General features: G+C 44.1%; 1 protein-coding gene across 3 annotated transcripts; it reads left to right on the top strand.

Moving 5' to 3' along the window:
• Positions 1–18,161: 18,161 nt before the first annotated feature.
• Positions 18,162–65,873, top strand: slc6a15 (solute carrier family 6 member 15). Of its 3 annotated transcripts, none has more exons than XM_080191176.1 (12): positions 18,162–18,253; positions 27,801–28,264; positions 29,272–29,429; positions 37,671–37,797; positions 37,890–38,071; positions 51,797–51,907; positions 54,531–54,772; positions 54,861–55,053; positions 56,890–57,082; positions 58,696–58,855; positions 60,129–60,291; positions 64,487–65,873. In XM_080191176.1, exons 2-12 carry the CDS (start codon positions 27,973–27,975, stop codon positions 64,853–64,855), a joined length of 2,190 nt encoding a protein of 729 aa, XP_080047302.1. In that variant the 5' UTR covers positions 18,162–18,253; positions 27,801–27,972; the 3' UTR covers positions 64,856–65,873. The 3 variants fall into 3 exon arrangements, with proteins under 3 accessions (XP_080047302.1, XP_080047303.1, XP_080047304.1); XM_080191177.1 differs by lacking the exon at positions 18,162–18,253 and adding an exon at positions 18,539–18,595; XM_080191178.1 differs by lacking the exon at positions 18,162–18,253 and adding an exon at positions 19,476–19,524.
• The last annotated feature ends 6,216 nt before the right edge of the window (positions 65,874–72,089 follow it).

Below are 72,089 nucleotides of genomic sequence, written 5' to 3'. Positions count from 1 at the left end.
TGTCTCCGGTATTTTTCTTTTGTTTATAAACAGAAAGAACTGAAAATGATAGTTTTTACTCTGTTACAGAAACTGATTAAGTCATGAATGTCATACATGCTAACTGGGGCTGATTGTGATGAAGGATGCGGTCATGTCATATGCATTAGTTCTCCTGGATGGTTGAGCATGTTTTAAGTAAGTTTGAGTTTATTTATTACTGTCACAAGTCACTCGGCCCATTGAGTCTACACTGATCACGATCCCACCCAGGCCTTATCCCCACAACGCCACGCATTTACCCTAGCTAGTCCCCCTGACACCAAGGGGCAAATTAGCATGGGAACCCACCTAACCCGCATATCCTTGGATTGTGAGAGCAAACTGGAGCACCCAGAGGAAACCCATGCAGACACAGGAAGAACGTGCAAACTCCACATAGACAGTGACCCAAGCTGGGAATTGAACCTGGGTCCCTGGCACTGCGAGGCAGCTAACCACTATGCCAATGGCTACCCTGGTAGGCTTACATTAACATTGCCAGGAAGTTACTACTTATGGAGCAAAGGGTAACAATACATAGCATCCTTGTTTCTGAGTCTGAACGTGCAGGTTCTCCAGGACTTATTAACCAAGGAAGGTGCATTGATAACACAACTAAACTGGTTGAGTATCTATCAGCAAATCCTTCTGATACACTCACAAATGGCAGGTGGTAAGAGCGGGAGAGCAGTGCAGACAGGATTATTGATTAATCAAGGCTGAATTAGATAGATTTTTGATTGTCAACAGTCACGGGAGACAGACAGGAAAGTAGGGTTGAAACAACAATTAGACCAGCCTGATCTTATTGAATGGTGAAGCAGACTCAAAGGGCTGAATGGCCTACTCCTGCTACTAAATGCTATGTTCCTATGTAGATTCCTGGTCAGCTGGGCGATGGAAAGAAAAATGGAGCCTCTATCATTACTCTCAATAGCTCCGGACTACAACATGCGTGTAAGAATATGTGTTGCCGTAACAACTCAGATTCCTCGGTGAGCAGGTTGTCTCATTTGGCTGGATGGCTGTTGCAGATCAGATTGGTGCTGGCAGCACAGGGTTTAATTCCCATCCAGCTGTGGGTGGTTTCCTTTCCCTACCCATGGTGGAAATTCTGGTAAGTGTGTTTACCCCAGTCCAACCCCGGCACATCCACATCATGGAAATTCTGGTGCCATGAGTCAGACCTGACTTAGGCAAAGAATTGAAGAATAATTATATTGGGGTTTTTGCAGAATAATCATCATTACTTGTTCAATGATAAAATTATTCCTGGTTATTTAATTCTCTGCAAAAGCACTCAGAATCAAACTGCAAAAATAGAATCTGATTCTTTCATAAACATGAAGTTTTTTTGTAATTAAAGTCATCATGGAGTCCCTAAAGTGCAGAAAGAGGCCATTCAGCCCATCAAGTTTGCATTGACAACAATCCCACCCAGATCCTAAAGAACAGAAAGAGGCCATTCAGCCCATCAAGCTTGCATTGACAACAAACCCCCCATGATCCTATCCCCAGACCCTACTAATCTCCCTCACACTGAGGGGCAATTTGGCATGGCCAATCAACCTAACCTGCACATCTTCGGAGTGTGGGAGGAAGCCAGAACACCCAGAGGAAACCCATACGGATACAGAGAGAGCATGAAAACTCCACACAACTCATCACTTGAGGCTGGATTTGAACCTGGGTCCCTGGCACTGTAAAGCAGCGATGTTAGCCACTGTGCCTCCAGGATGCCACCATCCTGTCAGATGCTGTTCAATATTTTTGTGGTGAATTTTGGCAACAATTGTATGAGGACCTGCTGCAGGGGCCACACATGCATTGGAAACTTGGGAAACTCAATATGAACACTTTTGATTTGAACTCTTGCATTTGTACCCGGTTTATATGAAGAGAAAAGTGTGTTTCTCCGACCATATCTTGTAAACAAATTCAGCGTGTTTTCTGTATTGTACTGAACTGGTCCTTGCTAACGTGTACGGCTACCCACGCAATTTGATTTAGAGACACATGTTTGCTTTTCTCCATCACTGTATTGGCAATTTTTCAAATGTTGTTGATTCTCTCTGACTAAATTAAAATTCAAAGTACTTTGGTGGCGAGTTTCCAAACTCTGTCAGTTGTATATTGCGTCAAGTGCTTAATGGATAAATTTCTACCATCATCAGTTGTTCTGCACCAACAAAAATAGTACATTTTTGTTACCTCCTGTTTATCAAATGTTTGATTTCCATTCACCCATTCAGTGATGGGAAATGGGCACCACTGATTAGAAAATCTCTGGTATTCAATGTTTATTGTCACTTGCTGGTGTTTTGTGCAATTATTCCATTCATACAGAAATTAATAACTGAAATGAGCAATATTGAATTAATTCTAGGCTGCGGGGAGAGTGATCGCTGTTTGTTGTTTTCCATGCAGAGTGTCTGGCTTATTGTTCATTCTCTACATTTATCGCCTTTTGTACCTCGCCCCTTGTTCCTCTCATGTCCTTTTGTTTAATTTTGTCTCATTGCTTAGTGATTTAATAATGCATCATTGTAGGTGTTGTAGACACTTGTATTACTATTACTTACGTGGCGAAAAACTGCAGCAGGCGACGGTGCAGAGGGACCTCGGGGTCCTTGTGCATGAGTCGCAAAAACCCAGCTTGCAGGTGCAGCAGGTGGTCAGGAAGGCGAATGGGATGCTGGCCTTCATAGCGAGGGGGATTGAATATAAAAGTAGGGAGGTCTTGCTTCAGCTGTATAGGGCATTGGTGAGGCCGCAGCTGGAGTACTGTGTGCAGTTTTGGGCGCCGCACCTGCGCAAGGATATTTTGGCCTTGGAGGGAGTGCAGAGGAGGTTTACTAGGCTGATACCGGAGTTGAGGGGATTGAGCTATGAGGAGAGGCTGAATAAACTAGGCTTGTACTCGTTAGAGTTTAGAAGAATGAGGGGAGATCTCATTGAGACGTATAAGATGATGAATGGGATGGATAGGATAGAGGTGGAGAGACTCTTCCCGCTCAAAAAAGACAGTAGGACTAGGGGGCACAGCCTCAAGATAAAGGGGAGGCGGTTTAGAACGGAGTTGAGGAGGAACTTCTTCACTCAAAGGGTGGTGAATCTCTGGAATTCTCTGCCCGTTGAAGTGGTGGAGGCTGCCTCGCTAAATATTTTTAAGAAGCGGGTTGATGGGTTTTTGATAAGAGAAGGGATTGAGGGTTATGGGGAGAGGGCGGGAAAGTGGAACTGAGCCACGACAGATCAGCCATGATCTTATTGAATGGCGGGGCAGGCTCGAAGGGCTAGATGGCCTACTCCTGCTCCTATTTCTTATGTTCTTATGTTCTTATGTTCTTATTATCTTAAATGCTGTCCAAATTTTGTGGGCTCATGTTCAGAAGCTGCTCCTTTAATTTCTCACGATGGGGCTTTGTGGACCATGATGTACTACCATTAATATAGGCCAGCAGCAAAGATGTGACTGTTTTGGGTCAACGATATACCATTCGTGATGTCCAAAGATGTGCGATTTAGGTTGATTGACCATGCTAAATTGACCCTAATGACAGGAGGATTAGCAGGATAAATGTGGGTTACAGGAATAGGGCCTGGGAGAGGTTGTGGTCAGTACAGACTCGATGGGCCAAATGGCCTCTTTCTGTACTGTAGGGGTTCTAATGTCTCCTCTGTAGAGTTTAAAATGTCAAGTCCAATGTCTGCTAACATTTAATGAGGTTTGTGCTTTGATTAGAGTTCTCAATTCCACGCACCCTTTCTCCATTTATCCTCTCATGGCCCACCCACACTTCCCCGTCAGCCAAGAGCTGGAACACTTTGCTGCACATCAGTGAGGCATTGAATGGCCAACGTGAGATTTGTGTTAATCTTCACTCAGGTTCCAGTCTGAATGTGGAGTTCATTGGTCAAGGCCAGCATGCACTTGGTGGACTGTGACAAATGATATTTTGTGCAGGTGGCCACTCTTTCTATCGACAGCTCGGCTTTAGTGCAAAGACCTAAAATGTCGCAGTGTTCATGTCAGAGATGGTCTCCTCCAACCTCTCCCCAGTCATCCTGGAACTGCTGACAGAACCTTACTCAGTTCCTGCTCCTGCTCCAGAATATTCCTTGCTAGACCAGCTCAGAGACATTGGAGGATCCTGCATTCTCTGTTCAGGACCCTACACTGGTGATCCCGTCCCCGTCACTTGTGACTGTTTTTAACAACATGTTCCCTCCAGCCATCTGGGTTGGAGGCCTCACTGAGATTTGTAGCTTAGCTACTGAAGGGTAAATGTAAGTCCTGTGATGGTGCATTCACAGAGTGAATGACCATCTCTGAGTAGCCTTTAACCTCCTCTGGCAGACTTCTCGAGGGACAATTGAAAAACCTCCAGGAGATTAATTAGACTTGAAAGATAAGAAGATTTTACATTATTATTGCGCAGATCAACATATTTCAGTGACAGTTGACATCAAGTCAGCATGAGTGAGTGTTATGAACCATGTGGCTGGATAATTCCGTCATCATGTAGCTGGGAAATCCCTTTCCCTCCATCATCAATAGCCAGGAATGCAGAGGGTTGACTCACCTCCAGGGGGTCCTCCTTTGCAACTGTCAAGGTGAAGATGACTGGAGGGCTACCTCTGATTTTCTGCCTCTTCCTGGCGTTTCTGTGCTCTCTTCCCCTACAATGAGAGGAAGGAGAGACCCAAGAATACGATAGGCGGAAACTTTTGAGTGGATCCGAGTGCAACATTTGTGGAGTGTCCTCCCCAACAATTGGCAAGATTTTCCAGTCCCATTAGTGGCAGACATCAATTGACTTTTGGCCGCTCTCCAAATTTTCCTGACCTCCACCTGTGGCGATGCCTGTCACTGTTGGGGCTGGAAAATCCAGCCCACTTCAGGGGATAAATGTGAGATGATCACAAAATGTAATAACAATCACTAGCCAGAGGTGGCTAGTTAGGACCTAAGTGCATGCCTCACACGAGAAGGATGAGGGTGCTTGCAAGGTGTGCAAGATGTGATGGTATGAAGGGTAATGCACCACAGAAGACTGGGGAAAATAGCGTGATAGGATTTTGGACTTGAATATGTCGTACCATTTACCTTTCCTGTACTGATCAAGTCATTGAGCTTCTTGTAGCACTGTATTCAGAAGCACAGCACGTCATTCCCGCAACTGACCTCCGGCTATTCCTTATTTTATTCCGAGGCTTCCCTCTTTCTCTCATTTTTAGTGAACAGAATGTCCCCGCCTGCTGCATCATGTCCAAGGAAACAACTCGCTGAAACGTGAAGCTCCCTTGCCACGTTGAGTCTCCATTTGGCATGTCAGCTACAACTCTCACCAACTTTTACAGATACACCACAGAAAGCAATCTTTCTGGTTGTTTCACAGCTTGGTATGGCTCATGCTCTGCGCAAGACCACAAGAAACTACAAAAGGTCAAGAATATAGGCTAATCCATCGCACAAACCAACCTCCCATCCATTGACTCTGTCTACACTTCCCGCTGCCTCGGCAAAGCAGCCAGCATAATTGAGGACCCCATGCACCCGGACACTCTCTCTTCCACCTTCTTCCATCAGGAAAAAGGTACAGAAGTCTGAGGTCATGTACCAACCGACTCAAGAACAGCTTCTTCCCTGCTGCTGTCAGACTTTTGAACGGACCTACCTTGCATTAAGTTGACCTTTCTCTACAGCCTAACAATGACTGTAACACAACATTCTGCACTCTCTCATTCCCTTCTCTGCAATGTTTTTTCTGTATAGCATGGAAGAAACAATACTTTTCACTGTGTGCTAATATATGTGACAATAATAAATCAAGCTAAATCAAACTTGTGCAGCTTGTGACCTTGTCATGCTGACTCTGGGGTTTGTCAGTTCTGATCCTGGCAGTCCCTTCAAATACTAAAGCTGAAACAGATTTATGTTTGTCAGCTCCAATCAGCCCAGGAAACCTGAAAGTTGGATTGCAAACTTGCTGCTGAAAGTCTGGGTTCCCAACACATTTTGCTGGCTGCTCCTCCTACAAATGGCTCTGAAAGTTAAAAGTTGGACCCGAATGCTTGCTTGAATGTGGCTTGGTTCCTCCTTCAAACTTTGGAGACTGCACTCTACAGCAATATGAGTGTGCGTGATCAAACTGAGCAGTGATAATGGGATGATATCAGATGATATGTTGCCCATCATTAGCATCGCAGTGGTGCTGGACACCAGGGACACCAGAAGGATCCAGTCATCTTTAATTGCAATGGCTGGTAGGAAGTGATTTAAACATAACTTCCTCCAACGGAATATGAACAGTCACTGGGTGACAGGAGAGGCATGGCAAAGTGGTATTGTCGCTGGACCAGAGAACCAGAGTAACACTCTGGGGATCCAGGTTTGACTCCCGCCATGGCCAATGGTGAAATTTAAATTCAATAAGAGACTGAGTTACTGGCAAATGCGTAGCAAGATATGTTGAACGCCAATGAGTAATTAAGCATTTAGCTAGGAAAAGATCAATATCATTGTTTGATCATCGTTTAGATTAACATACAGAATGTGAAACTGAGGACCTCTGATTACAATTCCTTGTGATGCATTATGATTCATCTTTAAAAATGGCTAAATCAGGGCACGATTCCAATTTGATTTTATACTGATCATACATATTCTCTACTTGTGTGTAAAGGCAAAGTATTTTTCAAACTGAGATGCACGCTGTGGTGAACTTCTCCTGAAATGCCAAGAAAGGTAGTAAAAAACAACAGCATTCAATGCAGAGGATCTTATAACATTGATGAAACTTTATTAACTTTCCAACGAAAGAAGGGGAGGAAATGTGGGTGGCACGGTGGCACAGCGGTTAGCGTTGCTGCCTCACAGTGCCAGAGTCCCAGGTCCAATTCTGGCCATGAGTCACATTCTCCTTGTGTCTGTGTGGTTTTCGTCCAGGGGCTCCGGTTTCCTTCCACACTCCAAAGATGTGCAAGTTAGTTGGATTATCCATAATAAAAAGCTTTTTAGTTTCCCAAGATGTGTAGGTTGTATCACACTCTGTTTGTATCACAGCTTGGTATGGTTCTTGCTCTGCTCAACATCGCAAGGAATTACAAAAGGTCGTCAATGTAGCCCAATCCATCATACAAACTAGCCTCCCATCCATTGACTTGGTTCATATTTCCTGCTGCCTTGGCAAAACAGCCAGCATAATTAAGGACCCCATGCACCCTGGACATTTTCTCTTCCATCTTCTTCCTTCAGGAAAAAGATACAAAAATCTGGGGTCATGTACCAACCGACTCAAGAACAGCTTCTTCCCTGCTGCTGTCAGACTTTTGAATGGACTGAACTTGCATTAAGTTGATCTTTCTCTCCACCCAAGCTGTGACTGTTAACACTACATTCTGCACTCTCTTATTTCCTTCTCTATGAAAGGTATGTTTTGTCTGTATAGCACGCAAGAAACAAAACTTTTCACTGCATATTAATACATGTGACAATAATGAGTCAAATCAATTCAAAGGTTAAATGGGTTAGCCATGCTAAATGTGTGGGGATACGGGAATGGAATGGGGTCGTGATGCTGGGGAAGATTCTCTGTCAGAGAGCCGGTGCAGATTCGATGGGTCGAATGGTCTCCTTCTGCACTGTTGGGATTCTGTCCAATGAAAAATGTTTTTCAGTATTTCAACATAAACCATTGTCATTGCAGTTAATATTTGTGAAAGATGAACACTACTGTGAGTGTCAGAAGGGTAGAACACTGGAATATAGGTGTCCGTAAAAGACAAATGGAGCAGTATTCTGCATTTTAGGATTAAACAAAGAAGGAGAACGGAGCAGAAAATCCCTGGCCCTGGGGAGAATGTGCAAACTCTACACAAACAGTCACCCAAGGCTGGTATTGGACCTGGGTCGCTGGCACTGCGAACCAGCAGTGCTACTCACTGTGCCACCATGCCACCCTTAATTCCTTTCCCTTTACTGTGTCTTTTTAAATAATGGATGAAATTGCGGATCCCTCTTCCGTCTCAAGTGGACGGGAAATAAATCTCACATCACTAGCCATGGAACAGTTAGGAGAGTTGGGTCTGAGTCCTGGCTAACATTTATCTCAGATACCCTGTCGCATGTTTGCTGTTTGCAGGAGTTTGCTGTGTGCAAATTGACTGCTGCATTTCCTACATGACAACAATGGCTAAACTTCACTGGCTATAATGTACTGTGTGACATCCTGTGGTTGTGAAAGCCACTTTATGATTTGCAAGTCTATCTTATTTCATTCAAATGATGCTACCCTCTGAATTCATGTGTCTGACAGGAAGCTTCACAGTAAGAAGTCTCACAACACCAGGTTAAAGTCCAACAGGTTTATTTGGTAGCAAAAGCCTTGCCCCTTCATCAGGTGAGTGTTCATTTAGCCGGCATCTCCACATTAGGAGCTTCACCATCAGGAGCAAAAATAAGAGCAAGTACACAATCCCCACAACTTTCTATTCATCAATTTGATTTGTTTCACTTAATTAGCTTGAGTTGGGAGCATCTCATTTTTCCTAATGACCGTATGATGATGATTAAAAAAAATACAGCCTGTAACATGACTCTTTTAACAAATAATGTGCAACGTTCTATCTTATGCGGTGACAAGTTACTGCTCTTAAATTGTCTAATATGCTTACAAAATTTGATCCTCTAAAAGTAAAATTAATTGCTTTGACACCTTTTTTCTACCCAGGTAGGACATCAAATCCAAATTATTCAACAATGCCAGTGATATGAATTTTACTTTCATTATAATCTTTTTTTTGTGAATATTGTGGACTGAAGCTAATTTCGAAAATCAGTCACTGCTGCACTATTGTGATAGTCTTTTCCTCAAAATTGCTATTTATTATGGGATTTAAATGATACCACTAACTTAATACAATCTATAACAAAGAACAAAGAACAATACAGCACAGCAATAAGCCCTTTGAGCCTCTTAGCCTGTGTTGATCATGATGCCTACCTAAACTAAAACCATATCCTTCCATTCCCATCCTATTCAAATTTGGGTTCCAAAATCAAAGCCGAGTGACAAATATAGTGAGATAAGAGTTGAGCACTCAGTCAGGTGGCTCAATTGGCTGGACAATTGGTTTGGAATGCAGAGCGACACCAACAGTGCAGGTTCAATTCCTATACGAGCTGAAATTATTCAGAAAGGCCTGCCTTCTCAACTTTGCCTGAGGACCAGTGATCCACAGCTTAAATCACCATGCAAATTATAAATAACTTATCAATACTGCGATTTGGGATGGCACAGTGGGTAGCATTCCTGCTTCACAATGCCAGGGACCCAGGTTTGATTCTGGCTTTGGGTTACTGTCTGAGTGGTGTTTGCATGTTCTCACCATGTCTGCATAGGTTCCCTCTAAGCGTTCCAGTTTCCTCCCACAGTCCAAGGATGTGCAGCTAGATTGGCCATACTAAATTCCCCCTGCTTGTCCAAAGATGGTGGATTAGCCATGATAAATACATTGGGTTATAGGAATGGTGGGGGGAGGGGTGATTTGGGCCTGGGTAAAATGTTCTTTTGGGGAGTTGGTGAAGACTCGATGGGTCTCCATGTTGCAGGGTTTTGGCTACCTCTCAGTAGGTTTGATGAAGTCTTCATAAGGTTTATTAACTACTAAAACTATTTACAAATATACAGTACATGGTACAATGTAGGAGCTATCTCCATGCTTTCTTCTGCACTATATGGATTCTATAGTTCTATTTACCATACTGATTTAACAGTGCTGTTGAATAACAGATTGTTAATTCAACCTTTGTGTTAACCTACACAGATCTGAGTAAAATAAATTCAACTATTGTTATACATTTTAAGATACTTTATTAAAGAACAAGATTGGGGAGAGTTTTATGGAGTGTAATAACTCACAGAAACACAGAATATTCTGGGAAATGCACTTTGTAGTTCTACTGCCTGTCAGAACCTGTGTGATTTGTATGTAGATCATTTGCATTGTAACTCAGAAATACTGGTCACTAGAATATTAAGTTCTGGCACATAAAGGATTAATGTGGAACTGGGTACAGTACTGCCCACACAGTGATGTAAGAGCACATGTGACCCAGACCCTGAGCCAGTTGGTGTTTGACAGAGCTGTGTGTAGCCTTAAGCATGGAGATAGCTCCTACATTGCACCATGTACTGTATATTTGTAAATAGTTCTAGTAGTTAATAAAGCTTATGAAGACTTCATCAAACCTACTGAGATGCAACCAACACCCTACAACATGGAGGCAGAAGAGGGATAAAGCCTAGAACCTTGCTAAAATGTAGAGACAAACTGAAATGCTGAGAGATTGAGAAAAATTCAACAAAGAATTCTGAGAAGAAGCAGAGATGGCACGGTGACACAATGATTAGCACTGCTGCCTCAGGGCACCAGGTACCCGGGTTCAATTCTGGTCTCAGGTCACTGTCTGTGTGATGTTTGCACATTCTCCCCATGCCTGTGTGGGTTTCCTCCGGGTGCTCAGGTTTCCTCCCACATTCCAAACATGGATTGGCCATGTTAAATTGCCCTTCATATCAGGGGATAGAGCAGGGTAAATAGGTAGGATTACAGTGATAAGGCCTGGGTGGGATTGTGGTTGGTGCAGACTCAGTGGACCAAATGGCCCCCTCTGCACTGCAGGGATTCTATGATTCTATGAGTAGTGCAGAAGAAAATTGCAAGGAAAGAGCTCCAAAGAAAGGTTTGGAAGCTGAAGGCAGAGATTTGAAACAACAGCAGAAGCAAAGACTTCACTGAATCTCCTCTGGAAGTCCAACTTCAAAGCGCAGAGTCAGCAGAACTTGCAAGAGTGAGCTAAATCTTTAAAAATTCCAGGCTGCAGCAAGTCCTGAGAAATCTTTAATGTAATTTAGTGTTAGAAGTAAAGTTTGGAAGAAACCGTCGCTTAAACAAATCAAGTCAGAGCCTAAACATGTGGCATCAGAGCACATCTGAAAAAAAATGAGAAAGAGTTGAGTAAATATTTGGGGAACATCATGAATGTTGAGTTTCAAACAGAAACTCGAATTCAACAGACTCGTGAGTCAAAAAAGAGCTGAAACACTGAACAAGAGAAAAAGACTTGTGGGGAGGATATGTAGAATAAGGGTCTGGCACAGATAGGATTGATGTGGGATTGAATACAGTACCATCCACACAGTGATGTAAGAGAACATACTCTAGGCCAATTGGGTGTTGAACAGAGCCACATGCAACCTAAGCACCGAGACAGCTCCTAGCTTGTACCCTTTTTCTTATATCTGTAATTAGTTCTAGTGGTTAAAAAGGATTACAGTTAACCTGCTAAAGACAGCAAAGCCTTCATCAAACCAACTGAGGTGTAACCAATACCCCACAGCAATCACAATATCTGTGCAACTATTGTCGATTTAACCAACATCTTGGTTTTACTTTGCGACCAGTCACGCACTTATTTGTGGTTTCATGGCACATTTGAAATTCCCTGAGCTTACTCATCCCACAGTTTCTCAATAATTGCCCTTCTCATTCTGGTTTCTCATCATTGGTAATGATGGATTTCTCTCATCTGTGGGGTTATTGGAACCAACAGTCTAAATTGTCTGTATTAACTGGAATGCGGGAAATGAAATTGATTATGAATCATTGCTGCTGAGAAGCTGAAGAACAGGAAACTGCAGGATAAACCCAATCTGTGAGTTGCTATTATTGAAAAAAGTGCACAACAAGGCAAAACTCCAAAAAATAAGAAATGGCAGTAAATTGGTCACTGAATCAGTGTTACTGACATAACTGCATGATGATTATGACCAATGTAGGATGGTTAGAAGCACATCAGACTGGCAGCGAGAAACAAAAGGGTAAGAATGAACAGCCTGGGATTGCTCACAAGAAACATGCAAATTGGCAAACCTGGATGAAGCGACTAAATGTGAATCTAACTGAAACCGATCGTAGTAACAGAACATGCTGTAGATAAGAAAACCCACCAACACCTCTACTTTCTCAGGAGGCTAAGGAAATTTGGCATGTTTGCTGCGACTTTCATCAACTTTTCCAGATGCATCATAGAAAGCGTTCTTTCTGGTTGTATCACAGCTTGGAACAGCTCCTGCTCTGTCCAAAGATCGGAAGAAACTGCAAGGGATCATAAACAAAGCCTAGTCCATCATGCAAACAAACCTCCCAACCATTGATTTGACCTCTCCTTCCCGCTGCCTCGGAAAAGCAACCAGCATAATCAAGGACTCCATGCACCCTTTTCCATCATGAAAATGTCTAAGGTCATGTGTCAACCAACTCAAGAACAGGCTTCTTCCCTGCTCCCATCAGACTTTTGGATGGACCTACCTCGTATTAAGTTGATCTTTCGCTACAGCCTAGCTAAGACTGTATCTTATTACTTAGTTATTTATTAGTCACAGGTAAGGCTTACCTTAACACTACAATGAAGTTATTGTGAAATTCCCCTAGTCGCCACACTCTGGCACCTATTCGGGTCAATGCACCTAACCATCTTTTAGAATGTTGGAGGAAACCGGAGCACCTGGAGGAAACCCATGCAGACATGAGGAGAATGTGCAGACACGGGGAGAATGTGCAAACTCCGTACAGAGAATGACCAAAGCTGGGAATCAAACCTGTGTCCCTGGCATTGTGAGGCAACGGTGCTAATCACTGTGCTACCATGCAGACTGTAGCACTACACTCTGCACCCTCTCCTTTCCTTCTCTATGAACGGCATACTTTTTTCTGTATAGCACACAGGAAACAATACTTTTCACTGCATACAAATACATGTGACAATAATAAATCAAATCAAAAATTTATTTGACAAGACACCTAGATACAAGAATGTCCAAAGAATGAAGTAATGGGATAAGAAGATGGAAAGAATAATTAATAATTCAGTGGTACAAGAGGGCAATTGTAATTATTTAGTGCATTTCATGATATTTTAAAGCACTTTACAGCCATGAATGAGTTTTGAGATGCGGTCACTGTTGTAGAGAAAAACATCAACTAATTTGTTCACAGCCAGGTCCCAGGAAAAGAATAAAATGACTAGTTAACCTGCTTTAATGCAATATTAGTTGAAAGTTAAATGCTGACATCAAAGGGATTGGAGAAACTGTCAGAAATTCTGGGGTCAGCTAATAAGGGCAGAACTTTTGTATTTAAAGAGCTTCAAAGCATTAAGTGGTTGAGACATTTCTTAGAAAAGGGGCTAAATAAGCTTGAGTTCCTTGCTGCAATACCAGGAAATGGGTATCACGTGTAAGAACACAGGAGATGAGAAAGGATATGGGATATGGCAGTGAGTTGGCAGTCTATAACCCCAGATAACTCTCACTCCGTGGTGGAAGCTGTTTAATAACTTCACAGGTCAGCAGGGGATAGAACATTTTGAGATGAATACAAAGGGAGTTAACTAAATTGCAGTGAAGCACAATAATCACTGTAGTCAAGGATTACCTTTGAAGGAATCACATGACATCAGGCTCCTTGTCCCAGAAACAAAGTCACTTGAACACCTTCTGTGCCTCAAACCCTGCTCTCTGTGTGAGCAAAACTTAACTTCTTTCTCCCTGACATTTATCAATCATACTATCCATTGCATCAATTCTGATTTCTCAGAAGTGTACAGAGACACATCAATGAACACCATCCATTCCTTGTTCAGAAGGCAGCCCATAATGTATTGCTATCTGGTGTGTGACACCACATGAAGATGAAATAATTGCCACAAATGGCTTCCACCCTTGGCTGGCTGCTTAAGGTGGAGAAGTTATTCTTCAGTCAGTTTGTGAGAAAATCTAGCTCTTTAAAATACTTGTATGTATTCTTCAATCTCTTCACCAGCTACTGCTTTTGTTGTAAAGAATCTACATAGCAGCTAAGAAAAATAAAAATGCAATCAAACACATCAAAGTTGATTGAATCGCTTTTTTTCTTTCAGAAGTTGCGAGATGCAAGACCATGGAGAACGTTGCTGAATGTGACCTTGCAGTCCTGTTTACTTCTGGCAACATTGGCAACCGTTCACACACCTTGTCACCCATCTTCTTCTTTATATAAACACTCAGAGACATCAGCTTGAGATAGTGCAGCTAGCGGATAGAAGGAATTGAAATTGGCAAGGCACAAAGCACAAGGAAACCAAAAGATTTGGATGTGGAAAGGGGGGGCTGATGTAACTGAGACAGAACATAAGATGTGTAGAAACATAGAAATTAGAAGCAGGAGTAAGTCCTTCGAGCCTGCTCCGCCGTTCATTTTGATCATGACTGATCATCAAATTCAATATGCTCATTCCCCTTCCTCCCATATCCTTTTATCCCTTTAGGCCCAACAACTATATCTAGTTTCTTCTTGAAATCAGACAATGTTTTAGCCTCAGCTACATTCTGTGGTAATGGATTCTACACATCCACCACCCTCTGGATGAAGAAATTTCTCCTCGCCTCAGTTCCAAACGTTTACCCCTTATCCTCAAACTATGAGCCCCAGTTCTGGACTCCCCCACCATTGGGAATGTTCTTTCTGAATCTACCCTGTATAACACTGTTAGAATTTCATAAGTTTCTACGCGATCCCCTCTCACTCCAGTGAATATAATGCTAACCAACTTAGTCTCTCCTCACGTGACAGACATATACATATCAATGACCTGGATGTCTTGGTACAGGGTATAATTATAAAATTTGCAAATGATACAAAACTTGGAAACATTGTGAACTGTGAAGAGGATAGTGGAGAACTGCAAATGGACAGTGACAAGTTGGTAGAATGGGTGGAGAGGTGGCTGATGAAGTTCAGTGTGGAGAAATGTGAATTGATCTATTTTTGAAGAATATGGAGAGACAATATAAGATAAAAGGTATAACTCTAAAGGGAGTGCAGGAGCAGAGGGACCTGGTCGTATATGAATATAAGTCATTGAAGGTGGTATGGCAGGTTGAGAATATGGTTAATAAACTACAATATCCTAAACTTTATTAATAAGGGCAGAGAATACAATAACAATAAGATTTTGTTGAACTTATATAAGACACTTGTTTGGCCTCAGCTACAGTACGATGTCCATTTTTGGGTTCCCTACTTTAGGAAGGATGGGGAGACGTTGGTGAGAGTGCAGAAAAGATTTATGAGAATGGCTCCAGGGGTGAGGAACTTAAGTCATAAAAATAAATTGGAGAAGTTGGGACTGTTTTCCATGGAGAAAAGAAGGCTGAAGGGAGATTTGATGGAGATATTAGAATCATGAAGCGTCTGGACAGATTGGGAGAAACTAATTCTACTAAAGATAGGATCATAAATGAGAAGGCACGGATTTAAAGTAATTGGAAGTGAAACAAAAGTGACAGAGAAGAATCTTTTTCACATGGTGAGTGGTTAATGTCCGGAATGCACTGCCTGAGAGTGTGGTGGAGGCAGTTTCAATCAAAGAATTCAGAAAGGAATTAGACTGTTGCATAAAAAGGAAGAATGTGTAGGGTTATGGGGAAAAGATGGGAGAATGGCATTGAGTGAATTGCACAAATGGAGAGTTGGTACAGACACAACAGGCCAAATGGCCTCTTTTTGTGCTGTAACATTATGTAGTTTTGCAAAGACAGCATTGGTGATGTGCCTTAAAAGGAGAGCAAATGTAATAATCTTGCAAAAGTTTCCTGTGCCTCCCGGAATAAGACTGTGATATAAAAGTTTACAATCATGATTACTTTCCCTGCCACAATGCTATGTGTTCTATTGGCAGATCTGGCTGCAGTAGCCAAATGAACTTTTCTAAACTTAGTGAGGAAAGCTCCTGAGATATAGCTGCTGGGACAGGAGTTGAAATATGTACCTGGATCTCATTAGATGGATAGTGCTGTGATGGCCAGGCTTGCTCCTGTTTGTCTTCACTTTTCTGTGCAAAGGCAGGTCTGACCCACAGCACCATATCTTCCATCACGAGTAAGGAAAGGATGCAGGTTCCAAATACAGTTCCACCAAACACAGTGATCAAACTCATGCTATTGGCACCGATCTGGTTTACACTGATCAATCAACCAACAGGCCTCCCATGTAATCTGAGTTGCTGTGGCAACACACACTTTTACATGCATGTTGTAGTCCAGAGTTATGATGGTGACGGTGGCGGCTCCAGTTCTTTCCATCAAGATCATAGAATCCCTACCATGCAGAAGGAGGCCAGCCAGCCCATTGAGTCTGACAGAGCATCTTACTAAGACTCTCTCCTCTACCCTATCCCTGTAACACTGCACGTTTACCATGGCCAATCCATCTAATCTGCACATCTTTGGAGTGTGGAAGCAAACTGGAGCACCCCGAGGAAATCCACGCAAACACAGGGAGAACGTTCAAACTCCACACAGTCACCCAACACCGGAATTGAACCTGGGGCTCTGGTGCTGTGAGGCAGCAGTGCTAACCACTGTGCTGCCACTTGGGTGACCAGGAATCTCTCCCACTCTTACCACCTGCTATTGACAAATGTTGGAAGGACTTTCAGATTGAGATTCAACTTGTTTGGCCGTATTATGAACAACCGTGGAGTGGGGTTTGAACCTGGCATTCCTGCCTCAGAGATGGGAATAATATCCACTGCACCACATGACTTAGTTACCTCTGGTACTTCCTGATTAATCTCAAACACCCCCTAATCTATAGGGGCGGCACAGTGACACAGTGGTTAGCATTGCTTCCCAGCTTGGATCACTGTCTGTGCAGAGTCTGCACATTCTCCTGCGTGTCTACGTGAGTTTCCTTCGGGTGCTTCAGTTTCCTCCCATAGTCTGAATGACGCACTGGTTAGGTGCGCTAACTATGCTAAATTCTCACTCAGTGTACTCGAACAAGCGCCGGAGTGTGATGACTCAGGGATGTTCACAGTAACTTCATTGCAGTGTTAATGTAAGCCTACTTGTGACAATAATAAAAAAAACTTTAAACATACAGCTTTATTCTTCCTTCAGCATAAATCTCAAGTCCAATGCATTTCCCATTGGAAAATCTACAACCCCCAGTGACCAATTTCTAACATCCCTTCAGAATGACTGAAGTAATCAAACGGTAAGAGAAATTATTTATTGTGGAGGTGAGAAGGCCAAATACTGTTTCAATAGCTCCAACAAAGGGTGATCGAGACTCGAAACGTTGGCTCTATCCCCTCTGCACAGATGGTATCAGACCTGCTGAGATTTTCCTGCATTTTCTGTTTTATATACTGTATAAAAGAGTTTTGCTGAGGTTGGGGAGTGTCTGAAACCTGACACTGGAGCAGCACGGTGGCACAGTAGCTAGCACTGCTGCTGGGTTCGCTTTCTGACTTGGGTCACTGTGCGTATGGAGCTTGCACATTCTCTCCGTGCCTGTGAGGGTTTCCTCTGGGTGTTCCAATTTCCTCCCACAGGCCAAAGAAATGTGGGTTAGGTTGTTTGGCTGTGATAAGTTGACCTTTAGTATCAGGTGATTAGCAGGGTCAATATATAGGGTTATGGGAATAGGGCCTGGGTGGGATTGCGCAGTAAGATGTCTCACAGCACTAGGTTAAAGCCCAACAGGTTTATTTGGTAGTACGAGCTTTCAGTGTGCTGCCCTGAGGGACAGTGCTCCAAAAGCTTGTGCTACCAAATAAACCTGTTGGGCTTTAACCTGGTGTTGTGAGACTCCTTACTGTGTCCACCCCAATCCAACGCTGGCATCTCCACATCATGGGTGGGATTGTGGTCAGTGGAAACTCGATGGGCCAAATGGCCTCCTTCTACAGTATAGGGATTCTACCTGGCTTCTCTACTTTGGATGGATCGATCTTAATAATATTTAATCCAAAGTAGATGACACAGCAAATTGCAAACTGTCACAATGTTGTCCTCTCTGGAGCCCTTGGCTGTCCACCCTGAGAATAGGACGACACTAACCAAAGGGAATATAAATTGCTTAAACACAAAAAAAATCTTGTTTAGACGAAAATATGAGATCGTCGCTGGGTGTGGATTTAGAAAAAAGCGTTTCCCTTTAAGTGAATGGGTTTGTGTTGTTGCCTGTCGTCACTCTAGGGGGGTTGGAGTTGAGTGAAGGTGTGGCTGGCTTTCTGTTAGAAACACTGAACCTCGTATCATGTGAAAGCCGCTACTCCAGTCCCTGATCACACCAGCACAGATCCTGCACCCGGATTCCCACTCATCCTGACCAGGAGGTAAGACAGATGCGCAACTCCTCGTCTTTTTTGTTTTTAAAAAAAGGCAATTTTCATTTGTCAACAGCGCTGTTGATAAATTGCAGCAAAATCCTGGTCTGAGACGAATAGGTGATGTTGGATGTGTCGCAGTGGTACGGGAAGGCAGAGTAAATCTGCTGGTATAGTGGCTGGAAACTCGGAGGTGATGCTTAGTGTGCGGAGGCGCTAGGCTGGGTCTGGCAGCATTTCATTCACAGTGCGGCAGTCACTGCATTTATCGCACGGAAGGAAATAGACGGGAGGGACAAATCCATTCTTTTAGTTTTTATTATTTGGCCCCTGCTTCGGTTAGAGGTGATGGTGAGTGAGCGTCTCTGTTTGGGTTTGTATGCAAATTTCAAGGAGCGATTCTGTCTGCTCAGCCCACTGCGTCTCCCTCTCTCCCCATGCTGCACATACAATGATCACAAAACACAGACATTCACCCACACCCATTCACCCCCATACACTCACCCACACACACTCATTCCCCCACACCCTTACACACACTCACACCCCACACACACTCATTCCCCCACACCCTTACACACACTCATTCCCCCACACCCTTACACACACTCATTCCCCCACACCCTTACACACACTCATTCCCCCACACCCTTACACACACTCATTCCCCCACACACACACATTCCCCCACACCCTTACACACACCCATTCATTCCCCAGACACATGCCCATTCTCACCTCCCACACACTCATTCCCCCACACCCTGACACACATTCATTCACTCCCCCCACACACACTCATTCCCCACGTCCTTACATACACCCATTCAAACCTGCCCCCCCCGCTACACACCAATTCACCGCCCCCAGATACACACTCATTCACCCCCCCCCAAGACACATGCCCATTCACCACCCCCTGGACACACATCCATTCAACCCCCTCCCCTACACACACATCCATTCACCCCCCCCACATACACTCATTCACCACCCCCACACACACCCATTCACCCTCCCACACACACATATATTGACATACATGTGAATACTGGTACACACACACAGAACACAGGTAGCTACCCACATGGCCGACGCTTGCTTTCTCTATTCTCCAGCATCCCTACTCTGTGTCTCTGCAGTCTGTGCTGCTTTTCATCTGCGGCAGTCTGTGTTCGGTAACTTAACCATCCCTCAAGGTCACCACAGTGTCTCTCCTGGCAACCCACCTCCCTCCTTCCCCTTACAATCTTCGGAGCCGCACCTGTCCAGACTGAACGGTAATTTTTCTTTTGGATCTGAAATGGGTTTCTCTGTGTTTTATGTTTGATACAAGTGTCAGAGAGGCGGTTCCCCAGAACCGGTTATATTTCTGTTGGATAAACGCGCTGTCTTAAGGATTGATAACCCTCCCCCTGTCAATGATGAGGGTCTCAGACTGATTTCAGTCTGTGTGTGTGTACAGAGGAGGCTGACTTCACCCTGTGTATGCAGAGGGGGCTGATTTCAGCCTGCGTGCATGTGAGGGGGGGGCTGATTTCAGCCTGCGTGCATGTGAGGGGAGGGCTGATTTCAGCCTGCGTGCATGTGAGGGGAGGGCTGATTTCAGCCTGCGTGCATGTGAGGGGAGGGCTGATTTCAGCCTGCGTGCGCGCGAGGAGGGGGGGCTGATTTCAGCCTGCGTGCGCGCGAGGAGGGGGGGGCTGATTTCAGCCTGCGTGCGCGCGAGGAGGGGGGGGCTGATTTCAGCCTGCGTGCGCGCGAGGAGGGGGGGGCTGATTTCAGCCTGCGTGCGCGCGAGGAGGGGGGGGCTGATTTCAGCCTGCGTGCGCGTGAGGAGGGGGGGCTGATTTCAGCCTGCGTGCGCGCGAGGAGGGGGGGGCTGATTTCAGCCTGCGTGCGCGCGAGGAGGGGGGGGCTGATTTCAGCCTGCGTGCGCGCGAGGAGGGGGGGGCTGATTTCAGCCTGCGTGCGCGCGAGGAGGGGGGGCTGATTTCAGCCTGCGTGCGCGCGAGGAGGGGGGGCTGATTTCAGCCTGCGTGCGCGCGAGGAGGGGGGGGGCTGATTTCAGCCTGCGTGCACGCGAGGGGGGGGGCTGATTTCAGCCTGCGTGCACGCGAGGGGGGGAACTGATTTCAGCCTGCGTGCACGCGAGGGGGGGGAACTGATTTCAGCCTGCGTGCACGCGAGGGGGGGGAACTGATTTCAGCCTGCGTGCACGCGAGGGGGGGGGGAACTGATTTCAGCCTGCATGCACGCGAGGGGGGGGAACTGATTTCAGCCTGCGTGCATAGATGCAGCTTGCTGCCCAGCGTGTGTGAAGGAAACAATGTCACTGGTCTAGCTGCTTTTCAACATACTTTAACTGCAGAGAGCAGCAAGCATCACTCTTCTGTCTGGCTTATTAAATGAAACGATGAATTGCTGAATGTGTCAGGGTGATGCAAAGGGAATTATTTGAGCACCTCACTTACCTGCCGTTATGATTGTGTACATGTTTTCTTTGCAGTGCATTTGATTTTAATTCTATACACTGGCCTAATAGCCATGCAATGATTTGCCAGTCAGCTTGTTCAGTACAGTCGTGGGTTGGCTGCCTTTAATTGGATTGCTCTGACAGAGGCTACTGATTTCATGGGGACTACTTGCCAGTCACTGGAGTGCAATCTGTTTGATTCCTGTCTGGAGAGGCAGCTGATACACAAACACATTTCACCCAAAATGATGGCATCACCTTTCCTGATATTGTGATTCAGGCTGAAAACATCAAACTATCATTTCCTGCTTCTGAGTCACAATCCACCTCTTGGGATGGCCAGTCCCCCTTTTTTTTGCATCGTCCTGCTCTATTCTCAGATATTAACACGGAACACCATTCGGTTTGACTGGCTCAATGTTTCAGCAAGTTTTCAAATGTGAGCAGGGCAACCTCAGATTATCATTGTGTGACTTTCTGCATGGCATGGAGATTTAGTTATTGAATTGGAAAAGAGTATTCGACAGTCGTATGTTGCTTACTAATTTGTTTAAAAATGGCAAATTGCTAATGCACATAATGTGCACGGTTGGTGTTAATTACATGCAGCAATTAAGTTTACAGAGGAGTGAAATTGTTAAAGACGTTAGTTGATCATGTGCCATATTTTCTGTTTCAAAAAAAACCATTAAGAATCCTGCCAAACGTTAACGTCACTCTTTGCTTCAGATTTGTAGGTGGAACTTGTGTATTTTAGGCATTTGTAGATATTGTGGATGATAAATATGATTAAATGACTCTCCTGTAGACCAATTAATTCTCTCTAATGTTTATATCCTGACCTCAACATGCTTGAAGTAATCAAATCTTTGCATAACTGACATTATTTGGGAATAAATGCTACCTACAGATAAAGTCATTGTTCAGATCTAATGTTGCTGGAGATTTTGGTGTCTTGAATGGACACTAAATAATGCTGATATTCTGGTCATGTTTTGGGTTGCACATTTCTATTTCATTGAGATACCTGGTGTACTGGACTGGGGTTTCTGTGTGTATCTAACTGAATCATATGCCTGTTCTTTATAAATGAATTCATGATGTTGTTAGAGGAAGGGACCTTATTTTCCCAGTGAGCTGTTTGAAGGCTGATACCATTTGTACTGTACAAAAGTGATGGTTTACCTTCCACAGGATCTTTGAGTACAGAGGGAGACCAATCAGCCCATCTTGCTTGTGCTAGCTTATTGAAAGAGCTAGCCAGTTATTACCACTCCCTTGCTGTTTGATAGAATCATAGAATCCATACAGTGCAGAAAGAGGCCATTCGGCTCATCAAGTCTGGAGCAACCACAATCCCTCCCAGCCCCTATCCCTGTAACCCCATGTATTTACCCTGCTGGTCTCCTTGACTCTAAGGGGCAATTTAGCATGGCCAAGTCACCTAACCCGCACATCTTGGGACTTTAGCTTTTCAAATTTCTGCTTTCTGTGTATAAACCCAGTTCCCTGCTGAAACCATTGAATCTTGCTTCCAGTACCTTTCCTAGATGGTGCATTCCAGATAATAACAACCATTAAATAAAACTCAACTTTTGTTGCCAGTTTTCTTAAATCTGAGTCCATTGAATGACAACCCTGCTGCCAATGAAAACAGTTTCTACCCATTGGCTTTTATCAGGATACACCTACACAGCCACACATAAATTTGAGCATCTCCATCAAATTCCCCTAACTGCTCCTATTTTGAGGAAAATAACCCTAACTTCTTCATGTAACTGAAGTCCCTTGGTATCCTTTCCAATATCGCGACAATAGGAGGGATTTTCCAATCACTTGACAGTCTAGCAACACGTCCATTGACTTCAGGTGGGAAATTCTCAAAAACCAGAAAATTCTGCCCAATACTGCCCAATCTTAGCCATGGCCTAAGCATCAATTAATGATCACTTAACCATAATTCCTTTTTTTTTAATATAAATTTTTTGCTTTTGTTCATAAAGCCAAGGATCCCGGATGCTTTTTGAACTTGATCAACTGTCATCGAAGATTTGTTTGCATCAATCCTCAATTGCCTCTGATACTGCTGTCTCTCTAAATTTGTGCCATTTCTATGTAAGTTTTTACAAGGTGGTTGGAAGTGGATTTGCATCTGATTGGAAAATCTTTGAGTAATTAAATGGAATGAAAAGACCAACAGCTTTCAGTTGCTTCATTCAAAGGATGTCTCTTGATGGTTGACATGGAACAGTATCTACATAGATTACCCCCATCTCCCTGGTTTAAAGCCATGAAGATCATATGGAACAGTGTCTGGATAGATTACCCCCATCTCCCTGGTTCAAAGCCATGAAGGCCATATGAAGCTGGCAATGTATCAGTAATGAGCATAATATGTGTAGGAAAGCAATTAAAACAACACAACTTGCATTTATATGCCATCTTTCATGTGGTGTAACATCTCAAGACATTTCTCATACACAAAATGAAGAAGGTTTTGGACATTGGTCATTTAGCTTTGGGGGTGGTAGCAAGACATCATTCATTTTCAAGGAGTTGGTATCAAGCTCTGATACAGGACAACATCAATTTTTAATAGCAATAACAGAAAAGATAATATAGTGGGGAAAATAAAACATAATTTTGATTGGTATTTTCCATGGGAAATTGATGAAAAAGGCATTGTACTGATAAAGAAATGATCATTTTTAATTTGAAACGCGTGGCACCTTCAGCAGAAAGAGTCATTCTCATTAATGTTAATGTCAAAGTACCTGATAGCTTTTCTACCTGAAACATTAATGTGTGGTTCACCTTGGAAGGTCATTTATTGTCTTTGTGGGTGTGGAAGTGGCTTAGATCTTTATTTTCTTGGTGACCAGAGTTATGACATTTTATAACTTGGAAGAGACCATTCTGCCATTGGGCTTGGAAGAGTTATACATTGAGGCCCACTCCCCTCCCTTTGCCCCTACAATCATAATTTTTTCCACTATTGATCTCCTTTCCATTTAAATATCATCATAGACATTTGTCTTAATGACCCCCTGTATTAAACAAAATCTAAGAATTTATTTGGTGACAATCTGAAACCCAAACTCCCTGGTTATTGTCAGCAGAGAGAGTTTGTTTTCTATTAATTTCATCAAAACCTCTCAAGTGGGCTTTATCAGATCTTTTAATCCTTCTCAGCAGCTTTATAAATTTAAAAATTTAAGAATAAAGAAAGTGAAAAACTTTGTGCTGAAAGAGTTAATTGTTCAATTCAAGTATTGAGGTGCTTTGATGGAAATAAATGTTTAAAAAGTAACTGTTGATATCAGTTGCAAGTATTTGTCTAGATTTATAGTTTCTTTGCGTAATCCCTTTCCGTGTACACTGTCAAATAAACAAAATAATTGTTCAGATTGGACACCAAACCATCCCTGTTGCTTCAAAATGCTAATGCTTTGAATAGTTAGTCATCTTTTTGCACCATAATCAAATTTAGGGACAAAGGGACAGTGTAAGCATTTCAACATTGTGCCTGGTACACCATTTCATGGAAGTCTTTTAAATTGCAATTCCCTTTACTTACATTCTTTAAAACACTCGTTCTCAGGCAAGTATCTATATCCTTTTTACAATGTCAACCGATTGATGGCTCTCTAAGGTAATGTATTCTGCACACAAATCATTTTGGTTTACTTAGCAGCACATTGTACATAGAAAATCTCAATCTGTATTTCTAATCATTACTATTCTGTAACATATTTAATGTTGATTTTCTAACCTTTGGAAAGAAATCAAAGTCAATTTAAGAAATTCAAGTCAGGAGAATATTTCCCTGTAATATCGACTTTGGACTCAATGCCACCTACCTTCTTATAATTATCACTACATAATTACAATGGAACTGAGTTCAACATAGTTACATAGACTAGCAGGGAGCTTTCCATGGAATGTAACCTTCCTGCCCTTGTACACTGTGACATCCTTTTGTCAGCAGCTTCTTTGGACTAACTAAAAAATACACTTAATCACTCCTGGCTAGCTGGCTGGTTAGGTAAAGAGTCCCTCTTTCTTACATGAGACTGGGTTGATATAGTTCAGATAGAAAAAAAGTTTTCCATTTTTATCAGGAACACAAAGCAGACATGTACAACCTTTCCATTGAGAAAGATTTATTTGCAATACAGCAAAATTCACCTTTATTTTAAACCATTTCCATTACTTTAGGGAGCGTGCCTCTTACAAGTTGCAACAATCCCTCAGTCCACAGCTAGTTAATGTTACAGTAAAGGACAGCAATGTCTTGGCAAGAGAAACCTCCATTACTCTACCACGTTGAACATTTCTCTGACTTAATGTAGTTATTATTATAATCTTGAAATGTCATGTGTTGCTTACCAGTGTTATATATTTCTCACTCAGTATTTGAAACTACAAGAGTTGTTTTAATAATTTACAGATCGTGCAAAATTTTTATGTGCTGAACCTTTGATCTCATTGGCTTGGAATTTATCTTTTACTTGCCTAATAGGGCAGCACGGTGGCACAGTGATTAGTGCTGGTGCCTCGCAGTGCCAGGGACCCAGGTTCGCTTCCCAGCTTGGGTCACTGTCTGTGTGGTGTCTGCACGTTCTCCCCGTGTCTGCATGGGTTTCTTCTGGGTGCTCCAGCTTCCTCCCACAGTCCAAAAGACGTGCTGGTTAGATGCATTGGCTGTGATAAATTCTCTCTCAGTGTACCCGAACAGGCACCGGAGTGTGGCGACTTGTGTATTTCCACAGTAACTTCACAGCAGTGTTAATGTAAAGCCTACTTGTGACACCAATAAATAAACTCAATATTATGCACCTTTCACTGCAGAGTTTTGCCATCTTTTTTGCAAGCGAAGCAGTTGTGATGCTCCTTGGTTGGGAATTGCTGGCACATAGCTGCTTCAGTCTAATTCATTCAAGAGTTGCATTGTTCAGTTGCTTTCTCTATGCGGCCACAGTCATTATGCACAGTAGGAACAGTTTGCCAGTGAAGTACGCAGCTTACATTTACTATTTTTTAGGCTACACTTCTGTGTCTGGAATTTCCCCATCTTCATAATGTCTGACTAACCCCTCCTTAATAATTCAATAACACCAATTAATTGGATTTCTGTGAGACATGATGCTCTCTACTGAATAGCTATGTCCATCTCAATAGAACTCAACTTCCTCATTAATGCTCAGCACCACCGCCCCCCCCCCCACTCACTCACTCTCTCTCTCTCTCTCTCTCTCTCTCTCTCTCTCTCTCTCTCTCTCTCTCTCACACACTCTCACACACTCTCACACACTCACACACTCTCACACACACACACACACACACACACACACACACACACACACACACACACCCCCCCCCCCCCCCCCCACCCTACCCTATAGTATTATTTTCCAGGACCACAGGACATGGGGCAGGCACAGTGGTTAGCACTGCTGCCTCACAGCTCCAGGGACCTGAGCTTGACTCCTGGCTTGGATCACTGTTTGTGTGGAGTTGCACATTCTCCCTGTGTCTGTATGGGTTTCCTCTTGGTGCTCTGGTTTCCTCCCACACTCCAAAAATGAGCGGTTTTGGTGGACTCGCTGGGCTAAGTTGCCCCTTACTGTCAGGGAGTCTACCAAGGGTAAATGTATATGATCATGGGGATAGGGCCTAGGTGGGATAGTGGTTGGTGCGGACTCAATGGGACGAGTGGCCATCTTCTGCATTGTCGGATTCTATGAGGTCCCGTCCGAGGTGATCCTCTGCAACAGGTTTCCCGGGGTAGATGGGCGAGGAATGCAAAATGCCGTAGATATCACCAGGACCAGTGGCCAATGGCATGCTGCCTCTGCTGCATGAAAAATCGCCCCCCTCAGCTTTAGATCTCCCCATAAACCTCAACCTCCCAAGCTGACCAATGTCTTGAGAAATAGGAAACGTAGAGAATTGGAGCATGAGTAGACCATTTGGCCCTTGGAGTCTGCTCCACCATTCATTGTGATCATGGCTGATCATCCAACACAATAGCTTGTTCCCGCTTTCTCCCATATCCTTTAAAGCCCTTTCAACCCAAGAGCTATATCCAACTCTAGGATGGTAGAGTGGCTAACACTGTTGCCTCATAGCGCCAGAGAGTTGGGTTCAGTTCTGGCCTTGGGTCACTGTCTGTGTGGAGTTTGCACATTCTCCCTCTGTCTGTGCGGGTTTTCTCCCACAGTCCAAAGATGTTCAGATCAGATTGATTGGCCATTGGTCGTAGAATCGTACAGTTCAGAAGGAGACCAGTTGGCCCATCAAGTCTGCACCAAGCACAATTCCACCCAGGCCCTATGCCCATAGTCCCATGCATTTACCCTAGCTTATCCCCTGCTACTAAGGGGCAATTTAGCAAGGCCAATCCACCTAACCTGCACGTTTTTGGACTGCGAGAAGGAACTAGAGCACCCGAAATTGTCGGAAGTGTCAGAGGGATTTGCAGGGTAAATTTGTGAGGTTACGGGGATAGGGCCTGGATGGGATTGTTGTCAGTGCAGGCTCAATGGACCACGTGGCCTCCTACTGCACTGTAGGGAGTCTATGATTCTTGAAAACAAGTAATGGGGTTGGGGTGAGTTTCAGTTTGGGGTTGAAGTTGCGGGATGGGGCTGGACCTGGAAGTATGCTTGTCCATCTCCCGACCATGAGACTGACCATTCATCTTCCACTCTGACAAAATGGGGCAAAGGAGTCATCTGGGATAAATGCTTCAGCCACAACACTTTTTCCTTTGGGCTTTCATCCCAATCCCCACTTGCTCTCAAATATTGCTTAAAACTCTTGGACCATGTTTTTGATCCATTTCTTTAATTTATCCCATCACTGCGTAATGCCCTCCTCGTTCAGCACCTGAAACTTGATGCTCGGTGAAGGGTGTTACAGATGTAAATGCAAATCTATGACTTTGCAGCCAATCTTCAAGAATAATATGAAGAATGCAAGTTATGTATATGATCCCAATCTTTAAATTGTTGGATCAACTGCTAATTTTTTATTTTTCCAGTGACCAAACCGTAAATGTTTTTTTTTCCCCTGCAGATTCTGAAGTACAGAATAATCTTTCAGAATCAACACCTCAGACCTTCAGAACCAGCCTTTTGTTTGTCTATTGGTATCTTCCCTGGTCTACTTGCATTGAGTTACATTTGACTGAAAGTTTTGCTGCTCGACTTTTGTAGAGTGTGACAGAATCTGTGACCCGGTGTTTCCAATGCCTAAAAATAGCAAAGTTGCGAAGAGGGAACTGGATGAAGATGTCACAGAGTCCGTCAAGGATCTTCTTTCCAATGAGGACATGAATGACGATCAGTTTAAGAAGAGCACATTGTATGTGGATGACTCCCAGGCTGACAAAGATGTGGACCTCGAAGAAGGATCTGATAGTGAAGATGAGAGGCCTGCCTGGAATAGCAAACTTCAGTACATCCTGGCACAGGTCGGATTCTCGGTTGGTTTAGGCAATGTCTGGAGATTCCCATATTTATGTCAAAAGAATGGTGGAGGTAAGTGTTAAACCATCAGAATGATCTACCTTGGGTCTAATAAATGCATTAATGGTGACAGGATTGAATTTGTGTAAAATCACTCTTTGTAGTTTTCAAAACCTTGTCATTACTGTGAGCCGTGTTTGAAATTTAGCAATCTTACTGCGTTTTCTTATAATTAAGTATCGTTAGGTTCCTTATGATAGGGAGGATTATAATCTGCATTCCAGTCTCACATTTATGTGCAGCCATGTCGAATAATTTAATTGGACCTAAAGTTTTTGTGGTCACTTCCAAGCCTAAGAGATGTGTCACACAACTCACTTTTTGCACAGCGATTCCCTGTTTTTAATTTTGTTTTGAACAGAACTGTTTTTTTCTTACGCATCTACGAAATGTTGGGCGCACCATTTTTTTTTAAAACAAAAATCAGACTGAATAAATGCACCTCACTTTGAATAGTTGAGTATGAAATTCAAATGAATTTTTAACTGTGGCAAAATTACATCAACGTGAAACCAGAATATGAAAATCAGATTTTATAAGTTAACCCCCATCATTTTGAAAAGTGTGCCACAAAATTGATGAATTAAAGTCAACAGGTGAGATCATCTTCCTGCTTTTCACGCTAGCAGGGATTTTTCAGCCTTTGGCAGTATTTTCCAGTCCTGCCGAATTTTAAGCAAATCTGGAAAATACTGACCCTCCTTAACCCTTCTGCTATTGCAATGGGACTGTAAACCCTCCATGGGTTTCCCGGCAGCGCGAGGTGGCTTCGATGGGAAATCCCATAGACAGAAGCAGGATCAGAAGGTTGTGTCGCTGACCAATGGTGGGGCACCTCCTGTCACTGAGAAACATGGCATGGGGGGGGTGGCAAAGAATCTCGCCCAACACGTTTCATCAAAATATCACAGATCTGTCGGACTTTTTATTAAATCAAACGTCTGTTAAAACTGAACAGCAGCAAGGTTTAATGTGAAATGACGATGGCAGGATGTAAAACCATGTTTTCTCGTCTTCAGGGGCTTACCTGGTGCCGTATTTGATTTTGCTGCTTATCATTGGGATTCCGCTCTTTTTCCTGGAGCTTGCGGTGGGTCAAAGAATCAGACGAGGCAGCATTGGTGTGTGGAATTTCATCAGCCCAAGACTCGGAGGAATAGGATTTTCAAGCTGCATTGTATGTTGATTTAAAACATATATTTGTTTTGTCCATGGAAGATCACAAAATTAGTTGTGAATAAAGCAAAATACTGCCGGATGCTGGACATCTGAAATAAAAATAGAAAAACCCAGGAGATCTGGCAGCATCTGTGGAGACGGAAATAGACGGCGAGATTCTCTTTAACAGGGGTCCTTGACAATCTACATCTTTATGCATTCTGATTGTTTAATGGTTAGGGGTAAGTTTTTCACTCAGAGGGTGGTGAGTGAGTGGAATCGGCTGCCGTCATTGGTGGTGGAGGTGAACTCGCTGGGGTCTTTTAAAAGACTTCTGGATGAGTATATGGGGTTTTATGGGATTGGGGGTTATAGATAGGTGTTGATGTGATCGGCGCAACTCGTGGGCCGAAGGGCCTGTTTGTGCTGTAGTGTTCTATGTTCTATGATACTTTTAGCATCTTCTCAGCCTTCTGTATCCTCAATTACATTCACTTGCCCTCTCCCCCTCACCCTCATAGTATGAATCTTCGCTGATTCTCTTTGCTCTCAGCTCTGATGAGTGGTCATCCAGACTTGAAACGTTGACCCTATTCTCTCCCTACAGATACTGCCAGACCTGCTGAGGTTTTCCAGCATTTCCTGTTTTTGTGTGGGCGAGACTCTTTGGTTCTCCCTGCCCCTTCTATAGCATGGTTCTCGATGGAAGGCAGGTGCCCTGCTGTTGCCTGGCAGTGGGATCTTCTGCTGTCAGTGAGATTTCCCATTGAATTCACCCCACGTCACTGGGAAACCTGTCAACGAGACTGGAAGATGTCACCAGCGGGAACAGCACAGAGTTAATACTTGAGTCCGTGTGACTCTTCAAAGTAGTCTATGAGGGCAATTGAGGCTAGCTTAGGGGCTTAAATAAAAAGGGTGGCATGGACAAGTTGGACCAAAGAGCCTGTTTCTATGCTGTAAACCTCTATGACTATAATAATAGCAAATTATGCCTCTGGTAATGATTTGATTTTTTTCCTCTACCCCAAATCGTCTCCAACAGGACTGAAAAGTTCTTTCTCCCTGTTACAATAATTTGAGGATTTTTGGATTCAAATCCCATTGTTTTAAACCTTCCAACGTACATTGGAGAACTTGCCAGTACGTAGAAATCAGGCACAATATCTTTCTCCCTTCTTTTTATCTATTCATGTGGATGTGGACATGGCTGGCTAGGCCAGCATTTATTGCCTCACCCCCTTTTGAGCTTTCTCGGAGGAACAAAAATGTCAGCGTTGCTTGCAATTATTTTAAAATTACAGATCAGTCCGAACTGTAATTAAAACTCACTGTGCATGTAATTATAGGCTCTGATTTAATGGTTGCCTCCTTTTCGTGAAATTAGTCTAAAATGCACTGAGGTTTCCCCCTGGCCTTGAAATTGTGTGCAGGTTATTTGGGGGCCAGGCTATTTGAATAACTAGCATGAAATCTCAGTACATTAGCAACTTTCCTAAAGAGAAGGAAGGGGCAGAATTTTTGGCCCCTCCCACTGGCAATATTTTCCAGTCCTGCCGAAGTCAATGGAATTTTGAACGCCTCGCTACATTTTACGGTCTCGCTGCCGCAATGGCGGGACTGTAAAATTCCACCTACAGTGTCTTTTTGCCTCAATGTCAGAGTTAATGCAGCAAAATAAAAGTTACAGGTAAGACTATTTAAAGTCACAATATTCATTGTGTAGTCTGTGGGCCACTCGCAGTCTTCACGTTTCTTTTCTGCAGTCTGTTTGCTTTCCTGATCATTGACTCTCTTCTCTTGCTCTCTCACTTGCTTCTACCCTCTTGCCACCTGCAATGTAACATTACCAATGTGTTTATCTCATATAATCTTTTTCTCTGTGTTTTACACGCCTGGGGTGAAATTCTCCAGCTGCGCTGATCTAAAAGCTGGAAAGGAGATGGTGGTGGTGGGTTGGCGGGTGGGTGTGGTCTCCCTCAAGGGCTCCCTTTCCATATCGGGCCCCACCCAAGGTGAGGATGTTTTCTTCCCTCCAGCAAGACCCTGACTCACTTTAGCCTCACTTCCCCTCCCTGCAGTGATTGGTGGGGATGCATTCCCGACTGAATGTCTCCCTGTGTAGGCCAAAGCATGCTCAGGAACGTGGCTTCCATCTCCCCACCCTGAGACTGCTGGGGGTGTAGCTGGTGCTTTCGCCACCTGGTGGAGGGGCCCTGCAAGTGCTGCTAAAATGCCAGTAGAGAAAGAAAGCAGTGCTTAATTGTTCACTAAAAGTGGCTCGATTGGTCTCCTGTGGGTGGGCAGAATACCACTTCTCCTGCCAGGAATGAAAGGATGGTTTGGAAGTGGGAAAATGACAGGTTCCCAGTGCCACTTTGCCAGACTTCCTGCTTCACAACCCATCCCCAAAGGCCCGTGTTTCAGCTGAGTGTATTTAATAATACATTTTAAAATATATTTACTTAATACTATCACAAGTAGGCTTACATTAACACTGCAATGAAATTACTGTGAAAATCCTCTAGTCGCCACACTCCGGTGCCTGTTCAGGTACACTGAGGGAGAATTTAACATGGCCAGTCCACCTAACCAGCACGACTTTTGGGTTCGGGGAATAAACCGGAGCACCTGGAGGAAACTCATGCAGACGTGGGGAGAATGTGCAAACTCCACACAGACGGTGACCCAAGCCAGGAATTGAACCTTCATCTGTGGTGCCAAGAGGCAGCAGTGTTACTCACCATGCCATCCACTGGTACCCATGATATGAGTCAGTAACTGGAATGGCATGTCACCTTACCTCTCCCTCTTCTGCAGAACCTACTAGGCTTTTCCGCCCCTTTTTTTTAGCCCAGTGTTGGGGGAGGGGCCATCACTCCACTTACCCACCTTCCAGTTCATCAGGAGTGTTGCACAATGATGTCAGAAGCAGAACTGAATTTGTCCTTTATTAGTCACTTAATTCTTTACGTTCATTATAAACATCGATCAGTTTTCTTGTGCCAGTGTAGGTCTTATCACTGACTATTTGTAGTGTAGTGCCAAAGCTGGCATATTTGACAAATGTAGAAACAAAACGAATACATGATAACGCTAAGCTTTCCTGCTTAAACTTCCTATTTATAGCTGCATTTCTTCTAGTCGCTCTTGATTGGTTTAATTTTCCCATGTGGCCCACTTCACTAGAATTTCAGTCCCCTGAGCTGCAGGTTGCTCTGTTTTCAATCCTTTCGTTTGCCATGAAGCAGATGATAATCGGGCTCCTGATTTGAAACTTTCCTGTTTCTCTCAGCTGCTGCCTAATATCCTAATCCTTGCAAATGCTCCAATAGTGCTTTCAGGGTTCCCAGTCTAGCCAGGTCATACCTGGGTACTTGGCAATAGGGCCTCTCAGTTGATTACCACAAAAGGTTTGCTTGGCATTTACAGCCTTTGCCAGTGATTCATACTTACTACTTTATTTATTGAAGCGAGATCCATTATCCACCTCCTGCTGATTCCTGACCCCGGAAAACTTCCTGTGATTTCTCTGTCAATGTTCCCATCCTCAGTTCCTGGAATCTAACTCCTGTGACTCCCCTCCCATGGCTCCACGCTTGGTTCCATTGCTGCTAAGCCCAAATACCCAGGTCCCAACATAGCTCAGTCTTAGTACCTCCTTCCCACTGCTAGGCTCGGGTGGCAGCGATTAGCACTGCTGCCTCACAACACCAGGGACTGGGTTTGATTTCCAGCTTGGGTCACTGTCTGTGCGGCATCTGCACATTCTCACCGTGTCTGCATGGGTTTCCATCAGGTCTCTGGTTTCTTCCCACACTCCAACAATGTATTGATTGGATACATTGACCATGCTAAATTCTCTCTGTGTACCCAAACAGGCACTGGAATGTAGCAACCAAGGGATTTTCACAGTAACTTAATTGCAGTATTAATATAAGCCTAGTTGCAACCCTAATAAATAAACTCTCTACTAATCTCATACTCTAGACCCTCACTCCCAAGCTCAAGGACCTCTCCCTGCAATATTTCCAAAACTCAACAACCTTCTGATCTTCTCATATCCCTCTCCTAGGAGTATCAGACTACAGAACCATTCTCCCAACATCACTCCTACCCAGCAATCATCTGGGATATCTATTCTGCATTTTAAAAGCATTAGGACATCAGTGCACAGTGAAACAGCCATAATGATCAATGATCAATCTACACAAAACAATGACCAAGATTCAGATTTCCAACTTGAGGAAAATATGGACATATCTAAACAAATCGCGCATACCACCCTACCATCCATTGACACTGTCTACACTTCCCGCTGCCTCAGAAGAGCAGCCAGCATAGTCAGGGACCTATCCTGGACATGCTCTCTTCCAACTTCTCCTGTCGGGGAAAAAGATACAAAAGTCTGAGGTCACGTACCAACCGACTCAAGAACAGCATCTTCCCTGTTGCCATTAGACTTTTGAACGGACCTACCTTTATATTAAGCTGATCTTTCTCTACACTCTAACTGTGACTTGAACACTATGTTCTGCACCCTCTCCTTTCCTTGCCTATGTATACTATGTATAGCACGCAAGAAACAATACTTTTCACTGTATACTAATACATGTGACAATAATAAATCAAATCAAATTGGAAATTCTTCCATAGTAGAAAGCAATTAAAAAGTTCTGTTTGACTGATTGCATCACAATGGATTGATGATCTGGGTACTTCCTTTGAAATAAAACACCATATTCTTGGAGTGTCAGCAATGTCTTGGGAAATACACATCCCCATGGCTGTCCACAGTAACATCAGTGTCATTTTAAAAGGACATTGAAATACATGGTACAACACCATTATTCAACTGTTGAATTGCAGTTGTGTGCAACATGGTGGGAATTTTAAACCCCTTGGACAACTGTGGGGTAAGAATGTTTAATTCCTTCAACCTGACCCCAATTGCTTCTGATTTTAATGGAGGGAGGGGTTGCAAAAGGTTGGGGGTATGTGGGATGTGTCTCTATTTCATCTGGGCTTTTGCTTTTAACGCATGGAGGTTGTGAATCCTGAATCTCAGGAATCACAACAGGTTACAGAAGGTGAGAAGAGGTGGATGCCTGTAGCAAGTATCTTCATTGAATTGCAGAGTGTAGAAGAAGCAGGAGTGGTACCTGCAATCCCAACAAGTTTACCATCATGGGGTTGGCCAACACCCCTCCTGGTTCAATGCCCACAATGTCCAAGCTCCCCATGATATACAATAGGCCACAACCTGCCCAGCTCCACCATCCAGTTCCAATGAAGGTTCATCCAGACTCAACGTTGGCTGAATTCTCTTTCCACAGATACCATCAGACCTGCTGAGTTTTTCCAGCATTTTCTGCTTTGGTTCTGCCATCCTCCTATCTGGTCTGGCCTCAAACGCATCCCAATCTCAGGCTTCCCTCCCTGAATGGCAGCCAGACTCTGAACATAGGCTGGGCGTTTAGATGGGAAAACTGTTGAAAAAATAATTGAGGAAATGTCCTGCAGGTAAGTTGCGCGGAGGGTGTGGAGAGTCTACAGAAGGATCTAGATAGGTTGGGCGAATGGGCCAGGAACTGGCAAATGGAATTTAATGTTGGCAAGTGCGAGGTGGTCCACTTTGGTAGGAATAATGGTAGGAAGGACTATTACTTACGTGGCGAAAAACTGCAGCAGGCGACAGTGCAGAGGGACCTCGGTGTCCTTGTGCATGAGTCGCAAAAACCCAGCCTGCAGGTGCAGCAGGTGGTCAGGAAGGCGAATAGGATGCTGGCCTTCATAGCGAGGGGGATTGAATATAAAAGTAGGGAGGTCTTGCTGAGGCTGTATAGGGCATTGGTGAGGCCGCAGCTGGAGTACTGTGTGCAGTTTTGGTCGCCGCACTTACGCAAGGATATTTTGGCCTTGGAGGGAGTGCAGAGGAGGTTTACTAGGCTGATACCGGAGTTGAGGGGGTTGAGCTATGAGGAGAGGCTGAATAAACTAGGCTTGTACTCGTTAGAGTTTAGAAGAATGAGGGGCGATCTCATTGAGACATATAAGATGATGAATGGGATGGATAGGATAGAGGTGGAGAGACTCTTCCCACTCAGAAAGGACAGTAGGACTAGGGGGCACAGCCTCAAGATAAAGGGGGTGCGGTTTAGAACGGAGTTGAGGAGGAACTTCTTCACTCAAAGGGTGGTGAATCTCTGGAATTCTCTGCCCGTTGAAGTGGTGGAGGCTGCCTCGCTAAATATTTTTAAGATGCGGGTTGATGGGTTTTTGATAAGCGAGGGGATTAAGGGTTATGGGGAGAGGGCGGGAATGTGGAACTGAGCCACGACAGATCAGTCATGATCTTATTGAATGGCGGGGCAGGCTCGAAGGGCTAGATGGCCTATTCCTGCTCCTATTTCTTATGTTCTTATGTTCTAAGTTCTATGGCACAACCCTGACTTCTGGGATTCTCATCTGAAAATCCAACTCTTTATTGTCTCTCTTATTTTTCTTCCCTCCCCCACTCTTTTCCCCATTTTATCCCCCTGTCGTTCCCTTTTCTTCCCCTTTTATTCTCAATTTTACTTCCCTCCCCCATATCTTCATCTGTCACAATTCAGCTTCTCTGCCGTTTGGCCATTCACACCTTCTGTTATCTGTATGGACTGTCATTAGCAGTCTTTCTCCTTGTTTCTGTGGCTAGGATTCATGTTTTATTCCCTCCCCCTGCAGTATAAATATCTCTCATTTTCTATGCCTTTTAGCTTTGACAAAGGGTCATCTGGACTCGAAACGTCAGCTCTTTACCCTCCTTATAGATGCTCCCGTTGAGATTTTCATCTTTTGGTTTCAGATTCCAGCATCCGCAGTAATTTGCTTTTATCCACCAGCCCCCAACTCGTTCTTCTTCCCAGTCCCAAGTAAATATCAAAAACCTTGGTGTGCATTTTTAAAGCAAAAAAAGTCTTTGGTTCTAGATACTTGTTCAATTGGAAACTAATTGTATGAAACAAATCTTTCAGCCAATTTCATATCCAATTGTTTTTTGTTATATACTTTTTAAATTTAAATCCTGAAATCAATGTGAAAATTGTTTTCTGTTGATGAGGAACTAAATAATTGTTGTTAAGTGTGAAATGCAAATTTGCATGTTGGATAGCTTTACACAGTAATGAACGTCCCCCAAAATGTTTAGAAATTAAGCATTGAAGTTTATTTATTAGTGTCACAAGCAAGCTTACATTAACACTGCAATGAAGTTACTGTGAAAATCCCCTAGTCACCACACTCCGCCTGCCATCTGTTTGGGTACACTGAGGGAGAGTTTAGCATGGTCAATACACCTAATCTGCTATACCATAGTGCAGGTTCCTGTCAAAGCTGTATTGTTGCTTCAATCTCCCAGTTGTTCTCATATGTGCACAATATACAGAATAGATTTCCTCCCAGTTTGACACAACCCTGCTTTAATTCCACATTCCCACACTGACTCATTCAAAGGCCTTCACATTTAATTGAAGTGCAAAAAAATAAGAGTGCTTATTGTTTTTCTAAATATATGGTAATTAGATCAGATCGGAATAAAATTGCTGCCATCCTTTCATTAGCAACGATAATAAATGGAATAGACAACCAATGTGTTTCCTTCTCATTCATTGAAAGCCATATTGTAGACGCCAAACTCAACGATTTTGGTGATCAGATGACAGGACATGTTTGATCCAGAAAGTTGGAAAAATATAGAATGCTTTAATTTTGTGCCTTCATATTAAATGACTAAGAGACGTGTGGTAAGAAACATTTTATATGGCGGCACAGTGGTTAGCACTGTTGCCTCACTGTGTCAGGGACTGGGGTTCGATTCCCAACATGGGTCATTATCTGTGTAGAGGTTGCAAGTTCTCCCCGTGTCTGCATGGGTTTCATCCAGGTGCTTTGGTTTTCTCCCACAGTCCAAAGATGTGCAGGATAGGTGCATTGGCCATGCTAAATTCTCCCTCAGTGTACCTGAACAGGCGCCAGAGTGTGATGACAAGGGAATTTTCACAGTAACTTCATTGCAGTGTTAATGTAAGCCTACTTGTGACTAATAAATAAATAAACTTTACAAAATTTAAACACTAATACTGCATATCATAAATTGCAGATTATAATTGTTCTAAATTTTTAAAAAATTAAATCTTTTCCATTTGAATAAATTAGTGGGGTATCTTGTTTTCATGCAGATGAAAGGATTCTAAAATGTGTCTTGCTGTTTTGATTGTAGGTGTGCTTCTTTGTAGCTCTGTACTACAATGTCATTATTGGCTGGAGCTTCTTTTATTTGTCCAAGTCCTTTCAGCATCCATTACCCTGGGATCAGTGTCCCTTGGAGAAAAACGGTACCCAGACCTGTGAGTATCCAGCCGTGATATCCTGTTGTAGCACAAGATGTTTTTGTGCGTTAAGACTTACGGACAATGTGATGTCTTCCGCTTTCTTCCAGTTGTGGTGCCGGAATGTGAGAAAAGCTCCGCCACTACCTATTTCTGGTACCGAGAAGCTCTGGATATATCTAACTCCATCTCAGAGAGTGGCGGTCTGAATTGGAAGATGACTATCTGCCTATTCATAGCCTGGCTGATGGTCTGTCTTGCCATGATCAAGGGCATCCAATCTTCAGGAAAGGTTAGTGTTTCTCTTCACTGCTAGTATTAAGATTTCCGTCTTTAATTTGTGCTTCGTAAACCTATTTCCTTGTGAAATAGGCAAACTAATTCTTTCCTGTTCACAGCTGAAAATATGAATGACTGTATTTAGTCAGTATCAGGTGGAATATTTTGAATTCAAAATTACAGACCTGAAAATTTTGAGACCTGCCCAGTGGAAACACAGACTAGACATAGAGATCAGTGCTTGATTCATAACGTTGAGGGTGATGTTACTGGTTTGTCACGCTGGTCGATTGGCCTGGCGAGCTGGTATGATTGTAGGGAGGTGGGAAACCGGGTTTGTGCCCAGTTTCTCACCTCTGACAATGTTACCGGCTCCATTGTAACTAGCGAAATTAGCCTCATGCCTGGGATGAATGGGAGGCTGATTTAAATATCTATTAGCTAATTTTAATATAATGAGTGAGTCCTGGATGCGATTGTCCATGCTGGCTTGCCTTAATGACCTCGCGGTGGAGGTCCTCACCGGCGAGGATCACGTATGGTCTCCATCAACGGTGACCTGACATCATGATCTTGCGGGGGTCATGGTGGATGAGAGGGAGGCCCCCCTGGCCTGGCTGGCCAAAGGTAGGGTGGGCAGTGCCCATTGGCAGTCCACCGGCTATCGTGGAATGTCAACAGATCCAAGAGATCAGGGCCTAAGACCTTGGGGCCTGAATGGCGGGCGGTCCATGACAGGGAGTTGTTTGGGGGGGTGGGTGGGGGGGAGGAGAGGAGGAGGAGGAGGATGCTCCATAGAGTGAGTGAGGGTACTCTGTATTAGGGATCGGCCAGGCGGCGATTGCACAGGGGTGTTGGGGGAACTGGGAGGGAATTAGCCAGAGTGGATGTAGGGGATATCCGAGGAGTGGTCTAGGGAATGTGATGTGGGGCGGGGGGGAGGCATATCTAGGGAGGCAATCGGAGGGGTGGGGGGAATGATAGATCTCCTTGTACACAGTGTACTGGGAGAGCAGAGCGCCTGCATAATGGTGCTTCAGCAGCTCAGCAGCCAGGTTCCTGGCTTGAATAGGTTCTGCCCACTCCCCCTACTGGTGAGAATCATATTTGGGATATTTTTTCCCTAAGTGCGACAAAATAGCATCTGGGAGCTTGCTCGTTCGGCATTTAGAATTTTTTTGGTAAAATCACCCTATTATCTATGTTCTGGTCATTAATTTTAATATTCCGTGATTCTAATACCTATTTAACATGGACAGTTGTCAACCTGGCTAGATATTTTAAATTTAAGGACAGGAATGCTTCCGTGTTTCTTAACAGGTATACAAAATGTTGTCCCAAAATTGATGGCAGCATTGATAGCTCTGCAGCCTCATAACGTCAGGGACTCGGGTTCTCCCCATGTCTCCATGGGTTTCCTTTGGGTACTACAGTTTTCTCCCATGGTCTGAAGGTGTGTAGGTTAGCTGAATTAACCATGCTAAATTCCTCCCTATTCTCCCAAAATGCGCAGATTAGATTAGCCATGGCAAATAGGTGGGGTTACAGGGATAGAGCAGGGGAGAGAGCCTGGGTAATATAAGTTTTTAAAGTTCATTTATCAGTATCACAAGTAGGCTTATACTGTGAAAATCCCTAGTCGCCACACTCCAATGCCTGTTCAGGTACACTGAGGGAGAATTTAGCATGGCCAATGCACCTAACCAGCAGGTCTTTCAGACTGTGGGAGGAGAGTAGAGCACCAGAAAGAAACACACATAGAGACGGGGTGAGCGTGCAGACTCCACGCAGATAGTGACGCAAGCCGGAATTGAACCCGGGTCCCTGGCACTGTGTGAGGCAGTAATGTTAACCACTATGCTGCCTCTGATAGTCTTTCAGAGAGTCAGTGCGTACTCAGTGGACTGAATGATGCCCTTCTGCACTGTAGGATTCTGTGATCAACCTTTTCATTTTGATCTAATGTGCTATTAACTACGTCTTGCCAAGCCATAAGCAAAGCTGTAGCTGCTTTTGTTGCTATGTTCCTAACCTGGGCTCGGACAAAGTTTGATACCCATCCGGTTCATTAATGTCCTTTAGGGAAGGAAATCTGTCATCCTTATCTGGTCTGACCTACATGTGACTCCAGAGCCACAGCAATGTGGTTGACTCTCAACTGCCCTCAGGCAACTAGGATGGGCAATAAATGCTGGCCAACCAGCGACACCCATGTCCCATGTAGGAATTTTAAAAAATGGTTAGGATAAACTTCGTAGACTCATGCTTCAGCTGATAAACAGTGTGCTCTTGATTTGAATTTGAGTCCAATCATATGAGGGTTCATTTTATCAGAACACTACAGCAGCCACTAAACAATTGGCAGAGAAACCAAAATGGAGTAGTTAGTGAATCAATGTGGGATTTGTATCCTTTGAGCCATGTTCACTACTAACTTTTCAGCTTCTTAGAATACAAGGACCTAAGAGATGGGAGTAGACCACTTGGCCCATTGAGCCTGTTCCACCATTCAATACTATCGAGGCTGATCTCGGACCTTTTCCTATTCTCTCCCCATATTCCTTAATCTGTGCGAGACCAAAAGTCTGAGTTAAATGTATTCAGTGGTACAGTAACCCCAAATCCCTCAGACTAGAGAATTGTTCTGTTCACCAATTCACAGATCCTTTCACTCAGAACAAGGATAGATATTGTATGTACATTCTAATGTCTTTTAGGGAGGGGAATCTGCCGTCGTTACCTGACCCAGCCTACGTCTGAACCCAGAACTACAGCAATGTGGGTGGCTGTCTGTTGTTCTCCAAATGCAATTAGGGATGAGCAGTAAATGCTGGCCAGCCAGCAATGCCCATGTCGCACAAATGAATTAAAGACAAATGTTCTAGATTTTACCATTTGTTATGTGTTTTGTTTATTTAGAATATATCACTTGCAATTTTGGTTCTTAGGATTATACCTTAACCTTGTCTTAACATCTCTAGCTTATCCAGGTCTCATCTTTGCCTTCCTCTGCTCCCACTTCCAGGCACTTTTACAGTATGCGCCCCAGAGGACATCGTATCTCCTTCTCTCTTATTGCTCACAAGACAGTGCACCTTTCTTCCTTCCATATACCGATTGTAATTTTCTACCCTCTGGGAAAGGGGGGCCAATTTTTGTCTCAGTACCGCAACAACTGTAAATGCAATCAGTCAGCAGATAATAAAAATATGCAGGCACGCAGTGAGTGACATTGCCAGGGCCAACACCAGTTATGTATTAATTTGCACTGCAGTATTACGCTTTTAATCTTCCCACTGGGCGGCACAGTGGCACAATGGTAAGCACTGCTGCCTCACAGCACTAGGGACCCGGGTTCGATTCCTGCCTTCGGTCACAGTCTGTGTGGAGTCTGCACGTTCTCCCTGCATCTGCATGGGTTTCCTCCAGGTGCTCTGGTTTCCTCCCACAGTCTGAAAGACATGCTGGCTAGGTGCGTTGACCCGAGCAGGCGCAGGAGTGTGGCAACTAGGGGAACTTCACAGTAACTTCATTGCAGTGTTAATGTAAGCCTTACATGTGACTAATAAATAAATAAACACTCTGTAGGTGATACAAGTCAGAAGAAGGGTGGCACAATGGTAAGCACAGCTGCCTCACAGCACTGGGGACCCGGGCTCAAATCTGGCCTCGGGTGACTGTGTGAAGTCTGCACATTCTCCCCGTGTCTGCATGGGTTTCCTCCGGGTGCTCCGGTTTCCTCCCACAGTCCAAAGATGTGCGGGTTAGGTTGATTAGCCCTTAGTATCAGGCGGTGGAGGGGGTGCGGTGGGACTAGCAGAGTAAATAAGTGGAGTTATGGGGATAGGGGGCCTGGGAGGAATTGTGGCTGGTACAGAATCGATTGGCCAAATGGCCTCCTTCTGCACTTTAGGGATTCTATGATTCTAAGGCTACTAGTGTGGCACATTTTACATGATTTAGGAGAAGCTGCCAGCAGATTTAACACATGGTGTTCTTTAGTCCCTTGAGATCTCTGAGCCTCGAAGGCTAGATCCAACTCTTTGCTGCTATGTGTGCTTGTGGAATTTATTGTTGAAATCTGCTGCTTTGAAATGTTGCTATTTTCTTGAAGGTGCAGCTGTATGGCCCTGTTAGACATTTGCCTTGTTGGAATTTTCACCTTCCCAAACCACAAGCAACTCACTGATAGCGTAAGATCGAGCCTTGGAGGAGGAGCTATGCCTACTCCAATCAGCTTGGATCATGTAGATCAAGTCCAAGACAGGTGGAGAGAGCCCTGTCTTGTCAGCTTGGATCGGGAATGTCGCAATTTATTGGGACTCTGAATTGGATTTTATTCCAACCTAATCCAATGGAATTAAGTTTTTCAAAATAAAAACCTCCTCTATTTAAATGTGGCTCGAACAATGCAAATCAGTCAGGCCTCCCAGCAATGTTTTCATGCAGAGTGAGATGACGCTCTGCTCTCCTATGAAGCCAAATCAGCCACCCAAATTTTCCAGCTGTTCCTGCACAGTGCTGTCGAAGTTTCCTTTCGCACATCGGTCAACACACACCGGGCCAGGCAAAGGGGGGAAAATGTATAGAATCGGGCTAGATTTGACAATGGATAACTGTGTATGCCCAAGATTGATGTGTGTTTAGCTTCACCGTGATCATAAACGTGGCCTACAATCTACAGACTTGTTGGCTTCTATCTAGGTCTCTTAGTAAATTGCTGAACAACTAAAAAAAAGAGAGCGCCCATTGCCAGGGGTGCGAGCAACAGCGGTGGGACTTGAGCATTCCTCCGCCCACCAATAATGGGTTGCCCCCGCTGCCACAAAACCTGCCAAGGCATGTGGGAGTGGAGGGGGGTTGGCGGGGGGGGGAGGGGGGGGGGCGGAAGGAGGTCACAGGCAGAAAATCCCACCCTGTATCTTTAGCTCTATCTTCCCCCCTCCAGGCTTCCTCTCCCTCTCCCAAACACCTTCAGTTGGATCTCGCCCTCTCCCTTCGTTCAACATTACAGAATAAATTTTCATTTTCGCCACCACACAGACAGTCACGAAAATGAAAATCAGGAAGGTTTTCCACACACGGCAAGAGTTTGTTCTCATTAGCTGATCAGGCTGGCAGTGCAGATGAAAATTTACCCCCATGTGTTTGTTTCCCTTATTGCCAAAGGCAGCATACTAAAATAGAGTCAGAAGCTTGTTCACTGGAGACAGAATCCTTGGGCGTACATTGCCTCAGGGAGTCTGCACTACAGGAACCAAGAAAGAAAGTTAACCCTTTTTCTCTGGGTTTTAGCCCAGACCATGCAATAGTTCAAAGTCTTTCCTGTGAAAATATCTCTTGTTCTTTTATATTAGGAGTCTCTGAACAGTGATTGTGTGAAGATCATGAGATGTGGATGAGAATGCAGGGGAGGTGATGCCTAGTGGTATTATTGCTAGACTATTAATTCAGAAACTCAAGTAATGTTTTGGGGACCTAGGTTCAAATTCTGCCACAACAGATGGTGGAATTTGAATTCAATGAAAGATACCTGGAATTAAGAATCTACTGATGACCACAAAACCATTGTCAATTGTCGGAAAACCCATTTGATTTACTAATGTCCTTTAGGGAAGGAAATCTGCCGTCTTTACCCTGTCTGGCCTACATGTGACTCCAGATCCACAACAATGTGGTTGGCTCTTAACTGCCCTCAGGCAACTAGGGATGGGCAATAAATGCTGGCCTGCCAGTGATGCCCATAAAGGGGATGAATTGAAGCTGGGTTAATGAGTATGTGTATGATTCATGTAAACATTTTATGTTTGACTTGTTTTGAGGATATGTGTTGGGGGATGGAGGAGGTGCATTGGGATAAGGAACTGTCATGCCAGATGTTTCAGATATTTTCCCTCAAATATGGCTGGCTGGAGGGCATATTAGGAAGAATTGTTTTTTGCAATATGATTGATGAATATTTGAGGAAAATGGAATACCCAAGGAGAAGCACATTGACAGAGAGGCGTGGCATTCATGACTTATCAGTGGCTGACAACATGATACCCACAAGAAATCAAAATGCAAACATGGCAGGATAAGCAGATGGCCTGTGAAGGGGATTTTGTTTTCACGTATAATTCCCAGGATGTACTACCAGCAAAAATAAACACATTTCTGGTGGTCTGGGATGTGTGTGCGCAGAATGAGCAGAAATGCATATTCCCACTGCCTTGAACAATGGGGCAGACAGGCCTGTGTTGTGCGTTATAAAATCTGTCATTGTGGTCATATAAAAATTAGTTACAATATATAATACTGTGGCATTGAAATCATATTTCTCAATGTTAGGAAAGGACGCAAATTTGTAAGGAAGTCCATTGCCTGTGATTTGAAGAAAAGCATTCAACGGCATACTTTGTGCTTTTGTTAAAATACAGAAAGTGACATTTTATTAAAGCGCGTTATTATATTTGGCTCCTTGCCCTCTTCTGTGAACTAATATCAGCCACACTCTCTCCCTCAGCAGACAAAGGATAAATGGAAGGGTCTGCCTTTTTCCATTCTCAGGACAAAAGCAAGACACTGCAGACAGGAAATAGGGTGGGATTTTCCAGCTGCGCTTGTTCTGAAACCGGAAAATCCCGCCTGAGGTCAGTGGACCTTTCCATGATCTGCTCCTTGTCTGCTACGAATTCTGTGGCGGGCAGAATGGGAACATTTGCCCCATAGAGGCAGGAATTCCAGAAATGTGAGAGTTAGATGGATTAGCCATGCTAAATTGCCCCTTACTGTCGGGGGGATAAGCTAGGGATTATGGGGAAAAGGTGTGGATGGGACTGTGGTCGGTGCAGACTTGATGGGCTGAATGGCCTCATTCTGCACTGTAAGATTCTACGATTCTCTGAATAGGCCACCGGGTCCTTCAAGCCTGCCTGCCATTTGATCTGATCACAGCTGATCTACGCTGGCCTTAACTTCTTTTCTGTGCCATTTCCTCATAGCCCTCTATTTCCCAATCTATCAAATATTTATCCACCTCCACTTTAAATATTTCTAGTGATACAAGCCTCCACCACCCTTTGTGGCAGAGAATTCCAAAGATTCACCACTCCCTTCAAGAAGAAACTTCTACGCACCCCAGTTTTAAATGACTGGCCTTTTATCTTGGAGCAATGTTCCCCTGTTCAAGCCTCCCCCAGTAGTGAAAACATCTCACCATTTCTCCCGTCAAGCCCCAGATGCTGGAAATCAGAAACAAACAGAAAAATGCTGGAAATATTCAGCAGGTCGGGCAGCGTCTGTGTCACAGATCTGAAACCTGAACTTTCTTCTGGCCTGCTGGGACGGCACGGTGGCACAATGGTTAGCACTGCTGCCTCACTGCCCCAGGGACCTGGGTTTGATTCCCAGCTTGGGTCACTGTCTGTGTGGAGTTCACACATTCTCCCTGTTTCTTGTTGAATGGCGGAGCAGGCTCGAGGGGCCAGATGGCCTAATTCTGCTCCTAGTTCTTATGTTCTTGTAGTAGTTTGTCGCCTGTACAGCCAAAGTATTACTCTTTTAGTTTGTTTTAATTTCATTTACATCTGTTACACCCGTCTGAGAAGGCACCCATAATGAAGCAGGTGTAACAGATGTAAGTGAAATAAAAACTGGAAACGCTGGATAAGTAAAGCAGGTGCAGCAGTGTGGGCAGCACTGTGGCACAGTAGTTAGCCCTGCTGCCTCACAGCACCAAGTACCTGGGTTCGATTCCAGGCTTGAGTCACTGTCTGTGCAGATTCTGCACATTCTTCCTGTGTCTGTGTGGGTTTCCTCTGGGTGCTCCCTCCAGTTTCCACCCACAGTCTGAAAGATGTGCTGGTTAGGTGGATTGGCCATGCTAAATTCTCCCTCAGTGCACCCAAACAGGCGCCAGAGTATGGCGACTTGGAGATTTTCATAATAACCTCATTGTAGTGTTGACGTAAGCCCATTTGTGACATTAGTAAATAAACTTTAAACAGTATCTCTGGAGGGAGAGATACAGTTAATGTTTCAAGTTTATATGACCCTTCAACAGAACTGAATGGTTTTAAATGAGATTGGCTCAAAAGAGTGGCTGTGAGTTCACTGTCTACTCAGACTTTTTAATGATACCCACTGACCAATATACCTGAACCACACTAATGATGCTCACTTAATCCCACAGCACAACTTCAACCATAATGAGCAGTTTGTGATTCGATCAATGCAAGAAGACTTTTTAATTAATAATTCTTAAAAACAAATTATTTGTATCATCTTTTTTTCTATGTGCATATCAATTGTTGAATTGCATTTGTGCAAATTAATGCTTTACAAAAAGCTATAGCAAGGCACTATTGTGCAGAGCTCTGATAATTTCCGGAATTTTCTTTCATGTGGCCTTCCCATTCTGTCCTTCAGGTTCTGCCTTCGTATGGATGGCACAGTGGCTGCCTCACAGTGCCAGGGATCCGGATTCAATTCCGGCTTCTAGTGACTCTGTGTGGAGTTTGCTTGTCTTCCTCATATCTGTGTGGGTTTCCTCCGGATGCTCCGGTTTCTTCCCGCACGCCAAAGATGTGCAGGTTAGGTTGATTGGCTGTGCTAAATTGCCCCTTAGTATCAGGGGGATTAGCAGGGTAAATACATGAAGTTGCAGTGATCGGGCCCGGGTTGGATTGTTGTTGGTGCAGGCTTGATGGGCCAAATGGCCTCTCTCTGCATTGTAGGGATTCTATGATTCTTCTTCAAACCTCGAGTTGATTCACTTACTCAGGAGAAACCCAGGAGTAGCAGTTAGTTTTGCAGCTAAACCAGTATCAGGCCATTTTAAAACCATGTGATCACCTGCACAGTTACCCTTAACACCAACATTCTTAATATTATGAGTGTGCTTCCTTATTTACACGTCCTTGATTTCATATCAACATGTGTGTTATTCATCAGATTGGACTATTCGTTTCCCTGCTGATTGAATTAATTCTTATTCTGCTCACTGAGGGAGATCATTAAGTCAAAAATTTTATCATGGAATTCCTACAGTGCAGAAGGAGGCCGTTTGGCCCATTGAGTCTGTACCAACTCTGTTGAGCATCTTATCCAAGCACTATCCCCATAATCCAACATATTTATCAGTTAATCATCCTAACCTATACATTTTGGAACATTAAGGGGCAATTTACAGTGACCTAAACTGCACATCTTTGGACTGTGGGAGGAAATTGGAGCACCCAGAGGAAACCCAAAAAGACAGGAGGAGAATGTGAAAACTCTACACAGACTGGCATCCAAGGCTGGAATTGAACCTGGATCCCTGGCACTGTGAGGCAGTATTGCTAACCACTGTACCATCGTGCTGCCCAGTATCACTGTGCCACCCGGGGGCAGATTTGACCTCAGTAACTGAGTGTACTGGTCATGTAACAGTGATCTGCAGACCCTGAATTGATGGTGATATGATAGGGCATCCAATTAATTCGTCCCTTATCTTCCACCAGATATTTTACAGGGTACCCCCTTACACAGGGTGGGAACAATTGAATGATCCTCCTAATTCTGGCACATTCTAGGTGTGCATCCCTGTGGCGTGGGGTGGGGGTACTGTCTTACTTGGGCAGCTTGTGCCCAATGAAGGGACTTGTTGGTGGAGAAGGCTGCCCACATGAAAGGGCCCTGGCCTGCTCCAATCCCCCTGGTACAGGGGAGCTGCTGACTTTTTGATGGCTGGCAGCTCTCAGAGGGTCCAGACACCAAACAACTAATTGACTTAGACTGGCGAGGGTTGAGCAGAGTGGGAGATGTTGGAATTGCAGATACAGGGTTGCTACCAGCTCTGCAGCCAGTGGACAGGCCTACAACACAACCATTAATTTCCACAAAGTCATTTACGGGAAGCCATTCTTCACAGTGAGTCCATGTCGACTGCCCGCAGAACAACCCAGTCTGTCTCAGTTCCCCATTCAATCTACATAGCTCTGCAAAATGATTTCCTTCAAATGCTCATTCAGTTTCTTTTTTGAAATCATTGATAATTTCTGCTTCCACCCCCTTCATGAGCAATGAGTTCTCAGTGATGTCTACATGCCCCAGAGAAAGGTATTTTCTCATATTCCACCTCTCTCAAAATTTTAAATCTTTATATCATCAACTAATGGAAAGAATATTTCCTTGTCTTCCTTACTAAGCCTGTCGCAGTCTTATACACCTCCATCGAATCTGCTTTACTCCAAAGGGAACAACTCCAGCCTTCCCAACTAAACTTTGTAACTAAAACCCCCTTATCCCTGGAACAATTAAGAATTCTAAAACCTTATCCATCACTGATAACTGGCCTGTAGCTGCTAGGAATGTTCTTGCACCCTTTCTTGAATAAGAAATTTGCCACTCTTCAATCTGCTGACATCTCTATATCAAGTGAAGATTGAAAAATTAAGGAAGACTTTCAAATATCTCTTCCCCCGCCCCACTTCTTCATTTAGGAACCCAAGATACAAGCTATCAGGACCATGTGCCTTATCTACCTCAAGAATAGCCCAATCCCTAGTGTACCTAGATCCCACTTTAGAGTACACTAGCACCAATGTCCTGTTTAGTAGAAGTCAATTCAACAATGTAAAAAAAATTATATTTAAATGTTATTTACCTTTTTCTTTACTGATGCCTGAAGAATTTTGCTGTCCCATACAAACAAGACCAATTATCACTTGTCCACATGCTGGGGTATCTCTCTTTCATTGTTGCCTCCATTCTGGATAACAATGTTCCACTGTGTTTTCAATGAAGCACCAAGCAATTCTACAGTGGAAGATATTCAGTGACTTCATTCATGGAGCTACAAAAAGTAATGGCTGAACTTTTCCAGCTATTCCCGCTGGTGAGAGCTTCTCTCGTTCCCGTGGCACGTTCTGTGGTGGTGGAGGACGTGGACATGCAAAACTCCATAGGTGGGACTGGACAACCCTGTGGGTGGCTAGTGGTGGGCCGCCTCCTCCGCTGGAAAAGACACTGCTGGGGCCTGGAAAATTCTGCCTATTGTACGTGATTTTAGAAAGACGGTTCCATTGTGTGGTCTTTTGTGACATTGCAAGTAATAACTCTTGGAGAGCAGTGACTGTTGTTATGGAGTAGCTGACAATATCATAAATCCTAGAATCTCTACCGTGTAGAAGGAGGCTATTCAGCACATTGAGCCTGCATGGACAAAAATTCCATCCAGGCCCTTTTCCCCCTGTAACCCCACGTATTTACCCTGCTAATCCCCCTGACAATAAGGGACAATTTAGCATGGCAAATCAACCTAACCCGCACATCTTTGGAGTTATGTCTGATGGACATAAGTGAGTAGTTCATCTCTTTCGCTGGCATTGAAAGGATTGTTGGGTCAGACACCACAAGAACTCCTTCAGACTAGCCTTTGTGAGGCCCATATCTGAAAATTGTTTGACAGCTCATGTGCGGCACAGTGATTAGCACTGCTGCCTCACATCTCCAGAGACTTGGGTTGGATTCCTGACTTGGGTCCCTGTCTGTGTAGAGTTTGCACATTCTCCCCATGTCTGTGGGGGTTTTCTTTGGGTGCTCTGGTGTCCGCCCACAGTCCAAAGATGTGTGGGTTACATGCATTGACCATGCTAAATTGTCCCTATTGTCCCAGGATGAGTAGGATAGAGGGCCTGGGTGGGATTATTCTCAGTATATACTTGATGGGCTGAATGGCCTCCTGCACAGTAGTGTTCCTATGTTCTATGCTCCTATATCTTGTATAGTTATCCTTAATTTTGTATTAGAAATCATGGAAAGAGCAGATTTGTAGAAAAAACACCCAGGATATGTTAGGAGCACTCAAATTATTTAAAAAAAAAGGGCCTTTGGGATGATTTGGATTCTGATTTAAAGAATGAAATTAGCTCAGAGACAGGCTCCTCTATCTTGGGGAACTGCACAATGGGCCCTTCATGGACTCGTAGTCAATGAGGCAGAAATTATGCTAACTATTCAACTTCTCCCATTCAACAGAAGTAATAAAATAGGTCAGTTTAATTGACGCTGAAGTGGCTCCAGTGTCTGGAGGCTGAGTAGATATTTTGAGTTTGATAGTAACTTTATCAGAGAAGTTCAAAGCTCAGCTTTGGTCGTCGAAAGCAAACGAAAGCCACATTCTGGATTGGAAAGATTATTAGAGAGCATACTGTTCACCAAAATAAATAACTCATCTGATACCCCTGAACCATTCTAGAGTTATGTTTGTTCGATGTGAGGCAGTGACAGTGATCTGATATCAACTTTTTTTAAGATCCTGTGGCATTTAAAAACTGAAGGGTTGATGAGGTTTATTTTTTCTGACAACTCGGTAGAAATTTAGAGGTTAAAACAATGGAAGAAATGTGTCTGTAGAATACTGGGCTGTGGAAGGTCCCAAGATTTGACCTCCCAGCCATTTCTCGACATTAAGATTGATATAATGGTTACTGTGTGCCCTGATCCTCCAAGCGGGTGAAATTTTTGGACTTAGCTGCATTCCAACATCATTCTATAATCCAGGGAACTCTGAGATCCAGGAATGACTTGCTCCCAAGAATTTTGGACTGGAAAAGTCACTGTGTTAATAGAAGCACACAAATTCAAGTTTTCATTTTTGTGCAGACATGTGGCATCATGAGTGCTGACCACCTCCCCCACCTCACAAACATTTGCACACACACACACACACACACACACACACACACACACACACACACACACACACACAGGAAAATTAGCTGGTGAAGCTCAATGTGAAGAATAGCCGTTTGGGTGAGATGCCAGTGAGTGATTGGCATTTGTACCACTGTACGCCAACTGGAGAGCCAGTGCCTTTAGGAGACTGAAGATGTGCCTTCAGGAGGCACTGTAGTTGACATTGCTGCCTCACAGCGCCAGGGACTTGGGTTCAATTCTGGCCTCAGGTTACTGTATGTGTGGGGTTTGCACGTTCTCCCCATGGCTGCGTGGGTTTCCTCCGGGTGCTCCGATTTCCTCCCACAGTTCAAAGATGTGTGGATTAGGTTAATTGGCCATTCTAAATTGCCCCATAGTGTCAGGGACATTAACAAGGTAAGTAAGTGGGGTTAAGGATATTAAGCTTGGGAGGGATTGTGGTCAGTGCAGACTTGATGGGCCAAATGACCTCCTCCTGCACAATAGGAATTCTGAGATTGGTGAATGCTGATAGGATGGAGATCATTGTCAAGGATGAAACAAATGAAGCTGATCATCTTGTACATTCAGTATATCTTTAATCTCAACAATGTTGGTGTTATCTGGATACTTCCAAATGTACAGCTGTATTAAAATCCATGACTAAACAGAAGACATTGTGAGAAAAAAAACTTTTTCATACAGCGTGTGGTTGAGATACATCGCTTGGAAGTTTGGTGGGGACAGGTTCAATGGAGGCACTTAGGAAAGCATTAGATGAATAGGAACAACGTGCAGGGGAACGGCACTAAATCATGATGCTCGCTTGGAGAGTCGGTATAGACATGAGGGGTCAAATGGCCTCCTTCTGTGTCATAATAATTCTGTGACTGTGGGATACCAGCGCAACTAATCCTGATACTTCTCTATCATTGCATTTTGCAAGATTTTAATCATGCAGTGTTGATTGAAATGCAGTTATCGAATTGTTATGCTTTCAAATATCATTTAGAAGTAAAGAAAAAGTGTTTATTTTTGCTGAAACAATTGACCTCTCGATCCTTTTTTTTTTCAGGTGATGTATTTTAGTTCTCTGTTTCCCTATGTTGTACTTATCTGCTTTCTGGCTCGAGGTCTCCTTCTGAAAGGTTCTTTCGATGGCATCCGTTACATGTTTACCCCAAAGGTATGCTGTGCTGAGTTTCATTGTTAAGTTGGAAATGCTTCTCTTACTGACACTGCCAGTACAATCTGGTGATGGGATTTCTGATAAATGCTCATGATTGTTATACTGCATGCCACCTAGTGGCACAATGTACTAGTATGTACGCTGACAATCGCAAACCAGGTTATTCTGTAATTAAATCAAACTGTGCACGCAAGCTGATGCACAGGACCTAAGATCTTGATTTATTTTACAAAGATCAGCAGAAAATCACAGTCTAGCCCAGTATTGCTCAGAAGAGATATGCTGCATAATTAATGGATCTGTCAATATTATTATTGCCTTTTTCCAATCAGTTTCAATAATGGGTGCTGATTATATTGTGGAAAGGATTAAAACTACATCAGCAAATGATACAAAGGTTATATCAGTTACCAGAGGCAAAATTCTCAAATCTATGTTTATAGATACGTAAGCTAGTCACTCATAAATCCAATAAAGGATTCAAGAGAAACTTCTTTATCCAGAGAGTAGTTGGAACGTAGAACTTCCTACCACGTGGAATAGATGAGGTGAATATCCTTGGAGTCTGTAAGGAGAGGTTTCATCATGCAAACCAGCCTCCCATTGGCTCCATCTACATTTCTTGTTGCCTCAGAAAGGCAACCAGTATAATCAAGGTCCTCACACACCCTGGACATACTCCCTTCCACCTTCTTCCATCAGGAAAAAGACGCAAAAGTCTGAAGTCATGTACCAAACAAGCCTAGCACCTGCTACTTACTGCATTCATTCAAGGAGGCAGTCTGTTTCATTTTGCTATCGTGCAGCATGATCAATGCAGGCTTGGAGGGCCAAAGGGCCTGTTCCTGTGCTGTAATTTTCTTTGTTCCTTGTCCTTCCTATTTTATGATAGTTTGAAGATAATATACATTCAGTTTCCTTCAAGCATAAATCCAAAAATCAAACATGTCAAAAAATACACGTTTTTAAACCTTGTTGACTTTTAGCAAGTTTAATCTAGTTGTTTGTCTGCATTGTTTACCTTGCGATCTTTGTGGTGAACATTTTCATAGAATCTCTACAATGCAGGAGGAGGCCATTCAGCCCATCAAATCTGCACCAACCACAATCCCACCAAGGCCCTATTCTCATAACCCCACACACTTATGCTGCTAACCCCCCGACACTAGAGTTAATTTAGCAGGGCCAATCAACCTAGCCCGCACATCTTTGGACTATGGGAGGAAACTGGAGCACCCGGAGGAAACCCACACAGACGTGGAGAGAATTTGCAAACTTCACACAGACCCAAGCCAGGAATTGAACCTGGGTCCCTGACGCTGTGAGGCAGCAGTGCTAACTACTGTGCCGCCCCAAGAAACATGTCAAGGTGACCTGTATTTATTATTTAGCGGGACACCTTACTTTTCCAGCCATTGTATTTAGTTTAATCTATAGCAAGCCTCAGCTTTGGCTATTGTAATGTGATAAGCGGAGTCCTAACTGTGGTATCCAAAAACTGAAATGATTGGAAACAAGTCAACCCTAAGGATTTCAGATAAAAGATGCTTGACCTGCACTTGTATATGCAAAGAGGCAGTGCACCATTTGCAAGAAAAGCCCAGAAGTCATCCCCAGTACCTTCAGAGTGACAGGCGGGGAGTTTGGTTAGGAAAAGAAAATGATGATTACAAGTTCAGCTGGAACCTTCTGTGGCAATCATCAGCCATCTTTGAATTGCTATTGGCCTTTATGGGGCAAATTTTACCATCCCGCCCACCACAGATATCAGAGTGGGTGAGGACAGGACTGTGGAAAGGTCTGTTGACATTGGGCAGGGTTTTCTGGTTCCGGGCTAAGCACAGCTGGAAAACCTCACCCTGTGTCTCAGAAATGCACATACACCAGAATTCTACTGTCTCACCCACCATGGAATCGGAGAAATGGTCATGCAAAAGCTGAATGGTTAATATTTTCCAGCCAGTGGAAATTACAATAGCAAACCTCAGACATGTGCCTCTTTTTGAAAGCTTGCAGCTCTACTGCAAGAGTGCCACTTCTTCTTTCTAATTATTATTTAAATAAAAGCAACTTATTGCGGATGCTGGAATCTGAAACCCAAAATGCTGGAAAATCTCAGCAGATCCGGCAGCATCTGTAAGGAGAGAAAAGAGCTGATGTTTCGAGTTCAAATGACCCTGTGTCAAAGCTAAAAGGCATAGAAAGTGGGAGATATTTACACTGCAGGGTGAGGGAATGAAATATGAGTCATAGCCACAGAAACCAGGGGAAAGGCTGTTAATGATAGTCCGTAGAGAGAATAGATGTGAATGGCCAAATGGCAGAAGAACTGAAATCAGAAGGTGACAAATATGGTGTGGGAGGAGGACAAGTATTATTTACCTTGTGTCCTCAGGCCAATTTTGAATAGGAACAAACCAGGTAGGAACTGGAGTAGGCCACGTGGCCCTTCATACCTGCTCTGCCACTCAATTAGATCTTGACTGATCTGATTATAACCTCAACTCAACATTTTTTTTTTAGATCAGTTTTGATTTGAGCATGTTTTTGTGGTGTGTGTTTCTGGGATAGCCTGAGCTTACACAGTGCCCTAATCACAAACTCTTTTCAAACCTCACAGCTGGAGATCATGTTGGACCCCCAGGTCTGGAGAGGGGCTGCAACCCAAGTGTTCTTCGCCCTGGGGCTGGGGTTTGGTGGCGTGATTGCTTTCTCCAGCTACAATAAACGAGACAACAACTGCCATTTTGACGCAGTCCTCGTGTCCTTCATCAATTTCTTCACATCTGTCTTAGCCACGCTTGTGGTGTTTGCCGTCTTGGGCTTTAAGGCGAACATTATCAATGAAAAATGCATTGCTAGGTGGGTCAAAATTCCCATATCTTTCTTTGCTCACCTTTGCATGTTGCTCCTCATGCTGATTCAGCCCCTGTGTTGGTATTCCTTGCAGAAATGCGGACAAGATCCTGGAGATGCTGAAAGTCGGCACCATCAGTCACGATCTGATCCCTCGACATGTTAACCTGTCCGATGTTTCGGCAACAGATTACCATCAGATGTACACCATTATAAAGGAGGTGAAAGAAGAAGAATTCCTAAAGCTGGGTCTGGATTCATGTAAACTGGAGGATGAACTTAACCAGGTCAGTCTACAGTAAAGCAGACTAATAAGAGAACAGAGTGCTTTTCAGGGGAAGGTTGACACTGGATAAGTGTGGGGAGAAGGTATTTTGATATAATGATGCTGAACTGTTTAGCTGTATGTGAATAATATTGCTTCAGCTGAGACAGATGCTGGAAACGTTTGGGGAAAATTTTCATGGACGGGGATGGACAATTTAACAGACCGTTAAAAGGTCCACTGACTTCAGGCAGAGATTTCTGGTCCCCAGGGAGATAAGACCAGAAGATAACTCCAGCTGCCAGTGGGTGCCTGGAAACCATAGAATCCCTGCAGTGCAGAAAGTGGTCCAATGAGTCTATGCTGGCAACAATTCCACCCAGGCCCTGTCCCCCCAATCCACGTACTTACCCTGCTAATCCCCCTGACAATAAGGAGCAATTTAGCATGGCCAATTAGCACACACGTTTTTGGACTTTGGGAGGAAACTGGAGCACCCAAAAGAAGCCCATGCAGACACTGGTAGAATATGCAAAGTGCACACAATGACCCATGGTCGGAATTGAACTCGGGTCCCGACAGCTGTAAGGCAGCAGTGGTAGTTACTGTACCACCATGCCATCCTGACGGTGGGACAGCTTCAGGATTGATTATAATCCATCTGAAATCTCTTCATTTCCACCCATCAAGGGCTCAACAGTGTCAATACTCAAATAAAGCAGATATTTGTGCTTGGCATTCGCGAGTCAGTCTCTATAGCCACTACAGACGGTGCTCAATTCAGAAGTGACATACACCCTGGGTGGGGTCCATCGGCTCCTGAGACAGGCAGATGTCCAGTGCCTGTGATTACCACACGTGATCAAGGTGTCAGTGACTGTTACACTCTCATACAATTAATCACAATTCTGACATCTGAACCTAAGTTCAGCTTCTTGAAGGCAGTAGCTACAGTCCCTGGTGCTGTAACGAAACTTCAGTGCATCCCTCAAAATGTCTAATTTGCCTGTGGGTTCCAAACATTCTGGAAGAATCATAAGCATGATGACACCACTGCAGTATTTAAGAAAGAAAAGCAGCACCCCACCATCTTATTCTTAACACACTGTTTGCTCTTTTTAGTGCAAAAGGTGTACCTTATTCATTAAATATATGAAATAAACACTATAACATTTCAAATTATCGTAATAGGAATGTGCAATGATATTCAGATTGTCTACAGAGATCAAGATGCATTCTGAGGTGCTGTAATGAGAACATTATATGGGCCGAATGGCCTCCTTCTACACTGTAAGGATTCTAGAGTCATAGAGGTTTACAGCATGGAAACAAGCCCTTTGACATCTTTTTTAACCACTAAGGTAGTCCCAACTGCCCGCATTTGGCCCATATCCCTCTATACCCATCCTACCCATGTAACTGTCTAAATTATTTTTAAAAGACAAAATTGTACCTACTACCATCTCTGGCAGCTTGTTCCAGCCGCTCACAACCCACTGTGTGAAAAAATTGCCCCGCTGGATCCTTTTGTATCTCTCCCCTCTCACCTTAAACCTATGCTCTCTAGTTTTAGACTCCACTCCCTTTGGGAAACGATGTGTTGACTATCTAGTTGATCTGTGCACCTCATTATTTTGTAGACCTTAATGAGATCAGCTCCAAGCCTCTTATGCTCCAGGGAAAAAAGTCCCAGTGATTGATTGATATAATTTCAGTATTTTCATTACAGAGAGTACAGTGCTGATCAAATGATATACATGGGCCGTGTCGCATTCTGAGGTGCTTCAATTCAGTCACATTTATTGTATATAGTCAGGATTAAGTTTAACAGACTCTTTATTTGCTTCATGTTTTGTAGGCTGTGCAAGGAACTGGGTTAGCTTTCATTGCCTTCACCGAGGCAATGACTCACTTCCCAGCATCCCCCTTCTGGTCAGTGCTGTTCTTCCTGATGTTAGTGAATCTGGGCCTGGGCAGCATGTTTGGCACCATTGAGGGAATACTCACACCTCTTGTTGATGCATTCAAAGTGCGCAAAGAAATTCTCACCAGTAAGTGGCACCGTTACGATGTGAAACTTTCAGCATTGTTGGAAAATAAACTGTGTACATTTTTAACATGGCAAATGTCTTATTTGTGCAAAAGGCTTTGGCTGAATATAAATGAGCAGGTTTTGGGATTTTCCAGCCGCAATCACTCCGAAACTGGAAAACCCCGCCTGAGATCAACGGACTTTTTCATGGTCCACCCGTCGGAACGTCAAAATTCACCCGCAGAGGATGCTTGCGCAGTGGCCCGTGCCTGCTGGCTTCCCAATTTTAGTTAGCCAGCTTAATCACCGGTCAGTCCCCCGACCACCGCAAGACATCCCCCGCCTCCCCCAGCTTCCCCACGATCCCCTCCCGCCGACATTCCCAACCACCCCTCCCTCAGTGCTGATTGCCCAGGCATCCTGCCCCCATCAGGCTCCTCCCCCCCCCCCATTAGGCCTCGCTCCCTTGGCACTGCCTCAGACCTGGTGGGACCTACCCAGGCTGGCACAGCCAACATGCCATTTGTCAGGGTGCGCCACCCCACCCCCACCCCCGCTCCTAATCCTTTGGTGGGGTTTACTGTAAACCTGCTGGAGTGAAATATTCCCGGCCTGGAGGAGGTGCTAGGGGGCCTGGAGATTTCAGTCCCAGGTCCGCTGATTATATTTAAATTTGGTCATGCATATATAATGCAGCCTTCTGCCTAATTCCAGCGAGGAGCTGACAGCACTGGAATTCTGTCGCTGGGAGACGCGTTCAGGGCCGGGTGTCCAGCACAGATTGCGTTCATTGGGCGCTGCTTGAATCTCCCTGCTCGCTGCGCTTAAAAAAAAATCAGCACAGAGGGATGGGAAAATCGCCCCTGCCCTCCCCACAATGCCCAGATTTCACCATCTGCAGTGGTGGGATTTGGACCCGTATTCCTAGACCAGTACGCTGGGTCTCTGAATTTCTAGTCCAATGAATACGCCACAGCCTGTTTCTACCCCACCCCCCCATCCGCTGTAATGGGAACCCTCACACACCATGCACTCACTCAGTTAAACATGCTGACAACTGATTGCTATCAACAGCTTGGAAAATGATGGTAAATCTAACAGCAGATTTGTTCCCCCCCCTACCCACCACCTCCGTTATTAGAAAAAAAGCATTGAATAAAGAGCCACAATTTGAGCTAACAGAAAGTTTGCTTGCTCAGCATACTTTCCTTTTGATCCAATGGCCTGATCCTCCATGGGAATTATATTAAAGGTTCAGTATCTCATTGTCCAGCTTTGACTTCAGGGCAGTTCTTCAAATTCAAGATTGGCCAACAAGCGAGCTCTCTGTCTCTGACTTTGTACGTGAAAGAAATAAAAATTGGAACTCTCACAGTGGACAATGTATAAATTTTTTATTTTCAATGTAACCCCATGAAAGGCTTTGGACATGGAACACTGGTGTCTTTATTCAAGGAACACTGCTTGTAGTAGTGTACTGTGTGGAGAAGTCTTACGATTTTTAAATTCTACTTCCTTTTCATGCTTGCTCTGCTGGCAATCACAAGATTACAGTCAACTTATTTGTAGGTGATTTGCAATGTACTTTGGCCATGTGTCAGGTTTTGTAATATATATTTTCCTTTGCTCCAGTTGGCTGCTGTCTCATGGCTTTCAGTGTAGGCCTCCTCTTTGTGCAGCGTTCTGGAAACTACTTTGTAACCATGTTTGATGATTACTCAGCCACACTTCCCCTACTAATTGTGGTTATCCTGGAGAATGTCGTTATTGCTTGGGTTTATGGCACAAACAAGTACGTACCCGTGGTGCGAATGGTTCATCTACATTTTGGTAAAATGTGTAACAGAGTGTGACTGAAAAATATTGCGTTTTGCTCATTTTGCTTTCTCCACAAGTTACGTCCCAATTTTGTCACACCACAGCACAGGCAGTGGCTATTCTTTGTGAGCTGCAGTAGGATTTCTTGTAATACTGTACTGCTCCATCTAGTGACACCAGTGAGAACTAGTTAACAGTCACTCTTATAGAATCTGAATGAGGGCTAATACTTATGCTTGGTCTTTCTGAACTCAAACAGAAGGTGATTGTAATATTGCTTTAAGGGATAGCAGCATGGCATCTTTAGAAGGAAAGTGTGTCCTGTCGTGTTGTGATAATGATATTAAGTGCACTCGTAATAGATTGAGTAATCACGTTCACTTATTTAAACTATGCACATGAGAACAGATTGACATGGATAAGCAGCTTGGAGACATCAGCAGCAGAGTTGTGTTCTGCTCACAGGCAAAAGGGAAGCTAAGGCTGGATTACATGTCATATTCCCCTTCTAATGATGTCATGTCGCTCACCCTTAAAGGTGTATTACTCCAAAGGTCTCATCACTGGAAGAATCTACGCAAATCAATTTCTTATAGAATCATAGAATCCTACAGTGCTGAAAGAGGCTATTTGGCCTATTGGGTCTGGACCGACCACGATCTCACCCGCCCCCCTCCCCTGTCACCATGCCCTAGCTAGTCTCCTTGACAGTAAGGGAGAATTTAGCATAGCCAATCCACCTAACTCGCACATGTTTGGACTGTGGGAGGAAACCGGAGCACTCGGAGAAAACCCACGCGGACACGGGGAGAACATGGGAATTCCATTAAGATAGTGACCCAAGGCTGGGCATCAAACCTTGTTCCCTGGCGCTGTGAGGCAGCAGTGCTAACCACTGTGCCACAGTGGATAGAGCCATCATAATTTAACTAGTGTTCGTTCTATTGTTCTACTCTATGCACATAAGTTTGGCCTGGCAACATCACCAGTAATTTCATTTTTTAGATTATTGCTAGGGTCTGGGCATGAACTGCCTTGGCTAACTCTCACCCTCACCCTCCCTGAAAGGAACAACATTTTCTCCACTTAGCACTTCACAAAAACATCCCAGCTTCACCTGTGGAGAATGGTGTTACAAATGAGTATGCCACAACAGATTAACACCAAGATTCTGGAAACATTTTCTCATAGACTGCTTCAAGTAACTAAATGAGAAGGCCATTTGATTTTGTGTTGAATTTTCCTAGGTTCATGGAGGACTTGAAGGATATGCTTGGATTCAGTCCTTTCCGATATTATTATTACACATGGAAATACATTTCTCCGTTTATTTTGATTGTTTTACTTGGTGCAAGCATTGTCCAGATGTGCTTGAGTCCACCTGGCTACCAAGCCTGGATTAGTGAACTGGTGAGTTCTATTTAAACCCATTAGTAATCTTCTGTTGCATTGTGGTTTTGCCTGAGAGCCCAGGGGATGATTCTGTGGGTGTACATGTACAGATATATTATTTGGGGCACTAACCTTGTATTGCTAATGCTGGAATACCCTAAAGGCAATAAATTTAAACCCCAATTATCATTTCGCCTTCTGACCTCTGACACTTCAGAACCTATTATTGCAGGCGGAAGATCTGTCAGAGCAATGTTGGTCTTGGGTTTTATATGTGCAATCCTGGAACAACAGTGACAGTATCATGTCATTACCACATTAAGGAAATGACAGGTGAGATCTACAAAGGAAATACTATATACTTTATAAGACTCTTGTCAGACCCCACTTGGAGTACTGTGCGCAGTTCTGGCTGCCTCACTACAGGAAGGATGTGGAAGCTATTGAGAGGGTGCAGAGGAGATTTACAAGGATGTTGCCTGGATTGGGAGGCAAGCCTTATGAATATAGGTTGGGGGAGCTAGGGCTCTTCTCCCTGGAGAGACGAAGGTTGAGAGGCGACCTGATAGAGGTTTATAAAATGTTGAGAGGAATAGATAGGGTGGATTCTCAGAGGCTATTTCCCAGGGCTGAAATGGTCGCTACGAGAGGACACAGGTTTAAGGTGCTGGAAAGCAAGTACAGAGGAGATGTTGGGGTAAGTTTTTCACTCAGAGGGTGGTGAGTGAGTGGAATTGGCTGCCGTCGGTGGTGGTAGAGGCGAACTCGCTGGGGTCTTCTAAAAGACTTCTGGATGAGTATATGGGATTTAATGGGATTGGGAGTTACAGATAGTTCTATGGCTTGGTAGGTATGGATATGATTGGCTCAACTTGTGGGCCGAAGGGCCTGTTTGTGCTGTAGTGTTCTAATGTTCTATATTTGTGCTCAGAATTAGAACTGAAAAGGGATACTTAAATGAGCAAACTGGGTAGGTATAAAAATACCGGTTGTTTTGGCAATGTGTCCCACATCAGCCCCACAATCCTAACTTGCCTGAAACCAACTTGCCACAGGGCTTACTTGATAATGGGGAAAAAAATCACAGCCAGGACTCTCTGGTCCTGCACACCCCGCTGCCAGTGAGAGCGGGGAATTTGGCACTCAGCAAAATCACCGTTCACAGCAGCAGGACTGGATATTTCCAGCCACGGACTAGGCCTTGGCAATGTCCTCAACCAGCTTGATCTCTGACCTGCTGAATAAAGCTCACAAGAGGCAACATCCTGACCACAGGATGCCCAGGCAAGCTTGTACTTTTAGCTTCTTACCAGTGTCTTGTGGATTAAGTGGAACGGGAACTCTGCCGTTGACCCCATAAAGTTTAAACTTTTAAAATTTATTTATTAGTGTCACAAGTAGGCTGACAGTAACACTGCAATGACGTTACTGTGAAAATCCCCCAACTGCCACACTCCGGCGCCTGTTTGGGTACACTGAGGGAGAATTTAGCACTGAACCAGCACATCTTTCAGACTGTGGCAGAAAACCTGACCACCCAGAGGAAACCCACGCAAACACAGGGAGAATGTGCAGACTCCACACAGACGGTGACCCAAGCCGGGAATCGAAGCAGGGCTCTGCTGCTGTGAGGCAGCATTGCTAACCACCGTGCTGCCCTAAGGAGCCTCCCTTGCCTCTGTCTTTGTCCCCATCCCCAAAGTTCCCATTTCCAAATCCCTCCCTGACCCCGTAACTGATTGGGAATTGTTCCTGCGGACCCCTGGTGGCAGCTGGACTGCCTGCAAATTTCTACTCCCGTCTGACATTATTCCCACCAAAAGTTAATGCTGAGGCAATCAGTAAGGCTCTGAAGTTAAAATAGTTACAGGGTGGGGGGAGGGCAACAAACGGATTATCCCTGCTTCAGTATACTCTCCCGCAGTTCACTACCCTCTCCCTTCCCCTGCATTAACGTTAGGATGCAATTAATTACATCCAGCTATTTGAATGGGGTTTTAAAAATGGTACATTTATCTGTAGTGTAGATTAATAATATTGCAACATGAAGCAGAAATAGTTTGAATTTTGGCAGGAGAGGCCACCAGATTTACATAATAGACTTGGAAAGCAACAGTGCTCAGAATATGCACCACTTTCAGAGCTTTTGGGTAGGGGATTACTCTCCAAAATAAAAAACAACTGGTAATTAGATAATACCTTTAATATTGTAAAACATCTCAAGTAGGCTTGTTCTGAGGTAAGTTTTAAGGTGTGTCTCAAAGGTGGAAAGGGAGGTAGAAAGGCGATGAGATGGAGGGGAGGAGTTCTTGGATCTTTGACAGCTTAAGACCCAGCCACTAATGATGGATATTAAAATCGGGGATGCCTAAGAGGCCTGAACTGGACAAGCACAGATGTTGTAGATGGTTGTAGGGTCAGGGGAACAAGCCATAGGCTGATTCAAAAACAAGGGTGAGAGTTTTTAAAAATAGATGCATTTGTTCTACCTGGGCGTAAAATAGGTCAGCAAGCACAGAGGTATTGGGCTAATGGGACTCGACACAAGTTCAGATTCAGGCTGGAGGATCTTAAACTTGTGGAAGGTGGAAGTTCAACCAGGGAGTGCATTAGAAAGGTCAAATCTAGAGCTACAGAAGCACGGATGAGGGTTTGAGTGGCAGATGAGCGGAGTTGGGCAATGTTACGTAGGTGGAAATAGGTACCGTCTATAGTGATGGCACAGATATGCATTCGGAAGTTCATCTTGGAGTCAAATGTGACGGGGTGAATTTTCCAGTCCTGCCGGCTATGGAATCATCACAGGCAGGACGTAAAATTTGACCTCGGATGGGAACTTTCAATCTCGGGGTAGTTGCATGCGGCTGGAAATTCCTGCCCAATGCCGCTAGGTAGGTCACCCTTATTAGTTGCATGTTTTAAGATTGAGTCCTGGCAACTTCTAAAGCTGAAATGTTTTAGGGGAGTTCTTAATTCATTGTGTGAACCTTGGAAGTGAACACTTGTGTGCATCTTATTTGTTTATCAATGATTACCACGTTAAATTGCACCGAGGCTGCTTAAGCGAATGGAGTTGACCTCAGTTTTAGAAATACTGAAAAACTGTAAAGTGAGATTTTGGGGGCCGATATTTACAGGTTAATGAAACAAGTGAGTTGGCAGCTTGCTTTAAACCATTTTCCGTTTAGCAGTGGTTGTCCAATCCCAATATGAACCAATTTTGGGTGCTTACACAGATCAATTTCACCCCCTGTGAGAATTAATACTAATTCGAAACAAAACCCTCGGCGTGAAGTTTCAGAATGACTGAAGCTTGGCACCCGCCATCTGCAAAATCAGCAGGAAAGACATCCCCACCAACTCCAGCAGCCCCCGGTGCCAAAGTACACTCTAACCAGCTTTGATAGTCTCACTTTGGAGAGCTGCTGGCCAATCTGATTGGCTGCCCTGCCCTCCAGGCACAGTGCAGCAGTGGCCGGAAGAGGCACTGCAGGGAGCTGTCCAAAAATAGTTGCTAGAAACCAGACCATAAGTTTCAGTTTATTTGTTAGTGTCACAAGTAGGTGAATGTTAACACTACAATGAAGTTACTGTGAAAATCACCGAGTCGCCACACTCCGGCGCCTGTTCAGGTACACTGAGGGAGAATTTAGCATAGCCATAGATAAATGTCAGGGAGTCCCAGGATGGGGAGGGTAGGAAATACCTGGGGTGGGGTGGGGGGGGGGGGGGGGGGGGTGGTTGTGGTTATGAGGATTGTAATCGGGGTCTTGAGCATAGGCTGGGACGGGGGGAGAGGGTCCGGAAATTAGTGGGCCTTAACAGGCGTGTGCCCCCAGTTGAAAGGGTGGCTCCTGTGCCTTCCCACCCAAGATGGAACTGTGCTCCATCGTGGTTTTCCCTCCCTGAGCCGCCAGCCACCCACCAGCCTAAAGATTGAGGCTGGGCAGGAAAAGGTCCTAAGTGGCCACTAAAGTGCCTTAATTGGGGCAAGGGCGGGCCTCCCATCTGAGGCCTGATCGGTCCAGTGTAAAATCACTAGGGCAGGCAGAATTCCGGACGGAATCCCCTCCATGAAATTTCACACTCCTTTCGCCCGCCCCATCTCAGAACCCGCTATCAGGAAGCGTAAAATTCCAGCTCTGGATTTACTGAACCCATAATAGATCATTCAGGTGACACGGTTACAGAATTCTTCTCTCCATTTTCCTAGGGTGACGAGAAGTTTCTGAGTTACCCACCGTGGGGCTTGGCTGTCTGTATCTGCCTCGTGTTAGTAGCAATTCTCCCTGTCCCGATCGTCTTTGTCATCCGTTACTTTAACATCATCGATGACGGCTCCAACTCCCTGGCCTCGGTCTCCTACAAGAAAGGGCGGATTCTGAAGGAGAACTCCAACCTGGAGGAAGACGACGCCAGCCTTCTGCACAGCAAGACCCTGAACGAGGCGCACTCCCCAGGGGCTGGAAATAGCATCTACCGCAAACAAAATGGATCTCCCACTCCAGAAGCAGACATGGCTCCAAACGGTCGCTATGGCATTGGGTACTTAATGGCTGACATGCCTGAATCAGACTTGTAGCTTTTGAGCAAGCTTTGCCCGTCTATATGTATGTTGCTACGTTGAGCAGAATTGCACGCAAAATACTAACGTGGCACCTGTATCATGTATATCCTGTAGATAGACTATATTTTTCCATATTAATGATACTGTCTGAATACTGTTGCCTACAAGTAGCTGTGAGCAAAACTGAACATTATACTTTCCTGCATCGAGCAGATTTTATTCAGTGATCCCTCTTTAGGAAAGAAAACTTGTTGTTTTTCTCAAAGACACATATTTTGCTTCCTAATTGGAGCCTATTCTTTCTCACCATGTCACTGAGATTAGTAAATTTGAGTTTTTCATTCTGTAACTTATGCAAATATTTAAAATGGATTTCAGACACTGAATCAATATTTGAATTGATGTCATTATTTGGTAGCTTATCAAAAGACAGTGTGTTCGCAAAATGTTAGTTCAGCAGAAATAGCATTTAGCAGGGATCACTTATTACCTCCATGTAAGGGGCAATTTCTCAGCCCTACCCACAGGGGGCACTGATGGGTGTTAAGACCACAGTATTCCATTCTAATTCTCTTCCTGCATCCAGTGGTCCACTAAGGCAGACTTTTGTCTGTTAGACTATAGTATACTGATTCCAAATTATCTGACACAAAAGCCCAGGAATTAATCCACATAGAACCCATGTTTAGCTGTTACTCCAACCGCAAATGCCCAGTATGGTGGACAGCAAGCACGTACGGTTTCATTTGCCTGCTGGACTGGATAAGGATTACCAAGAGGTTTCTCCCTTCCCTAACAGCACTGTGGATGTCCCTACATCACAGGGCCTCCAGTAATTCAAGATGGCAGCTCTCCACCATTTTCTCAAGTACTGTTAGTAATGGGCAATAAATGCTGGTTTTTGCAAGCGATGCTGACATCTCTCAAATAAAATCGAAATAGGCGTTAGGCCTTACGTTTGCAAATGGCCTCAGCACCTGTTTGAGCTCAGCTTTCCGAGATTGGTTTATTCCGAGTCAGCCACTCCACTGTGGGCCTGCACTCGGGGGAGGGGTGGGGGGGGGGGTGCGGAGTGGAACAGGCCTGAGGAAATCGTCTGCAACAAAGAGTAAGTGCAATTGCAGAGCTGGTAGGAGCATGTTTCATTTAAGATGAACCCACTCCTAGCCCCGCACCTTCCTTAATCAGTCGTCACTGCTTCCAGTCGTGGGACTGACAATCACAATTCCCAACATCATCCCGAATCCAGGCTGGGCTTCCTGTCCCCATGTTCACGTCCCTGCACTTACTCCAGCCAGATTCCTGATTCCTCCCAGTCTTATTCCTCTGGACCCATGTATCATTGGTATCATGATAAGAAGTCTCACAACACCAGAATAAAGTCCAACAGCTTTATTTGGAATCACAAGCTTTTGAAACGCTGCTCCTTCATCAGCTGAGCGGTCACTCACCTGATGAAGGAGCTGCGCTCCGAAAGCTCGTGATTCCAAATAAACCTGTTGGACTTCAACCTGGTGTTGTGAGACTTCTTACTGTGCCCACCCCAGTCCAACGCCGGCATCTCCACCTCATGACTAGTATCATATTGGCATCCTAGTTCACTGCACTTTGCCAGTCAACTGCTACCCCAAGGTCCAATGCCCTGTATTTGGGGAGATCGAATTTCTGGGCCAGCACTTGCTTTGCAGCCCCTTATTGGGAAGGGACGGAATCATGGGAACTTTTCCCGAAGAATTCCTGTTATGCTCTATAATTGTTAACGTAGCAAAATGTTCTCAAAATTTACATATGTCAATGCCATGCATTATCACAATGTAATTGAAATAGTTTGTTAATTCTGGTTAAAGACAGGCATACTCCCATTGATTATGTTTTTCTGAGGAGAGGAATTTCCCACCTTGATAACCACATCTACCCTTTAACAGTTGTATGTAACATGGAGATTTTGTGCTTCTCTGCTGTGTGACCACAATTGAGAGGCTGGCATGAGCTACAGATAGCTAGAGGGAGCTGTAATTTTTAAACTGGCTGTATATTTTGTGTAAAGTGTTTGCTATTATTAATTTGAAGAGGTAAAGCCCTATTTTCAAGAGTCAGAAGTGACTCTGTTATCAGACTGATTAGTACAGTTATAATTTGGTGCCTAATTATTTTAGATATTTATTGTGGTTTAGAATATTTAGTGAACAAGCTATATATTTATATTGCATATTGCAAAATGTACATATGTATATTTGTCTGGATTTGTTTGAACATTTTGATGCAAAAAAATGCTTTTTTCAGCACTGATAAGGCCTTTGATGAAATTCTTTAATTTTGTTAAGTTGGTTTCCTCGTAGTAAAGGTACCACCTTACTTTTTCCCACAGTGGAAGGTTTAGGATCTTGAGTTCTACTGGAGCTCTGTAGCCCTTTGTTATATTTAATGTGACATTAAACACCCAGTGATGAAGCTCGGGACTACATTTGTCTGTTTTATTCTGGTGGCTGTGTTTGTTTCTAAAGAGGTTTCTTCAAACTTAAATCATTTGCACTTTTATCTTATTTATGTTCCTTCCCTGGTTTGTCTTGGAATGTAAGATAATTGCAGGATGGTGCCAGGAGAAGCTGGAGGTCACTTGGGCATTATTCTCTCTTTTAACCTGTAATCGATTGCAAAGGCTTCTCAGCTTTGAAACTTGGATTCTTTTTATTTATTAGTGTCACAAGTAGGCATACATTAACATTGCATCACAGCTGCAAAAAAGATGGCAAAATTCTGCAGTGAAAGGGTGCATTATATTAAGTTAATTTTTCTTATTAGTGTCACAAGTAGGCTTACATTAACAGTGCAACGAGGTTACTGTGAAAATCCCCTAGTTGCCACACTCCAGTACCTGTTCGGGTATGCTGAGGGAGAATTTAGCATGGCCAATGCTAATCAGCATGTCTTCTGGACTGTGGGAGCAAACCAGAGCATCTGGAGGAAACCCATGTGGACATGGGGAGAATGTGTAGACTCCGCACAGACAGTGACCCAAGCTAGGTCCCTGGCGCTGAGGCAGCAGTGCTAACCACTGTGCCGCCTGTGAAAGTGGGCCTATATGTCATGCATTAGGATGTTTTGAATGAAAGCTGTAGCAATTTTTATTGCTCGAGTCACCAGATTAACCCTGCCATATTTCATTAACATTCATTAACCCCTACCATCCATCGTGACGCTTTGCAGTTGCCATGGTTCGAAAGGGTGCCCTCTGCTGTGTTGTCATCATGGTCCATGTGGAGGTCTTGTAGCTAAGCGGTAGCACCCCTACTTTTGGAACAGAAGCTCTGGGTTCAAGTCCAATAGCAGAACCTGTTGGCTATTATGTTGTAAAACTCCATAACCAGCTGATAATCAGATTGGGGATCATTCTACTCCTTCCCCATTATTCCCCAAAGGGAAAAAGTATGTAAAGATCTGCTTAAAAGAATGGTTTATGAATATGCTCGCCCAGATTGGAATAAAATAAAACCAAAAATGCCTTATACCCCTACCTGCCATTCGTGGCAGTAAATGCCATGTAACTGCAATGAATGATCTAGGCTTTTATCTCCCAAGTATGTTCAGTTTCATTTCTTGAGTAATGAAAGCAAAGTTCAATAGATACTTCATCATCCAGCACTGGAATTTCCCAGTCCTGCCTCTGATGGAAATTGTTGCAGGTGGGTTGGAAAACCTGACGGAACGGCAAAAGGTGTGCGGGACCAAAAAATCCCACCCTTCGTGACAGTAGGATTGTTTAAAAGTTTTACAAAGTTTATTTATTAGTATCACAAGTGGGCTTACATTAACACTGCAATGGAGTTACTGTGAAAATCCCCTAGTCCCTTATTTCACAATTGGTTTGTATTTTCGTATCAAATGTTCTTTCAATTTGAACAGTTCAACCTTATAATTAGGTGGCTCAACAACAACATAAAGTAGTAGGATCTCAGAATAGTATAATACATCAGGCAACCATTCTGCCCAGGAAGTCTATGCTGGTTCTTTCCATGGCCAATCCAGCATGTCCAAATCCCCTCTTTTCCATATCCCAACAACCTTTTCTCACTCAAGGATTCATTCAATTCCTTTCTGAAGGTTAGTGGTGAATCTGTATCTAGCACCTTGTTAGGCATTGTGTTCCAAATCTCACCCACTCAATGGATTTTCTTTTTACTCAAAACAAGATCAACAGTAATATCGAGCCCTTTTTTAGAACATAGAACAGCATAGTTCAGGAACGAGCCCTTTGGCCCACAATGTGTGCTGAACATGGCGCCAAATTAAACTAATCCCTTCTGCCTGTCCTTGTTCCACATCCTCCAATTCTTGCACATTCATGTGCTTATTTAAAAGCCCCTTAAATGCCCTTATCATATCTGCCTGCACCACCACACCTGGCAGTGTGCTCCACTCTCTGTAAAAAAACTTGTCCCTCACATCTCCTTTGAACCTTCCCCCTCTCACCTGAAGTATTAGACATTTCAGCTCTAGGAAAAATATTCTGACTGTCAACCATATCTATGCCTCTCATAATTTTATAGACTTCTGTCAGATCTCCCCTCAGCCCTCGTTGCTCCAGAGAAAACAACCCTAGTTTGTTCAGCCTCTCCTTATAGCTCATAATCCTCTAATCCAGGCAGCATCTTGGTAAACCTCTTCTGCACCCTCTCCCAAAGTCTTTCTGTAATGTGGCCACTAGAATTATAGAGTCATAGAGGTTTACAGCATGGAAACAGGCCCTTCGGCGCAACCCGTCCATAACACCCCTTTTTTTAACCACTAAGCTAGCCCCAATTGCCCGTGTTTGGCCCATATCCCTCTCTACCCATCTTACCCATGTAACTTACCCATCTAAATGCTTTTTAAAAGACAAAATTGTACCCACCTCTACTACTACCTCTGGCAGCTTGTTCCAGACACTCACCACCCTCTGTGTGAAAAAATTGCCCCTCTGGACACTTTCGTATCTCTCCCCTCTCGCCTTCAACCTATGCCCTCTAGCTTTAGACTCCCCTGCCCTTGGGAAAAGATATTGACTATGCAGCTGACCTATGCCCGTCATTATTTTATAGACCTGTGTAAGGTCACCCCTTTTCAGTGGGCCTCAAAATAGTTGGCCAGTATCCCTGCACAGACTGGGCAGGAGATTTTGTAATCTATTTAATTTGGTATCCTGTGTCATTTAACGTCTGTGGTAGGTAAAATGTTAGAATCTGTCATTAAGGAGGAAATTGCAAGGCATCTTGAAGGGAATTGCTTGATAGAGCAGACGCAGCACGGTTTCATTAAAGGGAAGTCGTGTCTGACAAATTTACTGGAGTTCTATGAGGATGTGTCTAGGGCGGTGGATAGAGGAGAGCCGGTGGATGTGGTCTTTCTAGATTTTCAGAAGGCGTTTGACAAAGTGCCTCACAAGAGGTTATTGCAGAAGGTCGAGGGACATGGAATTGGGGGTAGGGTGTTAGCGTGGATAGAGGATTGGTTGTCAAATAGGAGGCAGAGAGTGGGGGTCAACGGGTGCTATTCGGATTGGCGGATGGTGACTAGTGGAGTGCCCCAGTGGTGGAGGCTGCCTCGCTAAATATTTTTAAGACGCGGGTTGATGGGTTTTTGATAGGAGAGGGGATTAAGGGTTATGGGGAGAGGGCGGGAAAGTGGAACTGAGCCACGACAGATCAGCCATGATCTTATTGAATGGCGGGGCAGGCTCGAAGGGCTGGATGGCCTACTCCTGCTCCTATTTCTTATGTTCTTATTTGCAGGGATTAAATACAATTTTGGGGATCACGGGGCAGAGTTCATGTGCTTTCTGGCAGAACCAAGTGTTGGGCAATCTTAAAGGTTCTTAAAGACCTCAATGCGAACTGGTCTGAAATGCCCATAACAAACTGTGGTGCTGATTTCTGTGTTCCTCCAGCATCACAACTCTGGTCACTCAGTCACCCCAGTTTGAAAACTGTTTTCATCTTGACTCCATTATCGCTGGCGCCATCATACAGACATTGCGGTTGTCATGCAACTGCCCATCACCCACACAACCTGCACTGAACACAAAAAACACTGGTTTTAAAGTTTATTTATTAATGTCACAAGTAGGCCTACATTAACACTGCAATGAAGTTACTGTGAAAATCGTCTAGTCGCCACACTCCGGTGCCTGTTCGGGTTCACTGAGGGAAAATTTATCATGGCTAATGCATCTAACCAACACGTCATTCAGACTGTCGAAGGAAACCGAAGCACCTGGAGGCAACCCATGCAGACACCGCACAGACAGTGACCCAAGTGAACCCAGGTCCCTGGCGCTATGAGGCAGCAGTGCTAACCACTGTGTCACCATGCTCTCAGTCTGGGGTTGTGACAGGTAGAACATTGATACAGTGCACTCATGCACAATGCCACGGCATTGCAGAGTAACAGGGTGGGAGATCAGTGCTCTGACTACCTTGCTTGAACGCTGCTCCTTTATCAGTTGAGTGGGAGATCTATTCACAAACAGGGCATATAAAGACACAGTGCCCTGTTTGTGAACAGAGCTCCCACTCACCTGATGGAGGAGTAGCACTCCAAAAGCTCCTGGCTTGTGCTATCAAATAAACCTGTTGGACTTTAACTTGGTGTTGTGAGACTTCTTACTGTGCTTATCCCAGCCCAATGCTGGCATCTCCACATCATGGCTACCTTGCTTGAAATGGAACAGTTCAATCATCTAGGACCAGCAGAAAAATAAGAGGCCAGCTCACTTTTACACACACCCTGAGGGCCTTTAACATTTGGAGAGTGTAGCCAATGCCAAACGCACTTTTTCCCCCTTGGCAGCTGATGCTTGTTGTTACGACAGTGGCAGAGATCAGTCTTCATGGGAATATGGAGGCTTGTGTTGCTGTGGATACGTACAATTTGATGCCTCAGTTGTGGGTTTCCCTTCACTCCACTCACATCAAAACTGCCAAAATACATTGTTCCAATTGAAATGAGAACATATAACAACTTGGAACAAAAAAAAGTTTCAGCACAGGAGGCCATTCAGCCCAACATCCCTATGCCAGCTCTGTGCTGAACATCACCACATTGTGCCCATGTGCACAAATACCAGTCTCCTTATAAAGAGAGAGTGAGAGAATGGGGTGAAGAGAGAGGGAGCAAGATAAATTTTGTAATGGTCTAGTGGTATTATCATTGGACTATTAATCACTAGACTAGACAATAGCTAAGTTTCTGGGAACCCAGGTTTGAATCCCAC

Source organism: Carcharhinus amblyrhynchos, chromosome 6 (assembly GCF_965287045.1).
Source record: "Carcharhinus amblyrhynchos chromosome 6, sCarAmb.v2.hapA, whole genome shotgun sequence".
Lineage (NCBI taxonomy): Eukaryota > Metazoa > Chordata > Chondrichthyes > Carcharhiniformes > Carcharhinidae > Carcharhinus > Carcharhinus amblyrhynchos.
The sequence above is the reverse complement of the archived record's forward strand: the minus strand, read 5'-3'. Positions and strand labels throughout refer to the sequence as shown.

Excerpts from the sequence above, each read along its gene's own strand:
- slc6a15 (XM_080191176.1), top strand. The coding sequence starts at position 27,973 with ATGCCTAAAAATAGCAAAGTTGCGAAGAGGGAACTGGATGAAGATGTC. Across the intron at positions 54,773-54,860 it reads AATGAAAAATGCATTGCTAG|AAATGCGGACAAGATCCTGG; the intron begins GTGGGTCAAAAT and ends TATTCCTTGCAG. Across the intron at positions 58,856-60,128 it reads TGGGTTTATGGCACAAACAA|GTTCATGGAGGACTTGAAGG; the intron begins GTACGTACCCGT and ends GAATTTTCCTAG.